The sequence below is a fragment of the Globicephala melas genome, chromosome 5, assembly GCF_963455315.2.
Source record: "Globicephala melas chromosome 5, mGloMel1.2, whole genome shotgun sequence".
Lineage (NCBI taxonomy): Eukaryota > Metazoa > Chordata > Mammalia > Artiodactyla > Delphinidae > Globicephala > Globicephala melas.
In genome coordinates this window covers 71,734,706-71,796,743 of record NC_083318.1, presented here as the reverse complement: position 1 = coordinate 71,796,743, position 62,038 = coordinate 71,734,706, and the positions used below count along the sequence as shown (strand labels likewise).

General features: G+C 41.7%; 2 protein-coding genes and 1 pseudogene across 5 annotated transcripts; all 3 read left to right on the top strand.

The window, feature by feature from the left end:
* Positions 1 to 9,718: 9,718 nt before the first annotated feature.
* On the top strand, positions 9,719 to 31,683 carry SGCB (sarcoglycan beta). The gene is made up of 6 exons (XM_030880514.2): positions 9,719 to 9,838; positions 16,617 to 16,826; positions 23,562 to 23,747; positions 24,408 to 24,599; positions 24,933 to 25,064; positions 28,413 to 31,683. Exons 1-6 carry the CDS (start codon positions 9,773 to 9,775, stop codon positions 28,614 to 28,616), a joined length of 990 nt encoding a protein of 329 aa, XP_030736374.1. The 5' UTR covers positions 9,719 to 9,772; the 3' UTR covers positions 28,617 to 31,683.
* Positions 31,684 to 32,713: 1,030 nt separating this feature from the next.
* On the top strand, positions 32,714 to 61,777 carry LRRC66 (leucine rich repeat containing 66). Of its 4 annotated transcripts, XR_009564008.2 has the most exons (5): positions 32,714 to 35,732; positions 45,556 to 45,725; positions 52,473 to 52,665; positions 54,177 to 56,781; positions 58,550 to 61,777. XR_009564008.2 is itself a non-coding variant. In XM_060299322.2 (4 exons), the coding sequence occupies exons 1-4, from the start codon at positions 35,237 to 35,239 to the stop codon at positions 56,048 to 56,050; spliced, it is 2,733 nt and encodes a 910-aa protein (XP_060155305.1). In that variant the 5' UTR covers positions 32,714 to 35,236; the 3' UTR covers positions 56,051 to 58,499. The 4 variants fall into 4 exon arrangements, 3 of the variants coding, with proteins under 3 accessions (XP_060155305.1, XP_030736373.1, XP_060155306.1); XM_060299322.2 differs by lacking the exon at positions 58,550 to 61,777 and having other exon boundaries at positions 54,177 to 58,499; XM_030880513.2 differs by lacking the exon at positions 58,550 to 61,777 and having other exon boundaries at positions 32,716 to 35,732; positions 52,476 to 52,665; positions 54,177 to 58,499.
* LOC115865696 (dr1-associated corepressor-like) lies at positions 47,263 to 49,036 on the top strand (annotated as a pseudogene).
* Positions 61,778 to 62,038: the final 261 nt, after the last annotated feature.

Below are 62,038 nucleotides of genomic sequence, written 5' to 3'. Positions count from 1 at the left end.
TTGCCCCCCCCTTTTTTCCTCTTAATTACAATGGTTTTAATGTCCTCTAATAAAAATGAAAGGCTCATTTCTGGAGCCTATGTTCTTACTATCTTCTATAGACCACAAAATAAGAACTATAAAAGTTCTCATCACAAGAAAAAAAAAACCAAACTTGTAACTATGTGTGGTGATGGATGTTAATTAGATTTATTGTGGTGATCGTTTCACAGAATATACAAATATTGAATCATACGTAATGTATTCTTTTGATTATATCTCTACAAAAAGAAAAACTAAGGAATATAAAAAGAACACACATTATTTTATCATGGTGCAATAACCATTACTAAACTAAAAAAAACACTATTCATTAGAGACTTTCTTCCTTTAAAAAATTATAAAGAAGGAGGAAGGGAATGGAGCAGAATCTCATAGATTTCTTAATTTAGGGCCAGTAACTGCACATTTTAATAGGCAATTGGAATCTTTGAACAGTCGGATTTACTTATTAATAAAAACCAAGTTGGAATATTTGCTTATATCAGATTGTGTTAAATCCTCTTCCTTGCTATGGACACTTTAATTAACTGCTAATCCTTGTTTATATCATCTTACAATAGTTCTTACTTCACAGGAATATTACAGACTAAATAAGATCATTCATGTGAAGTATACTTAGCACAGTGCTTGGCATATATTATAGCAAGTGCTTCCTAAATGCTATGATCACTGTTACGACGAATGTAGATCACAGTATTATATTAAACAGAGAAAACTAGGTTGGAAACAATGTAAATCAATGATAGCGTAATGACTGAGCAAACCATTCAATGAAATTTTCACACTAGAAATCTTGTTATTGAAGAATATCTAGTATCTAGGAATTCTTACTACATAATGTTAAGTGAAAAAAGCCAGACACTAAATTATATATATTGTGTTACATTATACAACGTGAAACCAAGGCATGACTACGGATGATTTTAATTTGCTCCTTTATACTTTTCTGATTTTCCAAATTTCTACCATGAACACAAACTGCTTTTATGAAAACTTACTCAGAACCAAAGTTACCCAAAAAATTTACCACCTTCAGAAAAATGTTAGTCAAAATATCAATATTTAAGCCAACTCAAAACAGAATATGCTTTGACCAAATGTTCCTATTACTAATTTAATAGACTATTATAGAGTCTTAGGATAAAATGGGTCTTTGAAATCACTTTACAATATGCTACCTGATGTTATTTATCTCTACAGTACTGGAGCCCCACAGCTAGATTCAAGACCCTTCAGGCCTCCAGTCATTTCATACACTTCTTGGTTTCTGTAGAATTCTGGAGCATGGCTGCCCATAGCAGGAACTTGATGCTTACTAACAACAAGCATAGTTCTTAAGGACTCAAAACAAAGGAAATGCACTTATTCATTATTTATCCCCCCAAAACTTCCAAAAGAGGATCTGAGATGGCTTACAGTAAAAGGCTTGTGGAAAATATCATTGTTAGATTTAGAAATTTGTGTGTGTGTGTGTGTGGTACGCGGGCCTCTCACTGTTGTGGCCTCTCCCGTCGCGGAGCACAGTCTCTGGACGCGCAGGCTCAGTGGCCATGGCTCACGGGCCCAGCCGCTCCGCGGCATGTGGGATCTTCCCAGACCGGGGCGTGAACCCGTGTCCCTTGCATAGGCAGGCAGATTCTCAACCACTGCGCCACCAGGGAAGCCCCCTAGAAATTTTTTTAATGGAAAAAATATGCCCCCAATTTAAGCTTATGTACTAAGATTGAGCCTTATTTTACATTTATTTCTGGGCTTTGTAGTAGTCAAGGCAAAAAGGAAAATGGGCGGTATGATTAGTACTATTTGATTTTAAAAGTATACATACTAATTTTTTGAATGAAAACACATTTTTCTGGTACCAGTTCCAAAATATGTTTATTCTTTTCCAAAGAGTATAGAACAACATAGATGAAGCTGTCCTTAATAACCCCCCTTTTTTTTTTTAGAAAATATAGAAACAATCTTAATTTGATTGTTTCTTGCAGTCACCTTTGATCAATGCTAAGGGGGTAAAACTAGAACACATGCCATCAAAGAGAGGGCCAAGCAATTGTCACCCCATTTCTTAGCTCTCTGGTGATGTTACTTGATACAAGCTTAGAATTTCCATACGTGTAGGAATAAGTGGATAGCCTCATAAGTGCCCTTAATGATGATCCCCTCCTCAGAGCTTTTTATGGTTGTAGGATGGTAATCAATTTAAGAGAGAGCTAGAGTCTGGAATGCAAACAGTCGATGTTGCTGATTAAAGAAGAATCCATACGCTTCAAACTACAAGTATGCACTCAACAAGTTTGAGATTCTGCTTTAAAAGTCTATTTTAGGGCTTCCCTGGTGGCGCAGTGGTTGAGAGTCCACCTGCCTATGCAGGCGACACGGGTTCGTGCCCCGGTCCGGGAAGATCCCACGTGCCGCGGAGCGGCTGGGCCCGTGAGCCATGGCTGCTGAGCCTGCGCGTCCGGAGCCTGTGCTCCGCAACGGGAGAGGCCACAACAGTGAGAGGCCCGCGTACCGCAAAAAAATTTAAAAAAAATAAATAAAAGTCTATTTTATGTGTATATATGAAAGAAAATATCAGTTAAGTAAAGTTACTATTCGGAGAATCTTTTGATGCTCTAAATTTTGTTCCAGTTTGATTATTTTAGGATATTATCAAGTAGGCAATTATTTGGGAAGAAAAGATAAAAATCAAATCTTTCTTTTTGGTACACTATCAGGTAACATGGAGAAGTTGAAAGAACAATGAACTTGGAACATGGATACTCTTGCTTTATCTCACACTCTCCCAGTTAGTGGCTTCTCACGACTTTACATAAGTCTTTAATCATTCTGAACCTCATGTTTTTTCCATTCTATATAATGAAAAACATGGACTAGATGAGCTCTAAGATCTCTTACAGTTCTCACGTTCTTTAATGCTATTTTTCCTTTTTTTTACTTTTAACATATTGGTTATGGTTCGGATTGAGCAAATCTTGCCCTTTGTTTCAGTTTTTGGTTCACAGTTCAGTTGAGGTCAAGCCTTGATTCTGAGAGCATTAGCCAATAAGCAAAAGTTGAGCCTCTTTCTTGCATACAACTTAATCTGCAGACTTTCTGGAATAACTAATATACCTAACCTCCAGGAAATAAACAAGTGGGTTCACTAGAGCTGCACTTTTTTTTTTTGTGTGTGTGTGTGTGTGTGTGTGTGTTGTGGCCTCTCCCGCTGCGGAGCACAGGCTCCGGACGCGCAGGCTCAGCGGCCATGGCTCACGGGCCCAGCCGCTCCGCGGCATGTGGGATCTTCCTGAACCGGGGCACGAACCCGTGTCCCCTGCATCAGCAGGCGGACTCTCAACCACTGCGCCACCAGGGAAGCCCTAGTTGCACTTTTAATTAATTTAAATCCAGCTCAAACTGACAAAATCTTCCTAACTCCTCCAACCCAACAAAGCTCATTACTCTCTTCTTTATACTTTCTCTCTCTAACTTTAGACATGTTGATACTGTTAAAGTTATCATACTATATTAAACTTATTTTTCTGCATCCTATATAAACTTGTGAGCTTCTTAAAGAAAAGGGCAAAGGTTTATTTAGCTTAATTTCCTCAGCACAGCAAGTGACACTTTCTAAGCCCTCTATAAATGTTCGATAAACTGAATTGTTAACAAAAAGATACAGAAGTAAAAGAAAGAAAAGAGGAAAGAAGGTAGGAAGGAGATGATTGGCTGCTTCATATCTGATGTCATAATCCCATTGAGGTAGAAGAAAAGCAAATGTAATAGCCAGTTGGTTGTTCTTAGAGCATCATAATTCTACCATCCAGCCAGGAGCCATTTGATCTAGAGAAGTGTAAGAGTCAAACATCTGGGTGGAATAGGCTTTCTGAAAGTCCTTAATTGTGTCTGGTTCATATTTTACCTACATCAGTTAGCTGGAGATATTTTTAATTTGGGATTTTAAGAAGCCAACAAAAGACTGACAGAACCCACTCTCAGTATAGTGAGAGCTGTGTGTGTTTTTCACGCTTGTGTGTAAGAAACCTGTATGCAAGAAGCTACAAGGATATACAGTGGGATCTTCATCATAATTTCCAGTGTTCCCTCACTAGGGACAGTTGCAAACCCTTAGCCAGTGTGGCTAAAGGCATAATCTGTTCTGCTCTGGCCAGGATTCTTTTTCAGGCACCCCAGTCCTCTTCTGTGTGTGCCATGCTATTCTTATCCTACGGCTGTCCGTGTCAGAATCTCAGTCCTTTGGGTTAGGGCCTATATTACCATTTGAAGAAAATCTTTTAGCCTTTGCTGACCCGATTGCATGAAGTGTCCTTTAAATTCAATTTGTATTGGTAGTATTGCCAAAGCACTTTGTCTCTACTCGTAGGTAGAAAACACTAATTTGTCCATTCACTCAGCATTCTGTAACCTGAATGCTCTGTGTTCTCATACTATCAACTTCATTTGGATCTTTTTGTTCTCTGCCACACTGGAAAGAAGCTTCCCCCCGCTGGACAGAAGCAGGGATGCTGTTTTCTGTATAATACCAACAAGCATTCCCTACTCAGTGCTACAGTTCAGAATTTTTCTGTAAAATTATTTCATGCCCACTATTGATTAAACTACAAAAATGAGGAAAATTTTAATATATCACAACTGTATCACCTTAGCATGTAAATAAACTATTGATACTATAGAACATTTGTAGCAAATACAGATTAGAAGAGGGGGGAAAGTAGATTTGGTGTGATTTTTGAGGGTTACAAGATACGCCTCCTATCTCAACCCAGGATTCCATCATTTTAGTTAGTTCAGAAAAGAAGGCATCCTTGCCCTCAAGCTTTTCAGCTTTGCTCGCTAGACTCTTGGCAAATACTTGGCTCTGAGAAAATGGTCATTGAAGGTATGAGCTTAGGACACATTAGGCTGATGCAAAGGTGCAGTGGGTATAATCTACATTATAAGATACCCTTAAACACCTGAGGAGAGGGACGTGGGACAGCATGAGAACAGTCTCTAGGATGAAGGATGTTGAAATAGATCTTTTCGACACATTTGATAAACATTTACTGAATTTCTAGTGTGACAGAAACAACTGCCTTAATCCTAAGGCAAAATTAGACTCAGTCCCTTCTCCCTAGCATCTCACAATCTATTCAGGAGAGAGAGACACAACCATAGTTCATTGTGACAAGTTACAATAGGGTAAATATAAAATTGTATGGAAACACTGACCTTCCTCTACTTCCTCCTCCATCCCCCTGAAGAAAGGAAATTGTAATGCATGTGCACATATCAGCAACACTTAGGTGCCAGTAATATTTTTTACCCAATAGAAAAAAATTAATCCAATAGTCACCCATCAAAGTTACTAAGTACATATGATGTACTTGGTTCCTAATATGTCCAGGATTTGGGGCAACACAGAAGTAGTAACACATTATCCCTATATTTTAATGAGCTTACAGTCTACCCAGGAGCACAATCTATGTGCATGAAAAGTAAAATAACACAAGATAATGTGTTACTAAGTATCAAATGGGTGTCATAGCAAATTGGTGCAATACAGTTAAAAATAGAGAGTAAGGGACCCCTCGTGGCACAGTGGTTAAGAATCTGCCTGCCAATGCCGGGGACACGGGTTCGAGCCCTGGTCTGGGAAGATCCCACATGCCACAGAGAAGCTAAGCCCGTGCGTCACAACTACTGAGCCCACGTGCTGCAACTACTGAAGCCCGCACGCCTACAGCCTGTGCTCCGCAGCAAGAGAAGCCACCGCAATGAGAAGCCCGCGCACCGCAACGAAGAGTAGCCCCGCTCGCCGCTACTAAAGAAAGCCAGCGCGCAGCAATGAACACCCAAGGCAGCCAAAAATTAATCAATTAATTATTTTTTAAAAAGAGCATAATAATGATTGGCTGTAATTGTCAGGCAGAGGTGGAACTGAGGTTGGTGCCTAAAGATGACTGGAATTTGGGGAGGTATGAATTCATAGACCAGAAAGATGGCCAAATAAATAAATTTCAGCTTAGTGGAAGAAATGTGACAATAAAGGCATGCTTGAGGATCACAGGCAGGGGCACGGAAATCAGCAGTTCATGATGGGGAGGAAGATTAAAGAAGTCTTCCCAGGGCTTCCCTGGTGGCGCAGTGGTTGAGAGTCCGCCTGCCAATGCAGGGGACGCGGGTTCGTGCCCCGGTCCGGGAAGATCCCACATGCCGCAGAGCGGCTGGGCCCGTGAGCCATGGCCGCTGAGCCTGCGCGTCCGGAGCCTGTGCCCCGCAACGGGAGAGGCCACCACAGTGAGAAGCCCACGTACCGCAAAAAAAAAAAAAATAAGAAGAAGTCTTCCCAAAAGAAATATCCCTTGAGCTGCGTTTTAGTGGACAAGCTGAAGAATATCTAGATAAAAAAGAGAAATATCCACATATGCAAAGGCACAGAGACATGAAGAACTTGATATGTTCAGACAAATACTTGGGAACTGCAGATACTGCACACGGCAGGAGTGAAGGATGAGTTTGTGGAAGGGGCAGGAAAGGAGGCTAAAAAGAGGTAGACAAGAACCAAAAAGTAAAGGACTATATATATATACATATACATATATATATGTATATATATTACCATAAAGAGTTTGATTTTTATCATGCAAGGTATTGGAGGGTTTTAAGCACCAGGGTGAGGAGAGACATGATCAGGTTTGTATTGTAGAAGGATCACACTAGAAATAGTACAGAATGACTTTTGAGGTTTCTGACAGGATGGTGGTGTCATTCACTAAGAGAACACAGGAAAAGTAGATTGAGGGGAAGTTTTTGAGTTTAATTTTTGGATGGTTTCCTAAGCGCTGCCATGACAAATGATCACAAACTTGGCGGCTTCAAACAACAGAAACTGATTCTCTCACAGTTCTGAAAGTTAGAAGTTAGCAGGGTTGGTTCCTTCTGGAGCCTCTAAGGGAGAATCTGTCTCAGGCTGCTCTCCTAGTTTTTGGTGACAAGTCTTGGCATCCCTTGCCTTGTAGACACATGGCTCCAATCTCTGCCTCTGTCTTCACGTCATCTTCTCCCATGTGTGTGTCTCTGTCCTCACCTCTTCTTATAAGGACATCAGGCATTACATTTACAGCCTACTCTAAATCCAGAGTGATCGCATCTTGAGATCCTTAACTTTATTACATCTGCAAAGACCCTATTCCCTAAAAATGTCACATTCGCAGGTACTGGAAATTAGGACTTGGATATATCTTTTGCAGGAGGAACACTATTTAACCCACTGTAATGTGAATGAATGGATAATGGTCTCTATGTTCTGACTAGTACTCTAGCCTTGCGGAGCTCTGCTTTGCACTTCTAAATGCTAATAATATGTAACAGGCAAAAGGAAGCGCAGACTTAAAGGTTATGTGATATGGTAGAAAAAGCAAACACTTCAGTCAAGTGGACTTAGGTTCAATCCTGGCTAGTAGTTGAAAGCTTGGTTAGGTGTTTAACCTCTATGAGCCTTGATTTCTTCATTTGTAAAATGGGGATAACATGACCTATCTCGTAAGAGTGCTGGGAGAATTGGACTTAAAATATTATTTCAGGAAAAAAAAAGCTTGAAGATAATGCATTTGGGACTGACCTACATCAAAGTTGTGGTCTTATGAGTGAATTTAAAGACTATGCAGGAATTGGCATCAAGGAGAGTAGTGAGGTGTCCTTTCACAGAGCTGGAGATCAGCAAGGAGGAATCCAAGAGAAGGGAATTTTTTTTTTCAGATAGCCTAAGGGGAATTTGGCATTAGGAAGATCAGGTATCTCACCACTTAAGTGCGAGAGAGGTTGGCAAAATCAAGGCAGGGCTGTGGTCTTAGAAACTGGGGTATCAGGCATATTTATAAGACATTTATGAAGTTTCCTTACTGTGTTAGGCATTGGAGATAAAAGAGTGAGTGAGATACGGGCGTTCCAGATAGAGCTCCCTGTTTTTTAGATGAAATTAGACAGGTTAACAAAATAGAATTCAATGCAATCTAAAGTGCGTGTAGAAGACCAAGAGCAGAGTTAAGGGACGGACCAGCTAAAACTGCACATACGCCTGGGAAGGCTTTAAAGAGAATGAGACATTTGAATGGATTTTTGGAGGACATATAAGAGTGTGCTTGGGCTTCCCTGGTGGCGCAGTGGTTGAGAGTCCGCCTGCCGATGCAGGGGACACGGGTTTGTGCCCCGGTCCAGGAAGATCCCACATGCTGCAAAGCGGCTAGGCCCGTGAGCCATGGCCGCTGAGCCTGCGCGTCCGGAGCCTGTGCTCCTCAACGGGAGAGGCCACAGCAGTGAGAGGCCCGCGTACCGCAAAAAAAAAGTGTGCTTGCCAGAAAAAAAGAGAAGGATTTTCCAAGCAGAGGGGAAAAAGGCAAAGCATAGGAAGTAAGGACTACAGGACCAGAACTGGAGACAGGAAATAAGGATCAGTCAAAAGCCCTGTTATCTGAATGGATAATTGGGACCACAGTCAAGACTATTCAAAGAGACTTACTGCTGACTCCCAAAGCATTGGGCTATAACTTATAGTCTTCCTGCCTAAGATGAGGTTTGTCCTAGAGATCCAGGCAGGAGTGAGCCTAGAGATGCAAATCAATTGGTTCCAGCATTTGGGAAAGGATAGGCAGAGACTGATGACCAGGTAGGTACTGACATTAGCCAAAACCAGAGGAGAGAAGGGAAAAGATTATGAGGGACTTACCACGTGAGAGAGTGTCTAACTTAAACTTCACGGCAATCCTCCGAAGTAGGCAGAGAGCGAAACAACGGCTCCAGTCATCGAAAAGCAAAACTGACCTAGTTCCCAGAGAAAGGAAAACTTGGCCAGTACGTTGGTCTCTTTGGTGCTTCCTGCTGAGTTAGGCAGGCCTAGGGCCCAAAGGTGCTTAGGAGAACTGGTTTCGGCTACCTGAGGAACAGTTCTTGAAACGGTTCTTGCACCTTGAATGCCACTGCCCTCTTTTTTTTTTTTTTTTTAAATACGAGGATTATTGGATTATATTGACTCGACTGGGAACAAGGAATGTCTACTCGAGTTACCTGTGTATCTGAGTGGCTTCCTGGTGTGCAGTACATATCTGTTAAATCGGGTTCCCCAGGAGATACATCGACACTATCTCCAACCCACCTCCAATACTACAGAAAAAAGCATCAGACTTCACAGGCCCTCCAGAGCTAAGAAGCATCCCTGAAGTGATTGTATGTCCTCTTAAGGGGTCTCGGTTTTCAAGATTTTCGCTACCTAATCGGCAACTTGTTAACTTTTGCCACATTATCACCACCTCCTTCCTAGTCCACGCGTACTCTCCTCTCTCCAGGGAGATCCCGGACTGTGCAGCAAGGAGGGCTCGGGATGGCACCAGCCCCTCGTGATGGGGAAGGGAGGGCAAAGGGAGAGGCGTCTTCCGTATTTTGAGGGCGCCCTTTCGGAGGAATCCAGAGGCAGCCCGAGGTCGCGAGCAATCCCGGCGCGTGGGAAAACGCGCCCGGAGGCCACCGCCTGGGCGCCGGGCCCCCGCGGCCGCCGCGGGCTCGGAACCTCCCTGCCGGGGCGGGGCGAGGTTGGAGGTGGGGAGGGGCGGTGAGGGGCGGTGAGGGGCTGGGCCCCCCTCCCGCCCCTCCCGCCCCTCCCGCCCCTCCAGGGCGCAAGCGCAGGCGCGCGGGGTGCGGCCGCGGCGGGGAGAGCGGTGGCAGCGGCGGCGGTGGTGGCCAGCGCTGGAAGATGGCGGCATCGGCGGCGGCGGCGGCAGCGGCGGCGGCTGCTGCGGCGGTGGCGGCAGCCGAGCAGGTCTGTGAGCCCCGCCGCGGCCGGGCGCTGGAGGGCCAGCGGAGGCCGGGGTGCTGCCGGCGGGGCCCGCCTAGGGCCGGCGGGGATGACTCCGCGGGGTGGGGCGGGGCGGGAGGAGCTGTCCGCAGTCCGAGATGCTGGCAAAGGCCGGGCGGGACCCCAGGCAGGGGCCCCGGGGCGGAGAAGGAGGAGCGGCCCCGGCCCTCGGCCTGGCCTGGCTGTCCGTCGGCGAGGTGAGGAGGGGTCGCTGTCCTGAGGGCCCGGGAGGCGGCCGTGGCAGCCGGGAGCCTGGGCCAGGTCGTGCCGGGGACGTGCCCTGCTCGGTGGCCAGCGAAGATGCAGGCAAAAATAACCCCAGCCAGCGATCCAAGAGCCTCCCCTGACACCAGCCAAGAAACACTCAGCTGTTGCCTGGGTGTCAGCTTGCAGCCCCTTCGTGTGTGCCATCCCCATATGCTGACATCCACGTTTCTCCTCCCGCTTTGGTTTTTGGAGACAGTCACCAATATAAAACTGTCTCCTATCCAGTTGGTTTAAAATCATTTTTTAAAATGCTTTATCAAGTATTTCCTGATCTGCATTGTAAACGGGTAACTTAGAATAATAGTTTAAAGGGCTATTTTTTTACAAAAAGCAAGCTATACATAGGCACACATGCACACACACATATATACATACCTGTAGTTACTAGGGTGATTTGTTATAATAAATATAATTTTGATAGCCACTTTTTCCCCTTAACTGTTATTTCCTTTCAAAAAGAAAATGTGGTATGATAGTTTCTTTGGGAAAGTCTCATTCTTCAACACTGCTGAAAAAATACACAAGTCAAGTAGCCAACATTCTGTTTCCAGAACTGGAAAGATTTTCTTAGGCAATTAACAGCTTTTAGAGACATAGTAGATAGATATCACTGGAACAGTCATTCTGAGGGACATAAAAAATAAAAGACATGACACCTGCCTTCAAAGCTTAAAGTCAAACTGACAGATAAATGCAGAAAAATCAGCTAAAGATGGTAGGCAAGCTACAGGTCCTAACAAAATGAAATCTAAAGGAATGAGTGAAATTGAAAGGAGACAAAGCTTCTTGAAGTTGTTGAGATTAAAATTGTCCCTTGGCTTTCCTCCTGATTTATCAGTGCCCATTTTAGATGGTTCTTTTTTCATCTGCATCACCTGTTAATGCTCTTGAAGTTCCACTGAACTTCTTTTCTTGCTTTACACCTGCACTGGGCAATCTGATCCATTCCTCAATCTCTGCTTCAGAGTTAGGCGTTTATGTCTCCAGCCTGAACTGAACTGAATTTTCCACAGGCACCCCAAACTCAAAAATGTTGGATTGGATCATATGCACCATTAAAAGGGTTACAGCCATCCATTCAACTCGTTTCACCTCGCCACAAATTTGGGAGCAGGGCGGGCTCAAGGGAACTCAGAAGGGACCCACATTTGGTTTAATGCTCTGCTGTCCCAAGCTTGATATTTGAGCAAAGGGCCTCACATTTTCTTTTTGCTCTGGACCCCACAAATTATGTAGCGGGTCCTACTTGGGAGTCATCTTAGATGCCTCTAAGTCACACTCACACCCAGTCAATCATCAGGTCCTTTCGGTTCTACCTCTTAAGGCTTCTCTCCAATATTCTCTTCATCTGCAGCGCCAAAGCTCAGTCAAGCCTTCATTTGGACTGTTAGAGAAACCTGTTGTTGAAATCTCCATCTCGAAACTCTTCTATTCCAGTTCATCTCTTTTTGGTTTGATTTTGCTATAATGCAGATCTGATTATATCACTGACCTATTTGAAATCTTCAGTAGTTCCCCATTGCCTTCAGGATAAAATTCATCATTCTAGATGTGATACTTACGTCCACTCGTTTTCTAGCCCCTAACCACATCTCACCTCAAGTTTTGTCCCATTCCTATACTCATCCTCTTCACCATCCTCATAAAGCTACCAAAATTAGTTTGCAGAGATGACTTATACTCCAAGTTCCCATGCTGTTCCCTCCGCCTGGAATGCCTTTCTCTGTACTTTGCTTGGCTAACTCCTGTTTGTCCTTCAAGATTCAACTGAAGCCCCAACTTTTCTTAAAAACCTTCAACTGATGCCCCTGCTCGCTAAGTCGAGTGGCATTCCTCTTACGCACTCTTTCAGTATTGTGTGCATTGCCGTACGACAGCACTTGCCGTGTTGAACTGCAGTTGCTAGTGACCCTGTCTATCTACTCTGCTGGCCTATAGGTAAGTTTGTTGAGGGTAGCCGCTCTACCGTGCTCATCTTGGTAGTCCGGAGCCTCTGACATATAGTAACTCCCATAAATGGTAAGTGCGTCAAATGAACAGGAATTGGCAGAGAAAATTAAAGAGTGCATCTCAGGAGGGTAAGTTTTGCCCTGGCTCTCTGTTATGTAGACCTATATTCAAACTCTGGCTAAGATTTTTAAATTGCCCACCTGTCATAAACCCATACTGTGTCTGTGAACATGAGAAGCAAGCACGCTTCCCCTAAGATATTTTACTGCTTTCAGCTGTCACAATGCATGTGCAACTCTAAAATGTTTGAGTGTCAATGCACCCGCGTAGCTGTTGTACCCCATGCAGATATACAACCTACACAACTGTATTCAGCAGCTGGTTTTGTGTTAAATCTGTTGAGTAGATTGAATTATCTTCTACAGAGCCTTTCTTACCGCTTTGTAGAATTTTAAGATTTTTGTCTGCCGCATTACTCACAATGATTATTCCTGTCTTTTTCCATTTTCCATAAGCCCTCAACCAGCCTGCTACCCGTGCCACCACAATAAGATTCCAGCTGCCCTCTCCACTCTTTCTCGGCAGATGACCTTGTCTAGTACGTCCCCAGGGAAAAGAAGAATTTTGGTTTTTTTTCTCTTCTTGGTGTGAACCATTTCAACGAGGTGGGAACGCATCCTTTAAGACTGGTTTCTCCTGTGCTATCACTTTTCTTTCCTATCTCCTGAAAGATCTTATTTCCCTCATTATCCTGCCCTACTCTGAGGTCTTTGACCTTTGCCCTTCTTGGCATCTTTCCCTCTGCCATCAAACATACAAGTGTTCCTGCAAAATGTTGTGAGGAGAGGACGAAGAGATACTAACAACAACAAGAACAAGCACAATTTTCCTCCAACAGTACATAATTCTTTAGTCTTCTGTGTTAACACTTCTGTCTTTCTGGACTCGAAAATAAATGCATACATGCTGGCATCCTTTCAGGACTATCCCTACTTACCAATTTGCTGCTCAGAGTTCATATTTGAAAGTCACAGAGGCACTTCTTGACAAGTTCAGCAACACTGCACATCCGTAGTTTTCTTGTATGTCTCATTTTCCACTGTTCCTGCACGTTTAAAGTTTTCCACGGGTACATCCTTGGCTTTTTATTCTCTTCCTCTATAGTGTTTTTTACAGCAAACTGATGTGGTCTCATAGATTTAATTTACCTTGAAGATGAAGACTCTCAAATCTGTATTTCTAGTCCTGACCGACCTAATACCCCATCCCATCCTTCCCGTTGCCTTTAAGGCAGGTGGTTATTTCTCAATCAGTTCAAATACAACATGTGTAAAATCTTCTCCCTGCTTCATTCCCCATATTTAAAGAGTCACCATTCAGTAAACATGAGGGGCTTTTTTTTTAACCTGCTACAAATTCACTTAACTCTTCTCTTGAAGTATATTTTAAATCTATCCTTTTCCATCCCACCTTAGCTTAGGCCCTCAATACTTCAGGCCTCCATTACCACAGCATCCCAACAGCCTACTTGCTCGTTTTCCTCTTTCCCGTGTCTCCTACAAATGCCCACACATTGAGCATCCTGAAACGTATGTCATTCATCTTCAGAGACTTCCAGTGACTCCCAAATCAGCAGACATAAAGACTAGAGTTTGTACCCAGATGTCCAAAACCTCACAACCTATTCTCCATTTCCAACTTGATTCTTCTTCATTGCCAGATTTGACCCACCTACTCCTGGTTTCCCTGACAACTCCAAGCCCTCCTGTCTCTTCTCCCATGAACTCCACAGGATGTATTGTCTCAACTATTGATTTTGGCATCCGAACATACAGAGCATTTTATTGCATTGCTAACTGTTTTGTGTACCCAGATCACATTTGTAATATCTGGAGGATAAGGATCTTGTCCTATATTGCTTTTGTATTCCTATTTATAGTATTAGTGTTTAAGCATAAAGTGCTTAATAAATGCCTATTCAATACATTAATTTTCTCAGAGCTCTGAAAAATATGAACATTGGGCAGTATTCCATTCTACTCCTTCCGTTTGTGTTCATGATGTACCAGATTATTACCTAAAATGACTTTCAACCATAGTCGAAAGTCAGAGGTTCTCAAACTCTTTGGTCTCAGGTTCTCTTTATACTCTTTTTTTTTTTTAAGATTTTTTTTTTTTAACATGTGGACCATTTTTTAAGTCTTTATTGAATTTGTTACAATATTGCTTCTGTTTTGGTTTTTTGGCATGAGGCATGTGGGATCTTAGCTTCCCGAACAGGGATCAAATCTGTACCCCCTGCATTGGAAGGCAAAGTCCTGACCACTGGACTGTCAGAGAAGTTCCCATCTTGGTACTCTTAAAAATGACTGAGGGGGCTTCCCTGGTGGCGCAGTGGTTGAGAGTCCGCCTGCCGATGCAGGGGATGCGGGTTCATGCCCCGGTCTGGGAAGATCCCACATGCCGCGGCGCGGCTGGGCCCGTGAGCCATGGCCGCTGAGCCTGCGCGTCCGGAGCCTGTGCTCCGCAACCGGAGAGGCCACAGCAGTGAGAGGCCCGCGTACCGCAAAAAAAGAAAAAATGACTGAGAATCCCAAAGAGCTTTTGTTTATGTGGGTTATATCTGTTGATATTTACCATATTAGAAATTTAAATTGGGAAATTTTGTAAACACAGGAGTATACAAACACACATTCCATTAGCTGTTAGAGCAATGGTGTCATCACATATGGTCATGTAGCCTCTGGAAGCTTCACTGTACAGTTGACCCTGGAATGAAGCAAGGGTTAGAGGCGCTGATCCCCACACAGTCAAAAGTTCACGTATAACTTTTGACTCCCCCAAAACCTAAACTAATAGAATGCTGTTGACCGGAAGCCTTACTGGTTACCTAAAGTCAATTAACATGTATTTTGTACGTTATATTTGTTATATACTGTATTCTTACAATAAAGTAAGCTAGAGGAAAGAAAATGTTATTAAGAAAATCATAAGGAAGGAGAAAATACATTTACAGTACTGTACTGTCTTTATCGATACCATAAATTTATGTCGTCTGTTTACAAGCTGAATCATCTGTCAGCACCTACATCAATATTGTCTTATATGGTACAAAACACTGTAGATGTTATACATATTACTAACACTGGACATCAAAAATGAAAAGATAATGTGGAAAAGAAATTCATATTTATTTACGTGCATAAGGTTTCATGCATTGATAACGAAGAAGCAGCAGTATGGTTGCTTTACAGTAGCCTCGTGTAATCAGTACAATTCCTTCACAGTAGCCTAACCTATACACTAATGAAAGGATCGTAATAAAATTTTTTATGGCATAGAGTATCACAGTCATATTCATAATATCTTTTTTAAAAAACCAGTTACATGGGATGATAGGCTGATACACAATTTCTCCAGTTATGAGAGAGACTGTACAGTAATGTAATTCTTTGAAAGCAAAGTTATAAAACAGTAAGAAAACTAGCATTATTAATTTTATACTAAATATCACTAAACTTATGTATCTACATATATTTTATGCATTCATGACACACCTTTTTCTTAATTTTTTTGATATTTCTAGGCTACACAGTTTATCTGCAAGTTTTTTCAAATTGTTGCAGATCTCCAAATTTTTTTCCAGTATATTTACTGAAAAAAATCCACATGTAGGGCTTCCCTGGTGGCGCAGTGGTTGAGAGTCCGCCTGCCAATGCAGGGGACACGGGTTCGTGCCCCGGTCCGGGAAGATCCCACATGCCGCGGAGCGGCTAGGCCCGTGAGCCATGGCCGCTGAGCCTGCGCGTCCAGAGCCTGTGCTCCGCAACGGGAGAGGCCACAGCGGTGACAGGCCCGCATACCACACACACACACACAAAAATCCACGTATAGGTGGACCCATGCAGTTCAAATCCATGTTGTTCAAGTGTCATCTGCATATTCATGGGAGAAGAAGAGTAAAAAAAGAAAATAACATCTTAGTGTTATTTTGAAAATAATTTGCACCCTCCAGACACTTGAAAGAGTTCAGGGGACCCCTCCAGGGCTTCCCAGCCCGTATTTTGAAAACTGCTTGTCTAGGATAATGTTAACTTTAGCCATTTGGAGTGATGAATAAAGTGTATTAGCCTTTCCAAATTATTTTCATATAAATGAAAAACTATATACAATTAAACAAATCGTTATAAATCATTAATTAAAACAAGATTACCCACTGTAGAATGTGTATGTTAACTCTTCCCCCAAATGAGGTAGCTGTTCAGTTTACTGACGGTAGGACTATTCAAAGCAGACAGTAGAAATATGTTATCAGATGGTCACACTGAAGGTTCTTCTCTATGACCCTTCTCAGCATAGTCATGTCCTTACTTGGAGCCTGCAGCTCAACACGACTTGAGGTTTATTGGTGGAAAATATATCACTATCCAATTCAGCTTCCTTTAGTTATGAATTTGCACCTAACAAATAAATGCATCAAAAAGAGAGGGTATAGCTGCTCCATTGTGTTGTATTTTGTTTTTAGCAAAGTTCCAATGGTCCTGTAAAGAAGTCCATGCGTGAGAAGGCTGTTGAAAGAAGGAATGTCAATAAAGAGCACAACAGTAACTTTAAAGCCGGGTATATTCCAATTGATGAGGATCGCCTGCATAAAACGGGACTGAGAGGGAGAAAGGGCAATTTAGCCATCTGTGTGATTATCCTCCTGTTTATTCTGGCTGTCATCAATTTAATTGTGAGTATTTAGTACAGAATATTCTTAATTACCATGGGGAATTTTTCTTCTGTCTTTTAGTCAAATCATGGACTCTCTTCCTATCGTTTTTCTCAGGACCCTCTTTCTTCTTTCTATACAGGCATACCGTGTTTTATCACACTTAGCGTTATTGCACTTTGCAGATACTGCGTTGTTTACAAATTGAAGGTTGTGGCAACCCTGCATCAAGCACATCTGTCGGTGCCATTTTCCCAACTGCATTTGCTCACTTCAGTCTCCATGTCACAGTTTGGTAATTCTCACAATATTTAAAGCTTTTTCAATATTAGTATATTTGTTATGGTGATCTGTGATCCGTGATCTTTAAAGTTACTATTGTAATGTTTTTGGGTTGCCACTAACCACATCCAGGTAAGATGGTGGATTTAATTGATAAATGTTGTGTACGTTCTGACTACTCCATTGACTGGCCGCTCCCCGTTTCTCTCCCTCTTCTCGGACCTCCCTATTCCCTGAGATAACCCTACAACGGCCTCTAAGTGTTCAAGTGAAAGGAGGAGTTGCAGGTGTCCCTCACTTTAAACAAAAGTTGGAAATGGTTAAGCTTAGTGAGGAAGGCATGTGAAAAGCTGAGATCAGCTGAAAGCTAGGCCTCTTACGCCAAATACTTAGCCAACTTGTGAATGCAAAGGAAAGGTTCTTGAAGGAAATAAAAGTCCTACTCTAGGGAACATATGAATGATAAGAAAGCAAAACAGTCTTATTGCTGATATGGAGAAAGGTTTACTGGTCTGGGTAGAAGATCAAACCAACTACAACATTCCCTTAAGTCAAAGACAAATCCAGAGCAACGCCCTAACTCTCTTCAATTCTGTGAAGGCTGAGAGAGGTGAGGAAGTTGCAGAAGAAAAGTCTGAAGCTAGTAGAGGCTGGTTCATGAGGTTTAAGGTTTCATGCTATGAAGCCGTCTCCATAATATCAGAGTACAAGGCGAAGCAGCAAGTGCTGATGTAGAAGCTGCAGCAGCTCATCCAGAAGATCTAGCTAAGATAAGTGATGAAGGTTGCTACACTAAACAACAAATTTTCCATGCAAACAAAACAGCCTTCTATTAGAAGAAGATGCCATCTTGGACTTCCATAGCTAGAGAGGAGAAGTCAGTGCCTGGCTTCAAGGCTTCAAAGCTTCAAAGGACAGGGTGACTCTCCGTTAGGGGCTAAGGCAGCCAGTGACTTTAAGTTGAATCCAGTGCTCATTTGCCATTTGGAAAATCCTAGGGCCCATAAGAATTATGCTAAATCTACTTCTGCCTGTGCGCTATAAACGGAACAACGAAATCTGGATAACTGCACACCTGTTTACAACATAGTTTACTGAATATTTTAAGCTCACTGTTAAGATCTACTGCTCAGAAAAAAAAGATTTCTTTCAAAATATTACACCTCATGGACAATGCATTGGTCACCCAAGAGCTCTGATGGAGATTAGTGTTGTTTTCATGCTTACTAACACAACATCCATTCTGCAGCCCACGGATCAAGCAATAATTTTGACTTTCAGGTCTTATTATTTAAGAAATACATTTTTTAAAGCTATAGCTACCATAGATTATGATTCCTCTGATGGACCTAGGTGAGGTTAAGTTGAAAAGCCTCTGGAAAGGATTCATCATTCTAGATGCCATTAAGAACATTAGCAGTTCTTGAGAAGAGGTCAAAATATCAAAGTTAACAGGGGTTTGGAAGAAGTTGATTCCAGCCCTATGGATGACTTTGAGGGGTTTAAGCCTTCAGTGGATCAAGTAACTGCAGATGTGATAGAAATAGCAAGATAATTAGAATTAGAAGTGGAGCCTGAAGATGTGACTAAATTGCTACAATCGCATGAAAAAACTTTAAAGGATAAGGAGTTGCTTCTTACGGATGAGCAAAGAAAGTGTTTTCTTGAAATGGAATCTACTCCTGGTGGAGATGCTGTGAAGATTATTGAAATGACAATAAAGAATTTAGACTATTACATAAACTTAGTCGATAAGGCAGTGGCAGGGGCTGCCTGAGCTGCTTCCAAGCCTTAAGAATGTTTGCGTCTCCGTGAAGCCCTGCTGTACCTAAGTTTACCAGGAGATTTGGGTCGGAGTGGGGCTGACGGGCTTCATCGTTTATAAAATCAGGAGTGCTGATAAAAGCAGTAAAGCCTTGAAAGCTTCCAGTCCTATGCCTGCTCATGGTCATCATTAACCAGCTTTACTTGGATGGGACATCGGTCTGGCTGTACTGTGGGAATGTGGGACATCATGCACACTTGTAGCAGTGCCGCTGTCCTCGAGCACGAATAGACATACCTGTGAGATACCCCCTACAAAAAGAAAGAGATTAAATAAAGCAGTGGCAGGATATGAGAGGATTGACTCCAATTTTGAGAGAAGTTCTACTGTGGCTGAAACGCTATCAAACGGCATCACATGCTACAGAGAAACCGTTCGTGGAAGGAAGAGTCAGTGCAGCAGACTTCATTGTGGTCTCACTTTAAGAAATGGCCCCAGCCACCCCAGCCATCAGTGACCACCACCCTGGTCAGTCAGCAGCCGTCAGCGTCAAGGGAAGACCCTCCACCAGCAAAGAGATTACAACTTGCTAAACGCTCAGGTGATGGTTCGCATTTTTTAGCAAAAAAGTATTTTCTAATTAAGGTATGTACATTGGTTTTTTGGGGTTTTGGTTTTTTGGTTTTTTCAGCCACATCGCATGGCTTGTACAGGACCTTAGTTCCCGAACCAGGGATTGAACCCCGGGACCCCGGCAGTGAGAGCGCCGAGTCCTAACCACTGGACTGCCAGGGAATTCCCTATACATAGTTTTTTTAGACATAATCCTGTTGCACACGTAATAGACTACAGTATAGTGTAGCCATAAGTTTTATATGCGCTTGGAAACAAAAAAGTTTGTGTGGACTTGCTTTATTGCAATATTCGCTTTATTGTTGTTATCTGGAACCAAACCCACAATTTCTCTAAAGTATGCCTGTATATGTTTTATCTCTTATTGAATTTTAATGAATATTTTCTATATGAAAACTTAGTATGTTAATATTGCCATGCACTAATTTTATTTAGGAAAAAATGTTCATAGACTCTTTCCTTTAAAAGACTTAAATTTTAGGGCTTCCCACAATGCAGGAGACACGGGTTCAAGCCCTGGTCCGGGAAGATCCCACATGCCACAGAGCAACTAAGCCCATGCGCCACAACTACTGAGCCTGTGTTCTAGAGCCCGTGCTCCACAACAAGAGAAGCCACCGCAATGAGAAACCCGCACACCGCAACGAAGAGTAGCCCCCACTCGCCGGCAACAAAGACCCAATGCAACCAAAAATAATTGATTAATTAATTAATTAATTTTAAAAAATAAAATAAAAAAGAAGACAACTTTTAAAAGGTTAGAGTCAACTCAATAGAAGAGACCTTTGCCAAGATGATTTTACTGCCTTCATCTCTCCTAAAAATATACTCCTTCCTGTTTTCATTCAACTTTTCCAAAATTTGCTCTTGCCTCCCCAGCTAGATTTTAAAATTGTAAACCTTGGATGGCAGTAAAGCGTTATATTTTGTAGTCCTAAATCTCTGTTATAAAAGAATGAAAGGATATGAGGTAGACTGGTTTACACTAAGGTGTGAGGAACTGGTGTGTTGCCTTTTCCAAAGATATTTGCTTTCTTAAAGAAAGGGGTTAAATTTGAACCCCTCTGGCATGTGTGTGGATAGATATTTTCAGAGAGTGATTATTGGTATCCCTGAGACCAATCATGAACATGGATGCAGCAGTTCTAACGTAATTTCACTTACTACTGTATTTTTTTACTTCTAATACTCTCAAACCAGTCCATTGTATTTTATGTACATCCAAAACATTTGTGTCTAATTCTTCACTTAAATCAAAAAGAGCTGATACTGTAAATAGCTTTACTAGGAGCACATGTTCTGAATTTATTTTATTTTAGAAATTTATTTTTTTGGAAAGTTATGGTTAAGATGGCAAAAAAAAAAAAAGACATTTTCATCCCCTTCTGCTTTAAAAGCTGATCCTTAGGTGACAATGTCAAGAATCAGAAATACCTTGGAAGAAAGTGGGAGGCAACCGAAATCCTGAACCGTAATATATGAAGACAAAAAGGAGGAGGAGTGGCAAATAACTTACTAGAGAAGAGAAACTGCATGTTGGGGGAGAGGGTTGCAGGGGGCATTGGTGGAAGTGTCTTGCAGAATCCTGAAAAGCCTCAGGAACTGGAAGTACAAGTGCCTTGAAAAGTAGGAGTGAAGGGGGAACTGAAAACAGAGAGCTTGTTTGAAAAGTCCATAGAAGAAGGCATGCAATCCCCAGCCTCCCTCTCCTTCCAGGCAGCAGTTAGGCAGCCAGCCCTCCTAACCCCACACTGAACCAGAGGGGATTCTTTCTGCCTGAGGATATTGCCAAGAGGAGGATAGGGATGGGTTTCCACACTGAAGGCAGGAAAGTCTATATCCTGAGCACTGAGGCTCCCGTATCCTCATCCTCCAGCTCCAGCTCCCTGTACCAGGCTTACATCCCCCAGCAAGAGATAAAATAGCCTGCTCTGGAGAAACCGAAGAACATAGAGAAAAAACCTGAAGATACACATGGCAGGTCCCTGTGAAAAAGCCACCTAATCTCCCTACTGTGAAGCCTGTCAGTCACAAGTGCCACCCCACCCAGAGAACTTTCCCTGAACTTTTTATAACCGCTCTGTTAACTATGAACACAGAGCCACCAGGGATCAGTAGATTTTTATGGAAAGCTCCCAGAATTGAGAAATGATTGAGACCAAAAGCACCCAAACCATGGGGAAAGTGGGCATTCAGGGAAATGGAGAAAGTGCAACAAATGACAGGAAACTTAAAAGAATTAAAGCACACAATCAATAGCTTCAGAGAAGTCAGAGGATATTGCATCCATTAAACAAGGATACTGTGCCATTAAAAAGAAGCAGTTAAAGAATATGGAAGAACTCATAGAAATACACATACATGGATGGATGGATGGATAGATAGATAGACATTGGAAGATAAAAGAAAATCTTCCACAAAGTTCAACTAAATTAAAGAATGAATCCAGGAACATTCTGTTAATTGGAGTTTTAGAAAGAGAGAAGAAAAAACACAATGGGAAGAAAGTTATCAAATAAATAAATCAAGAAAGAGTCCTAGGACAGGTTGAAAACTACCATTCTGGATCCAGCATAGGTATAAAAAAAAAAAGACTCACACCAAGGCTATTACTGTGAAATTTAAGAAGACCAGGAATAAAGAGATGATCCTAAACTCTTCCAGAGAATTAAAAAAAAAACGGGTTTTGTATAAAGAACACAAAATCAGAGTGGCATCGGACCCTGTCAAAAGCAGTGCTGGAAACTAGAAGGCAAGAAAGCAAGGACCTTCAAGATTCAGAGAGAAAATAATTTCAAATCTAGAAATGCATACCAAGCTAAACTCTCAGTCAAACGTGAGGAATTACAGAGACATTGTTTTAGCCACGCACACTCTCAAAAAATATTTCACATACATTCTTTTTAAAGAAGCCCCGGGACAATGTGCTCTACCAAAAGAAGGTACTAAACCGAGAATGTTGAAGACAAGGATACCGGAAACTGGGTATCCTGCATGGGAGAAAGACGAAAGGAAGTTCCAGCATGAAAGTGAATGGAAAGCTCGTGGTTATAGCCGTGCGACAGACCCAGAGGGCAGGAGCTCAGACTGGAGCAAGAAGATGAGGGTTCGTTCCGGAAAGATTTCCTGGGAGAGGCAAATAGAGCTAATACATTTTCTGGGAGGTTTGGACTTTTAGAACATTTTATTGAGAGACATTTTACAGAAATGTTGGAGAGTTTGAAAAAACTTAGTCTGATTTTCAAAGAAACTAAGCAAATGAAAGAAGGACAAATATTAAACTCTGAAAGACACAAAGTACAAGAAGGGAACTGCCATCATAGTGCAGTATTTGCCTTAGCAGTGAACAATATTTACATTGTTGTAATACTGAAAATACTGAACATGGATTTAACCAAAACTTGAGATTGGAGTTGGAGGAGAAGAAATATAAATGAGCTAAAATTCTCATCTGCTAAAATAGGAAATTGATAGATACAACCTAAAATTGATCAGTGAAGAAATAACATATACTTATTATTTAGAAATATGGAGATAAATTCTAGACGAAACGGCTAAGATTGTTGAAAGTGGTTGTTCTGGGACGAGGTATAGGGGAGGTAGAAGAAATAAACTAATCTTTTTTTTTTAATTATAGAACCTTTAGCACTTTTTTTTTTTTTTTTTTTGGCGGTATGTGGACCTCTCACTGTTGTGGCCTCTCCCGTTGCGGAGCACAGGCTCCGGACGCACAGGCTCAGTGGCCATGGCTCATGGGCCTAGCCGCTCCACGGCACGTGGGATCTTCCCGGACCGGGGCACAAACCCGTGTCCCCTGCAACGGCAGGCGGACTCTCAACCACTGCGCCACCAGGGAAGCCCACCTTTAGCACTTTTTGACTTTTAGTTATTGGTATGTAATACCTTGATAAAAATAAAATTGGTTTTGTTTGTAAGTGGAAACCCAATTGATGTGTTCATCTCACTGATGAAACATTTTAGGAAGTTTAATCCTTTAGCAACTACCTTTCCTGTTTGTTTACTGATTATGTTAAATGTATGCTACCTATTATCAGTGGGCTTGATTTCTTTTTTAGGTAACACTTGTTATCTGGGCTGTGATTCGCATTGGACCAAATGGCTGTGACAGCATGGAGTTTCATGAAAGTGGCCTGCTTCGATTTAAGCAAGTGTCTGACATGGGAGTTATACACCCTCTTTATAAGAGCACAGTAGGAGGAAGGCGAAATGAAAATTTAGTCATCACTGGCAACAACCAACCTGTAAGTAACCACATTAATTGAGGAACATTAGAGAAAAATTCTTCGTAAAAACCTAGAGTTGATTACTGGAAATGGATATTTTCCTTTAAAGAAAATTCATAATATATTTAATAATATTGTTGGTCTTCTCATCCATCTATTACTGTTAGATACTTTCTTAATATTCTAGATTTTGTCCCATGGTAGCATTTTCTGGGATAGATATAATTACTGTAAGAATACATAGTTTGCTCTTTTCTCCTCCATATGAGGAAACCATTTAAAAAAGCACCTTCCCAGGTTAGAATACCCTCTACTCTCTGGGAGTCTGGAAGAGAATATGCCAGTCTAGTCAGTGGCAACCCCTGTCAAGTGGCTACTATAACGTAGGTTTTCAACTGACCAGAACCTCAAGGAGGCATCCTTACTGCCCCGCCCGTCTTAGCTCTGGGTCCCTGTGCTCTGCGACCATCTGTGTCTGCCAAGCATTACAGCAAATAAGCATGTTAAGCCCTCGTTTTAAAGGACTCTTCTCCCAAGTGGGTGGAGGGAGTCAGAGAGAGGCAGTTAAAATCATTAGGAGTTAAGCCTGCTATTGTAGAGTTTTTTTAGAATGTTCTTGATGAATTTTGGATGCAGTCTTGTTCGAAAACATATTCATGATAAAGTGTTTTTCTGAAGATTGTTTTTCAGCAAGGGACGACAAAGCTCAGTGTAGAAAAGAACAAAACTTCTATCATAAGTGACATTGGTGTGCAGTTTTTCGACCCAAGGACTCAAAATATCTTATTCAGCACAGACTATGAAACTCATGAGTTTCGTTTGCCAAGTGGAGTGAAAAGTTTGAATGTTCAAAAAGCATCTACTGAAAGGGTATGATTTATTTTCCTTGCTTTTATTAACGGAAGAGAATTATTATCTAAAGTTACAAAGTGTGTGAGGTGGGGGGCAGGGGCAGCTTTACTGATAAAATGCTATGAATGAAGTGACTCCAGAGCAGCGGAAAGGATTAGTTCTAGATTTGTCATCAACTAGTTTATGTGACCATTATCAAATCATCTCTCTTTATCTCTACATGTGTGAAATGTGAATTAAAACACTTGCTTTCATATTTTGTCGTTGAAACGCCTCCTCCTCTATCTCTAATAATAATCCTCACTTTAATTTAGAAACTCTTCATCACTACTTTTTTTTTTTAATCTTCAGATTACCAGCAATGCTACTAGTGATTTAAATATAAAAGTTGATGGGCGTGCTATTGTGCGTGGAAATGAAGGAGTATTCATTATGGGCAAAACCATTGAATTTCGCATGGGTGGTAATATGGAGTTAAAGGCTGTGAGTATTTTTTGATTTTAAGAGAATTATTAGATTCTTGGGTACATAAGTCCTTATGTGGAAAAAGAGTTACGAAAAATGATAATGTAGTTGTATTTTTCGGACATGAAAAGATGTTCAAAGTGGATTATGAAGTGAAAGAAAGTTATAGAACAATCTGTGAAATATCTCATCTTTATTTTTCAGATTATGTGTATGTTTATAGAAACCTAGAAGGGTATGCCAAAATGTCAACAATGGTTAGTTATGGGTAGCAGGGTAACAGATGATTTTCATTTTATTTCTGTTTGCCTGTTATTTTCTGAATTTTTTTTTTTTTTTGCATAATGATACCTGTGTTATTTTAAAAGGCAAACAAACAAACAAGCAAAAAGCTTCCAAAAGAGAATTCTCAGTATGCATGCCCTGAAGTTGATAGGGTTTTTTTCAGTTAAAGATTTTTCACATCTCTTCATGGGTTTTGTGTCTAGTGATGTGAAAATCAATTAGCAAATATATTAAATGTATTTTTAATTATACATCTATTATTAATTGTAAAGGAAAAAGATTTTGCCTTTATTATACCTGTTGAAAAGTAAACTTTTCTTTGTGCCTCACAGATTATATCTGAACTTTAATAAGTAACATATTTCATTTAAGGGGGCCATAAGTTCGAAAACATTTTCCCTGCTCACAATTCTGATCAAAGTATATTTATTCAAAATGTCTTTGGGCATCTGCTCTATGCTACCTAATTAAAGCTAATTAAATTTGTGCTACTAAGCATTAAATGACAAAAGTTAAACCTAAGGACTTATAAAATAGTTCTTTCCTTTTAAAAAATTTATTCATAGTTCTTGAAGGAAAAAACTTTAAAAAATTAAGTTCTTTCACTTTCATAAATATCTTTTCCCCCTGAAGAATATGTTCCAATCTCTAAATAATAAACATGAACATAAAATGTGATTCTTGCCAGAAACTCAATAGTAGTGCTGAGTATTGTTTGCATACATTGTAGAAAGAAGCCATTCCTCTGAGAGAATAATAGTGTTGAAGAATGGTCACAGTGGGGCTGTTGTTCTCTGCATCAGAAACTCAAAGCAGCAAGAGATGTGATTGATTTGTTTATAACCATTAGCAAGTCACCTAAATCTTTTAAGTTTTTCTACCTGAAAATTCTACCTGTTGTTAATATGACATATTTTGAAATACATATACACACATATCAGTTTCTCCACAGTTAAAAAAAAATAAACCAGTATGGAAAAGATAATTAGCTTTATAATTCAGCTAATATCAGAGGTTAGTTTTTAAGTGTATGGCTAGTCATTAGAAAGAATTTTATCAATCAAACTGCTTTTTAAAAAAAAATTGCTAAGACAAATATTATATCACTTATATGTGGACTCTAAGAAACAGTACAAATGAATCTATATACAAAATAGAAACAGACTCACAGACATTAAAAACAAATTTATGGTTACCAAAGGGGAAAGGAAGGCAGGGAGGGATAAATTAGGAGAATGGGATTAACAGATACAAACTACTATATATAAAACAGATAAGCAACAAGAATTTAATAACCTATAATGGAAAATAACCTGAAAAAATATATATATGACTGAATCACCTTGATGTACACCTGAAACTAACACAATATTGTAAATTAACTATACTTCAATTTAAAAAAAAAAAACCTACTTTAGCAGTTTAAAGAAAGTAAAATTACATAACCACAAGATGGCAGCGTTAGAACAAAATTTGAAAATTCCATACACTATCACTACATAGTCAGTTAGCCGTTTCCATTACTTCATAATCAACTTTCGTTGCTTTAAATACCCTCTATAAGCTGATGACTCTCAACTTTGGAACTCCTTCTTTCTCCTCTGAACTAAGTAAGATTCACATATCCAGCTGCCTTCTTACCTGTCCACTTCAATATCTAATAGGCATCTCAAACTCAACAAGTCTAAAGTCTTCATATCCTCCTTCCCTCCCCAAACATGCATTTCTTTGTGTTCCCATCTTGTTAAATGGTACCCATTATTTCGTCAGCAAAGCCTCTGGGCTCTACCTTCAGAAGATGTACAGAGTCTGGCTGATTCTCACCACCACCACCACACCATGGTGTAAACCAGCATCGTTTCCTGCCTGCACTGCTAGAATAGCCTCCAAAGTGGTCTCCCTGTTTCGTCTTTCACCCCTGTATTCAGTTCTCTGTACAGCAGCCAGAGCGATCCTTTTGAAAAGATCGTCACTTCTCTGTTCAGAACCTTCCAAATGGCTTCCCGTCTGATTCAGAATAAAAGCCAAAGTCCATACCCTGGCCTTATATGTCTGGCCCCTAGTTATTTCTTTGACTCATCTCCTACCTACCAGTCGACTCCCTCTCTCTGTCCTTCAACCACTCTGGCCTCCTCTCTGTTCCTAGAACACAAGGCACATCCTCACCTTGGGGCCTTTGCGTATGTGCTTCCCTCTGCCCAGTTACCCACATGCCCTAGTCCCTCATGTCATCCAGTTTCCATCAGACTGTGACCTTATCAGAGAGGCCTTCCCTGACCATCCTCTGGTCACTCTCTCTCCACTCACCCTGACTTGCTTTTCTCAGATGATGTCCTGTTTGTTTTACCTCTTCAGGTGTTTGTTGTCTGCCCCTCCCCAGTAAATGGGGATTTGGACTTTGCCTGTCTGTTGACTGCTGCATTCCCAGCACCTAGAATAGTATCTGACACATAGGAGACCTTTAATAATTATTTGTTGAATGAATAAAAAGAAGAAAAGGGAAGAAGGGAGAGAGAGGGTTAGGAGTTCCAAAAAAGAGAGGGTCTGCAATACAAGAATGTTCCTGGGATAGTGGGCTTGAAGAAGAGAACTTCCAGGCAGTTTTCTTTGAGTGCCTGGGCTTCAAAATTGTATGGTTTGAATCTTCATTTATGGTGTCACACAAAAACATTGGAAATTCAAATTACTTTTCTCTAGGAGAAAAACAGTCTTTTTCTTCTTAGCGTCAGAAATGTATCAATCAGCAACTTGGTTAAAACTCTCTTAGGAAATAATAAATGAAAATGATCTGAGACTTTATCAGTATTCGTCTTATTGTGCACTTAGGAATTTTGATATAATTTTTAACTAATTGAGAAATAAATTGTGTTAACAAGTGTACTGATACACATTGTGAACAATTACTAAGAGGTCACTAGGTGAATTTTGATTGGTTTGGGGTTTTTGTTGTTGTTGTTTCGGTCATGACTTTTTCTTGCTGCCTTCTATTCTTGCTAATATTTCAGTGAGTGTTGTTTATTAATCTTGTTCTCGCCCTACTTGTGGATGCAAACAAGCCATATATGAGTTTTCTCCTGATAGGAAAACAGCATCATCCTGAATGGAACTGTGGTGGTCAGCACAACTCGCCTCCCTAGTTCCTCCAGCGGAGACCAGTTTGGTGGTGGTGACTGGGTGCGCTACAAGCTCTGTATGTGCGCTGACGGAACCCTCTTCAAAGTACAGGTGACGGGCCAGAACATGGGCTGCCAGACCTCAGACAACCCCTGTGGAGACACTCACTAGAAGAACCCGAGAGGGCGTCAGTAGGTTCAGATCGTGACTTGACTTTTTTTTTTTCAGAGTAGGCATGCAAATCATGTTTTTACAGAGTTTGTGATAACTCGTAATTATTTTATCTGCAGAGCACTGCTGTATCTATTATATAGTCTCCATGTTTAAAATAGTCTCAGAGAGCCTAAATTCTAATACATTTCATTAAGTTGCACTGATCTTCAATTTACAGTTCTCTAAAACAATTAAGAGAAGTGAATACAATCAATATTAATCTTTAAAGAAGTGTTTTTAAAATGCCACTTTTCCTTGTCTAAAGGCTAAAGGTCTGAAGCAACTGTTTAGACTCACTGTAAGTAAGCTTTTGGTAACTAATGGGGATAGACCCACTTAAGACGTTTAAAGGTACACCATCAGTAAATGTTACATGCTCTGTCTTTTGGCTTCTAAGAGGAAAGACAGATTTTTTTTTTTTTTTCTTTGCGGTACGCGGGCCTCTCACCGATGCGGCCTCTCCCGCTGCGGAGCACAGGCTCTGGACACGCAGACTCAGCGGCCATGGCTCACGGGCCCAGCCGCTCCGCGGCACGTGGGATCCTTCCGGACCGGGCAGGAACCCACATCCCCTGCATCAGCAGGCGGACTCTCAACCACTGCGCCACCAGGGAAGCCTGGAAAGACAGATTTTTAGTGCATTGACTTTCAGCCGTATTCTCACATGCAAGTGAGGTCGTTAAAGAACTTCGCATATGGGAGTTAGTAAGAAACTATGGTTCCTTAGTTTTGCACTAGGAAGAAAATACTCTAATAGAATGTATACTCATTAAATATTGGTAAATATTGTGCTCGCAGTGTGGTAGAAATTAAAGCACCATCTCAGCTTTAACTGTTAAATGATGATAGCTGTCATGTATCGAGCATCTTACAGTGCTAGGCATTGTCCTAGGCATTGCACATGGAATGTCTCTAATTCACACCACAACTCTATAAGCAGGTGTTGTTATCCCAGTTTACCCATTAGGAAACTGAGGTTCAGAGAAGTTAAGAAACTTGCCTAATGTTACAGAGGAAATAGCAGAGTTGGGATTGGAATTCAGGTCTGACTCAAACCTAGGTGAACCTGTTTCTAAATACTGCATTCTTTTCACTATCTGCGCTGGAGTTTTAATTATTTAAAACTCTGCAAAGATGAACAAAGACTAATTCAGACTTACCTAGGCAGATAAGAAACAAAAAAACAGGTATGCTTACTCTAATTAAAAGGAAATAAATCAATCTCAGTCAAAAAACTGACCAATCACTGTCAGATTTTAAATTTTCTTAAGCCAATTCTAAAATATATTATAGAGAGATCAAATTGGCCTAGTTGTGGGTTACCCCCATTTCCCAACTGGGGTACCTGAATGGGTAAAACGGTTGCCAAGATATGTATACCCTCAGCCCTCGGGGCAGCACAGTGGGACATGGGGAGGCCATGCCCCAGACGAGTCCTGCTGGCCCAGAATGGCTGGTGGATTTACCCCAGCAAGCCAGACAAATATTACCCTTTTTAATATGTGCCGTAGCTTGAAAAAAGTCAGGAAGCACTGGACTAAAGGGTACTAATGCAGGAGATAATATAAGTAATTTTCACGTAAGTATGAGATTGACCTCTGCTCCTAACATCACCACCCGTTATAATGTTTTACAACCCTCAAGCCAGTTGATTTTTAAGGTGTTTTATATTTGACCTGAAAGGAACTCGCTGGTATTATTAAGATACACACGACATCAGGAAGAGAGACCTCAAAGTAGTGTGCTGTAAAATAGGCAGAAGAGATAACCCCATTCTGCATTCAAGTATAACATTCTGTCCTTGCCAGTTTGAATGATATAGATAGGAAAATCGATACAAAAAAAATTTGCATTCAATATTGTCAAAGTTCTCTCTGATAGAAAAACCAAATACTTTAGAGATTATGAGTAGTCATTAAAGTATACTAAAGTAGAGATTGACTTACTACCTACTACTGAGTGAAGTTATTTTTTAAGTGAAGAAAAAAAGAGAGTGAAATTTATGACCTTTGGGTGTTATTTGTTGTAGTGATATTCAGCGCCCATATGAATATATTCAGTATCATTTAATATCTGAATAATGTTCAGAAAAAATCCATTGGAATATTCGTTCAGATGCTCAGTGTATTTGTAAATTTTACATTCATTACTTGTCTGCTCTATTTAGATTTGTTTTGAAAGTTTGTTTAGATAAATATTTTTTACAAAAACCACAGAACACTATGTTACAAAGTATTATTTATTGAATGTAATTCATGAAATAATCTATTTTTACTCCTCTTTGAGAAATACTTGTTTTTGATACATCTCCATTAAGTGCTTTGGACATGAGAGAATATTTTGATGTTTTTACAGAACTGATTGTTAAGGTAACAGGTATAGTAATTTAGGACACTTCACAGGTAGCGTTTGCTTTTTCATTGAAATGTAGACCTGGGAAATTCCCTGGGAAGCAGAACAAGAACAAACTGTCCATTTTACCTGTGACCTGTTTAGCATAACAGTAAAGCCTCAGCTACTCATTCTCACCATCAGATGCTATTTTTCTATAAACTGAATTGTTAACCTTGCCTCTTCTGCTGTCATTCCTCCCCTCCATCAAGCGCTGATATGACAAGCAACAGACTTGGGGGAGGTAGAGGACAAAGACAGGATCCCCGGAGATGGGGCAGACACATGCTTGTTTAAATAACTACAGTCCTTCAGAGGTGGATTATAATGACATGGGGAACAAATGAAATGAAAGCAAGGTATCTTAGGGGCTCTCTAATGGGCAGGTAGGAAGAATGCAAAAACTATACACAGTAGGGACTGTATGTGTGCTCTGTAATATTTAAAAATATACTTATTTGTATCCTTTTTGCATTGAAAAAACAAATTGTGTGTGATAGTTTTGAATGAAAAGTGGAAGTTCTACGTGATAGTTTTGAATGAAAAGTGGAAGTTCTACCTAGTTTTGGAGTGAGTTTTTTTTAAAGATCATGAGAATGTTACGGTGCTAAACTTGACAAAAAAAAAAAGAGAACATTGAAATGCTGATAATTTTAGTAATCTTTTTTTAAAGCGCTGAGGGGGCAAAGATTACAAATTATGCCATAGAAAAATAAACCTATAAATGTGTCGAGTTACCAATTTGACTTTCAGTTGATTCAGTTTGTAATAACTATTAATGACCTCTGTTTACAATAAAGATTCTGTAAAATTGTTTGCTGTTAATTTTTTAATTGTTAAAATAGTAGCAGGTTTCTACTTACTCATATAAACGTGCTGAATGTAAATACAGCTTGAGAATTGGACGCCGCCAGTATTTATGTAATCTCTCTGGAATCCTGGAGCTCAAAGTTAGAAGTTGTACAGACCCAGTCTGGAAACTCCTACCCTCTGCATTGCAGAAGGCCTCTCTCTGTTGGCTTTTCCCCCAGTATCCCAGGGGAATGTGCACCGCTGTCTGTTGCTGTCACCTCTGCAAGAGGCCAGAGCTTGGAGATGAAAGGGTTGAAGGTTTGCCACAGGGCAGGCTCCAGGGCAGATGGGTGGAGCCTCAAAGGCTCAAGTCTAAAATCCCCACCTGGCTTGATTCAGAGAGAGATCCATTTGAAAACTCCCTAAGGACCAAAGGTATGCCTTAGAAACAGTGTTACTGTTGTGTTCTTTCTACATCTTAGCAAAACTAGCCTCTCCTGCTTTTTTTCTTCTAACTATTGTAACTTCTCTTTCTTTTATATAGGAATGAACTCTTCATTTCCTTTCTACTTTGTTTTTTCTACTGCCTTCTCCCTGTCTCACTGTCTGACACACCCAGTATTTCTGCTTCCTCATACTTCAGCTTGAATATGTCCATTTAAAGATATACATTCCACGTAATTGTCTCCAATATCCTCAGAAAATTTTTCTAGAGTTCTCAGGTGTTCCTAACCTAATACATATAAGTTTGTTTTGTATATATATAATATTTTTTTAAAACTTACAAACGAATACCTTTCACTTTATGCCATAAGATTATCCTTATCTAGCTGTTTTGAACTCAAAACTGTTAGTTACAGATAAATCTCTTCAACTTAGAAAGAATCAGGTCAGTGAAAGTCTTACTTAAGTCCCCTTAAGAAGTTTTTTCCAACCACATGTTTCTCTTCAGTATTGTAGTGTGCCTATGAATGATGAATCTTTTTTTTGTTGCTGACGTTGTTACATTAGCTTGCTGTATAATTACATATGTAATGATTGCAGCTTTGAATATGGTAACAAATATCTTTCTGACTCTACAAATTAATTGAATTTCTGGTATTGCATAAGAGGCACACTTTAAAAATAAATCACTCCTCCGTGCTGTAGGGCACCTTTGCAGTTCATAGCCACGTGTACCCGAACTTAGATGCCCTTCAAAATATGGCAGATTTGACCTTGTATGAAACCAAAGTTTAAAAAGTTACATGGTAAATTGAATTTCTGGTATTGCACAAGAGGCACACTTTAAAAATAAATCTCTCCTCCATGCTGTAGGGCACCTTTGCAGTTCATAGCCACGTGTACCGGAACTTAGATGCCTTTCAACATATGGCAGATTTGACTTTGTATGAAACCAAAGTTTAAAAAGTTACATGGTAAATTTCATCCATTGCATGCATTCATTTATCCAAGCAGAGCATAACCCTATGACAGACTGCAGACTATTAAAAATATAAAACATGGGGGAAAATATATAGATACATAGATGAGATAAATAGATGATACGTAGATAATACAGATATAGCCCTATATATAGATATATAGATAGCATAGTCCTATGACAGACTAAAGACTATTAAAAATATAAAACATGGGGGGAAGTTATATATATATGTATGTATGTATGAAAACATGGCCCTTACCATCTGGGAGCTTATAGTCTTTTGGGCTGTTTAAAACAGACACAATGCAAAGCGATAGCCATATAGGACAGTACTGATATTCTGTCAAACTGAATGTTACTAGCATGCATTCATTCATTCAATAAATATTTACTGAAAGATTTCTGAACAAAATAGAGGCCAAAGCAGGAAGAAGGGTCTTCAGGTCATAGGGTTAGTGATGGGTCTGGAAGGACATATGTAGGATTTGGACTGAGGAGAGGAAAAGGCATTGTGCTTGGAATTGGAGTGAAGTAAAAGCTAATTTTTGCATGAGATCTACATATATACCGAGGTGCACAAGCCCCATCTTGTAGTTGCTCCACATGTACTTTTAAAACTAGTTCATGAACTTAGGTAAATAATAGAAAGCCTGGGATGCCAACCTGAGGGATTTGGACTGTAGGCACTGCAGAGCCCTTTAAGGCTTCTCTGAATGAGGATATGATATGGGAAAACAGTACTATGGGGAAGTAACCCTTTGGAATTTCATTGGATGAAGCAAGAAGGAAAATTGAAAGGCAGTGACAGGAAAACCAGTTAAGCCCATGCTAGTATTGCAGATTAGTGATGAGAACTAGAATGGTGCCATTTGCCATTGGAACAGAACGGAAGGGACAATTTGCTGCAAACCTACGTGCCGAGTAATGTGGTTATTAGTACACACACTGAGTTTTTAATGGAATTTAGTAATTAAATCATTAAATTTAGTAATTAATTTAGTAATTAAATCACAAAAAAGTTATTCATCTACTCTTTTGTTGTTTTTTATTGGAGTATAATTGCTTTACAGTGGTGTGTTCGTTTCTGCTTTATAACAAAGTGAATCAGTTATACATATACATATGTTCCCACATCTCTTCCCTCTTGCGTCTCCCTCCCTCCCACCCTCCCTATCCCACCCCTCCTCATCTACTCTTAAAATTGTTTTTTGTGCATACATTCAGGCATTGTGATTTGTAGATACTTGTTTTAAAGCTTTCAATTGCTTCTCAAGAATCTTTGGTGAGAAAGATACTTGAGTTTCTGTATCTAATTATATCTTCATGGGTCCTAGGGAGAGCATCCTTTTTATAACCGATTTTTTTTTAACATAGGTATCTAAATGGTTTCAAGTGGATTTGAAAAGCCACAAAAGCCGCAAAGACAAAGCTTGTAGCTCTTCTAGTCATTAAAAAATATCGAGTCTCTTTCATGAGTTGAACTTTCCACCGATACAGTTCCACGGTTTGGTGTAACGATATGGCTTGTCACTCATGTGATAAAGCACATGGCTTATTACCGTGCTGTAAAATAAGGATAATAGACTTTGCTCGGTACTGAAGACCAGGAAGGAAGCAGAGAAGTTTTTCATCTTGGTAGGTTTCCCTCATTCCAAAGCAGACTGCAGGGTGAGTAATCCTGGAAAAGCAGACACAGGTGAGGCCCAAGTGAGTACACATTTTCTGACAAATCAGGAGGGGTTCTTTCTTTAAAACTGTGGCATAAATGTAATTTTACACTATAGCTGTTTACCATTTTGGTAGCTACATTTTGTCCTACTGTCTAAGAAATCAAACATCCGTGTAACTTGGCAGTCAAGGCAAGATAACTTTCCTGAATCTTAAATTGAAAATTAAAATTTCTGCTTATTTGCTATTAGTTTTTACATAAGTTATTTTGAATAAGTCAATTTTTCTTTCTCCAGGCATTATGAAAAACCTACGTCTCAGAGTCGTTACCATGGTTATAGGTCTTTATTTTACTGACACAATGACAAACCCATCAAGAAAAAGCAGTATTTTATTCAATTCCGAGTGCCAATGGAACAGATATCTTCTGACAAATTGTTCTTTTGCTGGAAAGCATGAAATACCTGTGGACATATCACAGATAGCAGCCATAGTGGACGTAAGTTCCAGTTTCTTTAGGGTTCTCTTACAAACTCACATGAAAAAAGAAGAATGGAATATAAGACACCTGGACCTCAGTAACAATCTCATATCGAAAATAACCTTAAGCTCTCTTGCACATTTTCGTGCTTTGGAAATATTAAACCTCAGCAACAACGCCATTCACTCCGTGTCATTGGATCTACTCAGTTTCAAGTCCTTGTGGGTGAAACGCCAGAGAGGCAGCTTGAGAAATGGGCTTCCATTTCTAAAGTTGCTCATTCTTCAAAGAAATAAACTCAGTGACATTCCCAAGGGTAAGTACAACTTTAAAAGATGGACTAGACCAAGAAACCATGAGTATGTGGAGAGCTAATGTTTTATGTCAATAAGAATTCCAGGTTTGTTTTCAGTTTCAAGGAAAGAGCTGAAAGTAAAGCAGTTGGATCAGAGCAAATATAATAAAAGGAGTTTCTTAGTGGAATTTTAAGTTATAATATGTGGAATTTAAAGTCAATGTAATTTAATCTCCCATTGCTATAACTTACATTAATCTTATATGGATTTGTCAAGAGATACTAGGAAGTATTTAAGTACTAAATAATAATGTGTGATTTTAAATTACCTACTTTGATTTATGTATTTTTTTTTTACTAATTACAGAAAAGCACTGAGAAATAAGTAGTTCAGATACTTTTAATATGTAACAATGCAAATTAAGTGTTGCCATATTTATAATTTTTATTTTTACAGAATACATTTTACATCTTCTTATCTGGTTTTCCTCCAAATGTAGACTACATATATGCTAATATTATATATAAACTTCCTTATTATCAAATCAAAGTAGGACTCCTTATCAGAACTCCACATACCCTCCTATAAATATAAATTCTCATCCATTCCAACACTTAATAATCTACATTTTGGAGTTCCTTAACTAATCCACCAATGTTTTATTTAGAAAATGTATCAGATTCATAAGCCAGAGCTTCCTTTTTATATTCAGGAGTGCTAGACAGTTTCCTTTCCCCGTCTATTTTCAGTCTTGGTCACTCTTTGCTAAGTACTTACTTTATATAAGATCTTATGCTAAAAAAAGAAAGTGTAAGGATTTTCTCATTTTTCTCCATCTCAAATTATGCATATTTAGTTTTTCTCATTTTCAGTTCTTTCATTTCATGCTTTTATTTTTTTGTTTTTTCATTTATTTTTTGCTCTTTCTCCAGTATCTTGTTTTAAGCATAATTTTGACTATAATAGCCTGGCAGGTGAAGGGACTACTATTTCAGTCACCACAGCAGCAGAATTGTGTGAGAAGGACAGGAGTCTTCTCTCCCTGAACTTTCCCATAAAAGCAGTGTATAGTATTTTCAGTGCAAAGTGTAAACTAATTGCGTTTTATTTTATGATTTTTATCATATTGTTCTTATTACAAAAGGAATGCCTGTTTTTTGTAAAATATTAGGAATTAAAGAAAAATTTAAAGGGAAACATTAAAGTCCCTCATGTAATATGTATTCTTCAAGTTTATTCTTTATGCCTACATATATATTTTTCTTTCAAAATTGGATTTACTGTCCATAATATTTCATAACATAATTTTATATCACAGAATATTTTGAACATCTTTACATAATTAAGCAATCTCATAAATAATATTTTAAATAGTTGAATAATTTTAATATATTATAATCTGTTCAATCAAACAACATTTAGATTATTTCCATTTTGTTTGCTATAACTCTGACGAACATCATTAAAGCTACACATATCCACATGATATAACTGTGTTTTCTAACGAGTATGGTAGATGTGAATCTCAACCCACAAATTCAAGCGTACTAGAGATATAACCTTCTACTGTTTATAACTCAGCACAGTTTCTGATTCTGAGCCCCCATTTTGCTAGCGTCAGTTGTGGTGGGATGTATGGGTACTTACACTTAACATCAGTTTTTCATGGGCTTTCCTTTATCTTTTCCTAGATTTATACCGCAGCTCTAGAATCTTATACCCTGACAAGGCATCAAAGTGTGTGTGTGTGTGTGTGTGTGTGTGTGTGTGTGTGTGGTGTGTGTGTCCCTTACCCCCTCTAGCCAGAGAATGTTTCTTTTCAGTCTTTCAGTTTGTAGAAAATTCTTACGTGCTTTTGTTTCTTCAAAACTCTCTATCTAGATCTAGAAATTCCTTTCCTCTAAAGACTCAGGCCTTTGGAAAACAAAAGCCAAAAAGACTTGTAGTCGCCTCTGCTCGCCTCTGCTTTCTGCCTTGCCATGTGCCTCCCCTGGAACAATTAACACAGAGCTTTTACTTACTGCTTGAACAGAGAGAAAGGACACAAGGAAAAGAGAGACAGGTAAAAGCTTAATATGTCAAGATATTATCCCACCATAACGGTAGATAGAGAAACGCTGACTATATCTCCTTAAGGCAGATGAATTCTCCAGAGCTAACTGGAGGTTAGGATGAATACATTTCATGTAAGGACCAGATATCCCTATAAAATGCAGATGCAGTCCCATCCTCCTTTCCCAAGTTAAACTTCTACCTCCCAGAATATCAGGAAATATGTTAAGCTTGCAAAGGAGGGGATAAAAAGATGTGAAATGAGTAAATCCTTTATCTGAAATTCTAATGGAATTCTAGCAAATGGAGAGATGAATGAAACAGATTGATGATGGAGGTCCACTGTGAGCCCTGAATCTAATTGGATGTAATTCAGAGTTCTTTTCTCCATAGCATTTTGGGGTTTGTTTCCCTGTAATCATCATACACTTTCAGTTCTTATTAGGGACTAGAGTCCCCTCTGGCGTCCTGTCCCATTTTATGATTCTGTGACTATGGCTGGGTAACTCTGACGTTGAAATCCCATTTTCGAGGGAAAAAGCAGGTAAGAGAGGTGCTCCCTGAGGTGCCATCCTATTCCTGACCTTTGTTCTTTTTTGATCCCTTTATCCTACGCCTTTTTAAAGGAAATGTCTAGATAATGTAATATTTACTCAGAAGTGTGAGGATTAAAGGAAAGACGTATCTTAAGAACCTAACTTAACACAGTATTTGACATCATAAACAGTAGCTATTAAAATGTGAAAAGTACTTCATAAACTTCTAAAGTACTTTGCAAATATTAGTTCTTATTACTCTTGGCACAAATTGAGAATAACAGTCTTTTAGAAACAAATGATAAATTTGTTTTTGTCCGAATCTCAAGTTATCTTTTAAAATGTTAAATAATTATTGCAGCAGATGTGACTCCTAGCCCACTATAATTCATAAGCAGAGAATCATTTGTATCTATTTACATAGGTATTTGCACTCATGTAAAGATAATGATTAATTAGAGATTTCTCAGAAAGCAGCAGTCAAGCAATTGGCCTATAGCACCTTTATAAATCATGTTTCACATATCTTAATATGGTGACAGTTTATAGAGCCAGTGAAAAGTTGCTTTGACTGTGGAAAGCCCATTTTTGTGAGGGTGAAAGATCACATTGACTAACCAGCTCAGTGTCAGCTGATTTCCTTTCTTGATGCTGATCATCTGTGATGTTACCAATAAGCTTCATGTTGGGAAAACACCCAGAGGAGGTACTGGCCAATGCAATTCACAAAACAGAAGCCAGCCATGAATTTAACCTTCATGACCATATTCCTCCCATATTCTTGGAGTACAGCATTAATAATGGAAAAATCAGTTTAAAAAAATTGAAAACAAGGGGATTGGTCTCCAGTTAAACTATCCCACTTTCATCAAACAGTATTTCTGGAGTGCCCACAAAGTGCCTGAAAATGTATCAGCACCAACATCTTACTGAGTTTCCAGTTAGGTTGAAAGACCAGATGTGACAGCCTCACATTAACATACTAAATTCCAGAATCCAAGAGATAAATATGTTGTCAATGAGATGAAATAATACCTGATTTTTGAAACTGGTGGAGGAGAAAAAAACATAACCAGCGTATTGTTGAAAAAAAAGTATATTGTACTCTTCATTTGTAGGGAATTAAACCTTTCATCCTGATTACTGTTTGGATTATGGAAATACCAATAACCAATGTTCTCAAAACCAATTCAGGTTCTAAAGTAACAAAATGAATGTATATCATTAAGCTAAGAGGTCAAGGTCTTTGGCTCACCTATATAAATTTGACCACATTAAGGGACTGATTTTATGACTCAAGTATCTTATCCAGGATCATTCCAGACTCCATTCCAATTCCTAATACTCTTTGAACTTGAAGCCATAACCCTTGAATATCATCATTTTATGTTATCAGATTATCACATTTGGGAGACCACTTAAGAAATTCAGCGTCCAAAGGAATGTTTCTAAGATGGTGTAATGTCTGGGCATGCCCTCTGTGGCCTTTTTTTCTCATAGACACTGAGATAATTTCTTGGAAATAATGAAACTGCCTCTGGCGTTCTAAATGCAAAGGCTTATCAAATTCCTGCCTATGTGATCATCAGAAAGCAGTTCAATAAATAATCCCATCTCCACAAAAGCGCCTCCATATGCCTCTCCCAACATTTGACTCTCTCAAAACATAAAACGTACTCTCTGATGTCCAAGCCCCAGCTCTTAATGCGCCTCACAACCTCCTTCACTCACCTGAATACTCCTCAACATTGATTCGCCATGCAAAATATGTAAAAGAACATATTCTCTTATTGAGAAACACAGCCAAGTGTCATAGAAGAGTTTACCCAAATTTTCCAACTCCATCTTGAGAGACCGCCAAACAAAAAGGTCATTTGCAGGACTCCACTAGTTCTCTTAATAACATTGCACCTTAATTCCCTAAAATTGGAAGTAAAAGGAAAATCTTCACATGGGAGGAGTAACTGAACTTCACAGTCTTAATTCCCATGTGCAGAAGTTTCCCTTCTTCTTGGGGATCTTAGCTTGATATTAAGAAGGGAATCAAATAAGAGGATATTCTTATAACTCTCCATGTTCAAAATCCCCCCCATGCTTGGGCATGTTCTGGTCCCACTCTTCCTAGTTACTCTTTTACTTTATCTTTTATACGCCTTGTATTACTCTATTTGCTTGTTTATTGACCTTAAGCAAGTCACTTAACCTATAAAAGCTTCCTGGTCCTTATCTTTAACTGGAGATAGTGATATATACAGGGTTGATGTGAGGGTTAGAGATAGCATTTGTAAAAACTATAACACACAGAGTGATGACATATATAAAACATCTCTCATTGTACCTCGTACATAACAGGTGCTCAAAAAGTGTTAGTTCTCCTTTAGGGCCATTTGATCAGGCTGAGTATCTAATTCTGTTTCCCATCCTAGTCTTTGCTATAATAGTCATCACCTCCTTGATTTCTGGTACAATGAGTAACCGAAGGTGATTTTCATTCTCTTTCTACAACTGTTCAGAGTTTGTATAAAGTTCAGAGTGCTCACCAACAATCTTGCACTACAGTTCATACTTCTGTAGGCCTGTATAATGTTGGAGACCCCTGATTCTCCATGTTCTGAGTGCTCTGGTCTGTCCTCTGGCTCTCTGAACCACACTGACTTGTGAGACCATCACCACTACCAAGATAACTGTCCATCACCCCCCAGAATTTCCTCATGCCTCTCTGCAGTCGAACTTTCCCACCCATCATCTCTCCCCTGCCCAAGTAGCCACTGATCTTTCTGTCACTATCAATTCATTTGCATTTTCTATAATTTTATATAAATGCAATCGTTCAACACATTCTTTTATTTTTGATGTATCTTCTTTCATTCAGTATAATTATTTTGAGATTCATCCATGTCGTTGTATGTATTAAAAGTGCATTCCTTTTTATTTCTGAGTAGAATTTCATCGTGTGGATACTCTCATTTACCTGTCAGCAGACACTTGGGCTGTCTTTTTTGGTATTACAAATAAAACTGCTAGCTAAAGGGATGGAGAAAGATTCGCCACTAGAGAAACACTAATCTAAGGAAAGGTGGAGTGGCCATATTAATTTCAGACAAAGGAGACTTCAGGGATAAAGAAAGCACTACTTAATGATAAAGGGATCAGTTCTTGAAGGGGATATAATAATTCTAATGTGAATACACCTAACAATAGATTGTCAAAATATGTGAGGAAAAACCTGACAGAACTGTACAGAGAAGTGAGCAAATCTGTTAGCAAACCTAACTTGTGTCTGCTGGCCTGATGTGCAACAAAGCCCATCTACTGACACCGGGTTGTGGTGAAGGAAAGCACAGACAGCATTTACCTCAGGGCGCCGAGGAAGGAGAACAGGCAACTCATGCTCACATGGCCTGAACTCCTCGATGGTTTTCAGAGAAGAGTTTTTAAAGACAGGGTGAGGGAGAGGGTCACAGGGTGTGTGATCTGCTCATGCGTAATTCTCTGATTGGTTGATGGCAAAGAAACAGGGTGATGTTTCAGGAATCATCAACCTTCTGGTTCCAACCATGGGGTCTATGTGCTCATGGGGTCAGCATGCAGTTAACTTCCTCCACCTGGTGGGGTCTTAGTATCTGCAAAACAGCTCAAGGCTATGACTCAGGATATTATCTATACCCTTGAGGAGGAACTAAAGGTCTTTTTGACTTTTTTTTATAGCTAAACTATTATTTTTCTTAATTGAAGTATAGTCGATTCACAATGTTGTTCCAATCTCTGCTGTACAGCAAAGGGACTCAGTTATACACTTATATACATTCTTTTCTTATATTCTTTTCCATTATGGTTTATCACAGGATACTGAATATAGTTCCCTGTGCGATACTGTAGGACCTTGTTGTTTATCCATTCTAAACGTAATAGCTTGCATCTACCAACCCCAAACTCCCCCAGTCTGTCCCTCTCCCTCCCCCACTCTCCCTTGGCAACTACGAGTCTGTTTCTGTTTTGTAGATAGGTTCACTTGTGCCATATTTTAGATTCCACATATAAGTGATATCACGTATTTGTCTTTCTCTTTCTGACTTACTTCACTTAGTATGATAATCTCTAGTTGCATCATGTTGCTGCAAATGGCATTATTTCGTTCTTTTTTATGGCTGAGTAGTATTCCATTGTATATATGTACCACATCTTCTTTATCCATTCCTCTGTCAATGGACATTTAGGTTGCTTCCATGTTTTGGCTGTTGTGAACAGTGCTGCTATGAACACAGGGGGGCATGTATCTTTTTGAATTATAGTTTTGTCCGCGTATATTCTCAGGAGTTGGATTGCTGGACCATGTGGTCCTTCTATTTTTATAAACTATTATTATTTTGTCTTGCTTGACTGTTTTCCTTTGTTTCTACATTTTGTCACTTCTGTGATTGAATTTGCTCTTTGGAACTTGGGGAAGCCCTAGGAGGCTAAAGCTTTTCTACAAATGAGAGGCCAGGGACACAAGGGTCTGTCCCTGAGAAGGCCCTGCAAGGTCCAGCTCCATTTCAAATCCTCTGTTACAGTTGGAGATTTCAACACCCCCCTGTCCATTGATAGAGACCAAACTAGACATGGTCTCCCTCTCCACTGAATGCCTGGGGTACTTATTCAATTCAATTAAGTACTAGATATGATAGGGACCATGAGCTCACATCCCTGTACAGGTCAGGCAATTATCATAAAAATGTTGAGACACTTCTTTCATATCAGCTTCTGTGTTGCATTTTTTTCTCAAGACCCATACATTTGCGTATTAAAACACGTAGGAATATTCTTCAGTCCAGAAAGAAATGTATTTTCTCCAGAGCTTATATTCAAAATATTTAACAAGAGGCCTTTAGCCTGGGTTCCCAAGTTGGATGCCTTCTGGCTGTAATGATGAAGCAGAATCCTGCTGGGGGTGGGAGGTGGAAGGGAGAATAGACTGCAGTGCCTAGCACAGCGGGGCAACACACAGTGGCTCAGCAGCAGCTATTTATGAACCAATATGGAAGTATTTCTCACCAGCATATGCCGGCTGAATCTCAGCCTTGGCTCTCTCTCTCTTTTTTTTTTTTTTTTTTTTTTTTTTTTTTGCGGTACGCGGGCCTCTCACTGTTGTGGCCTCTCCTGTTGCAGAGCACAGGCTCCGGACGCGCAGGCTCAGTGGCCATGGCTCACGGGCCCAGCCGCTCCGCGGCATGTGGGATCTTCCCGGACCGGGGCACGAACCCGCGTTCCCTGCATCGGCAGGCGGACTCTCAACCACTGCGCCACCAGGGAAGCCCTCTCTCACTTTTTTAAACATGCAGGCTTCTTGGCCTATCCTTTGTCTTCCTATTTTTGATAGAGACATCATATTCTTCTATAAGTGCATGCCCCATCCGTAGCAGGCAGCCCTCATTCAGCTCCAGCCAAATATCTTGTGCCGGTTGAGACTTATTTTTCAAGAAAAGCTAGCAATGTACATGTTCGTACTGAATCTTTGATGTTGGCTCAACAACTTTTAAATCTCTGTGCAGGTCAAACACCGTGACTTCTAGCCTATTGAATGTATATTATATATTGGGCATTACAAGTGTTCACAAAAGTGTGAATTCTGCCCTGAAAGGACTAATCATCTGATGGAAAGGCTGACGAACAACAATTATTTTACAGTCAATAGTGGGGGTAAAACTGCTTTATATAACTAACAACTTTTTCTTGTGTGTGTGTCTTATCACGCAACCAGACACAAAGTTTCTCCGCTGTCTTTGTCCTCAGCACTAAGTACCATGCTCATAATATTTCGACTTAGTTGTCGTCCTTGTGGTCTCTTGCTTAGTCTGTACAGCTGAAATGAGCAAATGAGAACATAGATGTGCAGCCATTTCATTTAGGTCATCATGTCTCTGCATAATTAGTCTTACAGTAAGTACTGATAGTTTGCAGACAGTAGACAAGGAATAAACCCTTCTGGAATTGAACCAACCTGATCTGCTATGTAGTAGTTTGTTAAAGACGCAGACTATGTGTGAGAACAGAGCAGAAGGAAATGTAAAAATGCAGGGCTTCCACGTGAGACTTATATGGGAACTCAGATTTGGAAGACTGCTACGGCTGGTACATCATTCTCAACCTTTACCTTCAGTGCCAGATGGGCCTCATGGTTACTTCTGGAATCAAGTGAAATACAAAGGCAGAGACCAAAACTCAATTCTGTTATTTTGCCGGAAACTAAAACCTCTAGCTCTAACATATTACCTTTGAAAAATATAAAAAATAGTTATAATATCAACGATAAGTAGCGGATACAGCTACAAAATAGAATGAGGACATCTTAAAAGGGGAAGAATTCATCCATGTAAATAAAGCATCAAAACAACTTTTTCCTCTATAACCATAACAAGGTCATCCAGTTTTACCCATAGTTCAAGTAAGCAAGTATCATATTTACCGTTTCATTCAATCAAGGTTAGATTTTTGATTGATGCTTTTATTATAAAATTAGTACATGTTCATTCAAAGGAAGAATTCAAAAGTCTATAAAATCGAAGCATAGTTTCACCTCCCTCCGCCATCCTACTTCTTTTTTTTTTTTAGAAGTTGTTGGGGGTAGGAGTTTATTAATTAATTTATTTATTTTTGCTGTGTTGGGTCTTCGTTTCTGTGGGAGGGCTTTCTCTAGTTGTGGCAAGCGAGGGCCACTCTTCATCACGGTGCGCGGGCCTCTCACTGCCGCGGCCTCTCTCGTTGCGGAGCACAGGCTCCAGACGCGCAGGCTCAGTAGTTGTGGCTCACGGGCCTAGTTGCTCCGCGGCATGTGAGATCCTCCCAGACCAGGGCTCGAACCCGTGTCCCCTGCATTAGCAGGCAGATTCTCAACCACTGCGCCACCAGGGAAGCCCCACCATCCTACTTCTAAGTGTAGCTACCACTGGTAGCTTAGTTCACCTCCTTCCAGGCCTTCTTCTCTGCTCGCTTGAAACATGTGTGTATGTTTGCATGTGGCCTTTTTTTCCCGAGAACGTTGGAATTATACTCTACTTTCCTGCAACTTAACTTTTCCTTCCTGTTCAGTTATTTCAGGTTGATCTATCCCATTCTCTTTTAAGACAACACAGTATTTTGTAGTATTGATATAGCCATCCTTTGCCCATTTCTCTGTCGTGAGCCATTTAAGTTGTGTCCAGTTTTCCACCATTACAAACAATGCTGCAGTAAGTACCACCAATTTATATTTCAAGTCGCTTTTTAATTTTAACAGGGCTGTGGAAACTGAAGTCATTACAGAGTTTGGATCTGTCATTCAATGGGATAACGCAAATTGGTTTGTCTGATTTTCATAACTGCCTGCAACTAGAAAGCCTCCATTTAAAGAGCAACAAGATATTCAGAATTCATCCAGAAGCCTTCAAGGACCTAAAACAATTACAGGTTAGAAAATAGTGTTTATAATATTTCTAATATGCAGAACTATAGGCAATTCTATTAGAAGAATACTTCCATTGAAGAGTTTCTTCATGCCCAGTAGTACTGGCTACCAATCAAAAAATATAAGTCTATTTTAAGATGCCCCTAAAAGAGCTGAAGTCTCTCTCTTGCCTCAAAAATCCAAGGCCTCAGTAGTGGACATGAATGTGGACATTTTATTTGAACATGTAGGCTCAGCAGCAAGGATTGGTTCATTATTTTTCCTAAATCTAATTAAACCCAACTCCAAGCTTCCACTTACCAGTTGGCAAGAAATTAAATCGGTTACTAGCAAGGCTCCCTCCCTGAACTACAAGGTCAGTCAAAGGTCCCTGGGGTTTTATGCAATTTGGGACTATATGGGCCTAAATGGGCTCTGCACCCCATAGAGCCCAGGACCACATGGGCCTCTGAAGGCCAGTGACCCTGATGCTTCCACACCAAAATTGGGCACAGAATGATACAAATCATAATGATATCAACTCATCTTTGCCTCCCACTTACCACGTGCCACACGCAGTTCTAAACATCAGAGCCAGGTTGGGGGGATCGACGTCATGTTTTGGAGGCATGGTGCCTGTCTCTCGGGCACCTTGCAGTGAATCTCACCGAGGTCCTGACAGCTGGGAGTGTGAGTAACCCCTAGAGCCCTGCTCCAGCTTTGGCAGCTTCAGCCCCGTCTCCTCCTAGCCCCTTCCTCCTCTCTCCTCCTCTATGGGGAGATATTGTAGAATCTCCCCTCAGTGCTCCTTTAGAAACACCAGGACCTAGAGATGGCTTAGGCGAAGCTTGAATCCCCTGTCCCCGTAACCTGCACCACACACCCCCATTCTTTATATAGGCCAGTATCATCCAATAAAGCGTAATGTGGGCCACATACGTAACTTTAGATGTTCTCGGTAACTAGATTTAAGAAGTAAAAATAAGCAGGTGAATTTAATTTTACTAATATATTTTGTAACCCAATATATCCACATATATTATCTTTTACACATGTAGTCAATGTAAAAATTATTAATGAGATATTTTCCATTCTCTTTTTTCATACTAAGTCTTCAAAGCCCTGTGTGTATAGCTGATGCTTGGTATCCAAGGGGATTGGTTCCAGGACCCCCATGGGTACCAAAATCTGTGGATCCTCAAGTCCCTTATGTAAAATGGCATAGTACTTGCGTATAACCTAAACACATCCTCCCATATACTTTAAATCATCTCTAGATTACTTATAATAATACAATGTAAATGCTATGTAAATACAATGTAAGTGCTATGTAAATAGTTGCCCGTGCAGGACAAATTCAAGTTTTGCTTTTTGGAACACTCAGCATTTTTTTTTTTTTTAAACTATTTTCTGTCCATGGTTGGTTGAATCTGAGAATGCAGAAACCACAGATACGGAGGGCAGACTGTATCTTACCCTTACTGCACATCCCAGTTTGGACTAGCCATAGCATAGCTGCAAGACAAATGCCCAACCTCGCCCCTGCCCCTTTCAACCGGAATGGCCCTCCAAGCCCGTCCTCTCTCGGAGACTAGTGATGCAGTGGTGAGGGAGGTCGACTCTGCAGCCAGCTGCCTGAGTTTAAACCTAGGCTCTGCCCCTCGCCAGCCACACGATCTTGGGTAAGTTACCGAATCACTCTGTGCCTCAGTTTTCTCATCTGTAAAAGGGAGGTAAGTTGCTTCCTTCTTCATAGAGTTTTGTGAGAATTAAATGTTTTAATCCATAGACTGTGCTTTGAACAGTAGTTGGAATACAGTAAGCCCTTTATAAATGTAGACTACGTATAGAAATTCTAAAGTGGTTGCGACGCCCTACTCTTTTTTTTTTTTTTTTTTGCGGTACGCGGGCCTCTCACTGTTGTGGCCTCTCCCGTTGCGGAGCACAGGCTCCGGACGCGCAGGCTCAGCGGCCATGGCTCACGGGCCCAGCCGCTCTGCGGCACGTGGGATCCTCCCAGACCGGGGCACGAACCCGTGTCCCCTGCATCGGCAGGCGGACTCTCAACCACTGCGCCACCAGGGAAGCCCAGCTCTACTATTTTAACATACAAATCTGATTGTAAGCTTTCACGACAAGGGCCTGGCCCCTGCTTGCCCCTGCAGCCTCATTTCAAGCCACCCTCCCCTTGCTGACTGCATTCCTGCCTAGTTTTCACCCCAAGCCCTCCCCTATTGCTGATCCTTTTGCCTGGGTCTCCAGATTGAATTAGTTTCCCTTTATACACAGGTATAGTAGACTATGCTTTTTCCGTATTGCACGTATGGAAACTGAAATTATTTCATTCTAGGTATGGTTTAGCCATTAATGCCTATATCCCCATAACCCTTCTACAAGACGGTGAGCTCTCTGAGGACATACCTCATGTCTGTTTTGTTTTCTGATGCTTAACATACGTCCAGTACATACCATGTATTTACAGACACTTGTTGAATAAACAAAGGAACGAACGGCTAGATAATGACCATGGATAGGTGTATTAGTTACCTATTGCTGAGGTCAGCAATCCAGGCAAGGCTTGCCTGGGGCCTCTGCTGAAGGTGTCCCAAGAGGCTGCAGTCAAACCACGGAGGGCAGGTGGGCGACGAGCAGGCCCAGGGGCCGGGAGGCTGTGGGCAGTGGTGCTGTGCCCGGCGCAGCCAGAGAGGCCCCGAGACGCCGAGCAAGACGAGGTACAACGTGTGGCTCCCACCGGCCCGGATCAAGAAGATCGTGTAGACGGATGAAGAGATTGGGAAGGTGGCGGCGGCTGTGCCTGTCATCCTCTGTCGGGCGCTCGAGCTTTTCCTGGAGTCACCGTGGAAGAAAGCCTGCCGGTGACCCAGTCCTGAAACGCCAAGACCGTGACCACATCCCACCGGAAGCAGTGCATTGAGCTGGAGCCGCAGTTTGACTTCTTGAAGGATCTGGTGGCATCCGTGCCTAACATGTAGGGGGATGGGGAAGACAACCACATGGGTGGGAACAAGGGTCCCCGCAGGGGCCGGAAGCCAGGAGGCAGCAGCCGGAAGAATGGTGGGATGCGAAGCAGAGGCAAAGACAAGAAGCTGTCAGGGACAGGCTCACAGCAGGAGGATGTCTGAGGATACAGATACTGACGGGGAAGAAGAGACACCACTGCCCCCATCCCAGGCCAGCCACCTCCCTGCCCACTTCCAGAGCCCCCCTGACACCCTTCATGCCCTTCACCTCGACTCTGCCTCTGCCCCCAGCACCCCACCCCCTGGGACCCTCAGCACCTGAGGCAGAGGATGAAGAGGATTACGACTCCTAGCGCCCTCTGCCCCCCAGGCCACACCCGCTTTTAGCTGGGTTTAGTTGCTTTGGGGGAGACAGAGAAGTTAGAGCTGTTCTTAAGTTTATTACCGGATGAATGGATAAAGAAGATGTGGCACATATATACAATGGAATATTACTCAGCCATAAAAAGAAACGAAATTGAGCTATTTGTAGTGAGGTGGATAGACCTAGAGTCTGTCATACAGAGTGAAGTAAGTCAGAAAGAGAAAGATAAATACCATATGCTAATACATATATATGGAATTTAAGAAAAAAAAATGTCATGAAGAACGTAGGGGTAAGACGGGAATAAAGACACAGACCTACTAGAGAATGGACTTGAGGATATGGGGAGCGGGAAGGGTAAGCTGTGACAAAGTGAGAGAGTGGCATGGACATATATACACTACCAAACATAAGGTAGATAGCTAGTGGGAAGCAGCCGCATAGCACAGGGAGATCAGCTCGGTGCTTTGTGACCATTTAGAGGGGTGGGATAGGGAGGGTGGGAGGGAGGGAGGCACAAGAGGGAAGAGATATGGGAACATATGTATATGTATAGCTGATTCACTTTGTTATAAAGCAGAAACTAACACACCATTGTAAAGCAGTGATACTCCAATAAAGATGTAAAAAAAAAAATAAAAATTTTTAAAAAGTTTATTAATAAAATAATAATAAAAGGGGGGAAAGAAGGCTGCAATCAAGGTGTTGGCCAGGGCTGGAGTCTCACCTGAAGGCCCAGCTGAAGAAGGATCCACTTCCAAGCTCATGTGGTTGTTGGCAGGATTCAGTTCCACGTGGGCTACTGGGCTTCGGGCGCCATTCCTTACTGGCTATCAGCCTAAGCCTGCCCTCAGTTCTGTGCCGTGTGGACCTCCCCACAGGGCAGTTCACAGCATGGCAGCTCGCTTCAGAGCCCGAAGGAGAGAGCCTGCTAGCAAGAACATCACAGTCTTATGGAATGTAATCGTGGAAGGGACATCCATTGCTTTTGCCATGGTCTGTCGGTTAGAAGAGAGGCACAGGTCTTGCCTATACTCAAGGGGAGGAGATGACCCAGATGGTGTGAATATGGGGGCAGGTTATTGGGGACCTGTCTGCCGTCGAAGTTATCAGAGCAGACGAGAAAGTCCACTTAACTTGGCAGTGCTCTCGGTTCACCACAAACAGGCCGTCAGATTGCCTGGGAACCTCATTTAGCATATTGTATACTGATTATATTTGTATGTGCAATTTCCCTATGCCTGTTTTATTTCCTGTGCATTTGCATTGTGCTTTATAAGTCTTCTGCAGCTCACAGGTCATAGATGCTACAGGCAAACTAAAAAACAAGCCCAAGAATGTTCTGAATCATCTGTAATCCTAAATTACCTGAGCCGCCCAGAATCATACAATTTCTCCTTCTCTATTAACCCTTCTGCCTGTTCAGCAATAACTCTAAAAACTTCTTTGGGAACATGATGAGCATATTTGGTACCAGAAAGTCGAATATTAACATGGATGTAGTTGGGTTTTTTTCCAGGAGACGTATTTAATACTTGCATTTTATATTACATGTCTTTCCACGTGGAAATCTTTTCAGAAACCAGATAGATTTCTCAAAGCATAAATTCATCATCATGTGGAGGTAGAATGAAATGTTTCACTGGCATTTCAAATAAGCATTCCTTCTCCTCTGCCATTCTTCTTAGAGCAGTGATCGTTAGCAACATTATATGCTTCTCCCAATCTTTCTATAACGTACACTCCTTTCAAATGACAGTGGATGGCCACTTCTTTAGCCAAATTGGACTATTCTGTTTTAATCTTTTCTCAGAAATGATTCCTCCTGCATCATTTGATTAGCTCTCTGTCCTCTCTTCTGTGTTGCTTTTAGTTTCGTGATTTATAATATAACAGGGGCTAGGATGGAAAAAAAAAATGCAGACATGCACTAAGAAGAAAAGACCCCATAAAACATTAGAATATTTCACCCTTTTGTTGGGGGGGGGGGTACATAGAAAACTATTGATCCTAGTCAAGGCCAGGCCAAAGCAAAGTTTTGTGGGGGTTTCTTTTTCCTTCCTGGTCCCAGTCTCCTACTTCCTATTTTTGACAGCCTTCCCTTGGGAGTCAAGAGTGCTTGGTTACTCAACAGCGCAAAGGTCCCCCTCACTACTGAGTCTTGGTTATGGTGCTGTTTGAGTGTCTGTCTGAGTAAAAGCTCTTCTCAGGAGTTTATATAACCCAAGATACCAGTGCTGCTTTTTCCCTGATGTTTATTAAACAATTGACCTGAATTACATTCAGCCTCCATGGATTTCATCCATGGCCCTCTTTTTTACTTTTCAGCAAGGTTTGCATTTATGATTTTCTCCCAAACCCCATGACCCCACTCTGGTGGCTCATGCTCCGGCCCTCCTCTGTGCATCCCTTCACTCCAGTGCAGTGGGAGCTCAGGCTCCGAGAGGCTGTGTTCTGGAGTGGAAGGCACACAGCTACAGAGCCAGGTCAGATCTCAGCTCTGCCATTCACTCATTCATTCATTCATTCGTTCATTCCACCATTATTTTCTGCGCACCTGGTACCAAGCCTTAGGAGTAGGGATTATATGGGATATACTGTGACCTAGCCCCGTTTCCTCCTCTGTAAAAAGGGGGAAATGACAAAGTTGTTGGGAGGAATAGACATAATGCATGTAAAGCACCCAGGAGGATGCCTGGTACACAGCAACGCTCTGCAAATGGTAGCTAGAGCTACACCTAACTATGCTGTCCTGGCCACATCACACCACTGCCGTATCCAGCTTCACAGATCCTACTCTGTGTTTTTAGAGTCACTGAATCCTTTTTGTTCCCCAGTTTCCCCTTCATTTCTGATGAGACTAGGAAAATTAGTCGTTTTGTTTATACTGAATAGCCATGGATGCAGAGAAATGTACTATTACCTTTAAGATAATACTTGATGCAAAAGAGCTCTCTTTGCCACTTTCAGTCAACCACAGTTCTTCTGGGCTCTCTGTCCTCATCATCCAGTATCTCCTGCCACTTTCAAGATCACAGTGCTTCTAGACATTCGAGACCTGATCTCTAATTCCAGACCTTGATAACACTGGGAGTCTAGGTTATATTGAACAGTACAAATCACAGTTCATAGGAAAGAAGGAAGGGAAAGTGATTGGGCATCTAATACAGGCACCATACTTAAAGTTTTCACATACATTTATCCTCAGAACAACCCTGGGAGGTAGGCTCCTTGAGAGTCAACAATTTGCCAAGTCTCACAGAGTCCTTAGGGACAGAGCAGAGAATTAAACCCAGTATTCTGACTCTGAAATCAGTGCTAAATTCACATGGCTTCCATAGAGATATAGACAGTACCTGTAACTAGTTTATTTTGTCTCCAAATGTCTTTATTCACAGACTGTCCTAAATTTGTTTCTTCTCAAGCAGGTTGTAGACCTCAGCAACAACGCTCTGACCGCCATTCTGCCGATGATGATCGTGGCTCTGGAACTTCCCCACCTGGAGGCTGACTTGGCTGTTAACCAGTGGCAGTGTGACTATAGCGTGGAAGTCTTCCAAAATGTTATTTCTGAATCCTGGAGAAAAAAGTGGAATGCAATTTGCAACAAGTCTGTTGGTAAGTCAGTAGTGCCTCTTCTCTCAGAAATGGTTCCATTTAAACAGAAAAGAGACATGAAAAATTTAGTCTCATTTGAAACAATGACAGTCCCCCCAGAAGCAAGAGTGCTGATCTATGGCATTAATCATCCTTGGGCTGTATCACAGAAAAATCATTGGTACCTAACTGTTCTCCTCAGTTCATGAACGAGTTTCTTCACGTGGTCAGAGAAACCTAGTTCAGCTAGCTCAGAAATCACTGGCTTTGGTCAAAACCAGAAATTTCACAAAGAGAGAATTTTTCCGTAAAGCCCCAAAATGTCATATTTTTATCCCAAATATTAATAAAATAACTGATCAAAGAAAGGACTTCTAAAACTTGAAACATAATTATTTAAAATGCTGGCTAACCCTCTGAAAGTATAATCCTACACATACACAAAACACACATATTTCAAAAGTATATTTTTCTTTGATTTGTTCCCTGCCACTCTCCCAAACTGCTAGAATATGTTACTGCAACTGAATATTTTGGAAAGCTTCCCCCCCACACGCACACTATTAACTATCTTGGCTAATTCTCAAACTCTTAACTGGGGAAAAAAAAAAAAAAGAGTCATTTTTTAAAAAGTGAGTCCTGGCCTCTGTTCTATTCAGGACTGCTATTCAGTAGAGACATGGCCATGCTTACCAGGTTTAGGAGAAACCCATGAAGATTAGAGAGAAGTCTTAATGGTGTCAGCCACACTTGGTTCATCGCCCTGTGAGACCCACACGGGCATTCCGAGTGTGGAGGGCAGAATGTCAGGAGCCAGCAGAGAAACCCGAATATTTTTGCCGTTTGCCAGCACCGAGGAATGGTGAGGAAGTGATATAGCAAACACAGGTGTGGCCAAGGCCGATTTGTGCAGAGGGTTGATGGAATGTTCTCGTAAATGTGCGTAAGAGAAGGCTGTGGAGAAAGGAGGAGCAATGTGGCTGTCCCTACAGACTGGCTTCCTTTCTCCTGTGGGCAGCAGTCAGTCAGGAAGCCTAAGAAACACAGTCTCCCGGGCCTGGGAGCAGCAGACCCGAGCCTGAGAGCCTCACATAAGCGTGCACAGAGCCTGCCACATGCTGTTGGCATCGACAACCGATCAAGCAATCAGTCAGTAAAGCTGCTAATCGTGTAATACCCACTTTAAATCTAGCTAGACGAGGACTGAGGACTCACAGATTATTTCTATTTATTTATTTATGTTTTTTTTTAATTTATGTTTTTTTTTTGCGGTACGCGGGCCTCTCACTTTTGTGGCCTCTCCCGTTGCGGAGCACAGGCTCCGGACGCGCAGGCTCAGCGGCCATGGCTCACGGGCCCAGCCGCTCCGCGGCATGTGGGATCTTCCCGGACCGGGGCACGAACCCTTGTCCCCTGCATCGGCAGGCGGACTCTCAACCACTGCACCACCAGGGAAGCCCACAGATGCTTTTTAAACTACTGGAATCTCATTCCCGTGTCGACTCAGCGTGTGCTTTTACCCCCACTCTCAGGGAAGGAGGAGGCATACTGGTGGACGCCCACAAGGCGCGTGTCCAGAGAGACCCACCTTCCTCGCACTAATCTGAATCATACGAGAAGCCTCGCGACGAGCACAGCTGAGAGGCCCTGGGAAGTGCGCTTTTCCACTCTGCGCAAGAAGGACCCTGCGGGCTCTGACACCAGTGACAGGGAGAGGCGGCTGCCAGGAAGGGTTAGGAGCACCGGGGATGTGCAAGCTGCTGGCAGAAGGGAGGACGCTTCCCAGGACCTGGTCCTGGCCGTCTGTCTGTCAGTGTCCATCACGTTCTTCGTGGCTTTCTGCCTGGGGGCTTTTGCGCGGCCTTATGTGGACAGACTGTGGCAACAGAGATGCCGGAAAAAAAGTCCAGGTTCAGGGAACGTGTATTCAAACCAGGGCTTCTACGATGAGATCAAAGCTGTAGGGAACATGGAGCAGCCAAGGATGGATCTGCGCCAAACTTTCCACGATCCAAACCTCTGTGAGAACCAAGCCCCACCCGCGGCTGTCACTCCTGCGAGAACGCTGGCGCCGAGCAGAAAGGAGGCTGGCGGCGGGCAGGGCGGAGCACGATGCGGGGACCACACCGGGGCAGGAAGCGGGAAGGATAACGCGCTTCCAAATCACGGTGCGGCCCGGCCCGTTCTCCGCGGATGGGCGAATGCTGATGACACCCAACTCATGCCGGCGGGACAGGACAGCATCTACAGGTATGATATTCCTGGAGAAGTAAATTATGACACTGTGGCCGGGGAAGGTTCCCTCGGTGAGCGATCAGTGGGCATCCCTGCCGTGGCTGCCAGGTTACAGACAAGCCCTGGCTCAATCTGTAAGGATTCCAACGAATTAGGCCCACCCATCCCCAGGGAAATGACCACGCCTCTCTCCCAAATGGTGGCTCGTACGAAAGCTCTGAGGACTGGAGAGAAGGAGGGGAGAGGGGGCAGTCCACACTTCCCTTCGGAGTTTTCTAAGGACAATGTGCTAAGCGCACAGCAGCAAAGGCTCGAGGGCGCCGGTGACGAGGAAGAGCCCCTTGCCCACTACGGAGTGGCCACGCTCAGTGACCCAGGAGCCACGGACCCGTCCCCACCCGTCTCCACTCCGGGGTGGGGTCATGACCTGCATGTGACTCCTGCTAGCAAGGAACTAGCACAAAAGGACACGTCTGACGCTCAGTACGAGCTGGACACAGATTCTGACGAAGGGTCTTTATTTACTCTAAGTTCAACAAGTTCAGAAGACTGGAGAAGTGTGGCTGAAGCAGAGGCACATGGTGAGGAGAACTGCAGTGCCAACGAGCCCCTGGGGGATGAGGACTCGGGGGAGAGGAGGGACAATGTCGTGTCATTAGAGAGTCTTGAGGACAGCATCGCCTTCCAGAAGATTCTGGGGCAATGTGAGAATCAGGAACATCATTCTGGAAAAACTCTCACTTCTGATCCAGACTACGGTTTGGACGCGACTCATCCGGAAAGTGGCTCTAACACCAATATATTTGAGGATCCGTTGACCTTGCCCAGGTCACCGGGCAACAGTCCTTGCAGTGATGAGATCCCAGGCATGTCCATTGACGACTATGTCACAGCTCTTCAATCCAAGGCAGCAGAGTGGCAATGCTCGCTTAGAGACTTGGAGTTTTCAAATGTAGATGTTTTACCACAAACGCCAACATGTTCTGCTGAAGTCCCCTCAGATCCTGATGAGAGTGCCTGTGGTGAAGGAGATGCAGGCATTTGTAAATATGAACCTTACGTTCAGGGCGTAGACACAGCTCAAAGCAAGATTCCTTCCAAGATCGCTGTGGGGAAAAACTTAAGACCCTCACGACAAGTTTCTGAAGAGGACAACATGAATGGGCACTGATGAGGGGTTCGTGTGTCCTCGTGAGGACAGTGATTCCAGAAAGGTTATAAGCCAAACACAGTTATTACACTCCTCTGGTGACGAACCAGATCTTCAGTGTGAAAGGGGGTGGGGTGGTGGGAGGGGTATTTTGAAGATGGTGTCAAGAGCCAGGTACCACTATTACAGATGCTTCCAAATGAAACCAGTTCACTAAGAACACGGGAGCACTTCAGTGACAGAGACTGGGTTCAACATTCAGAGCCGAATCAGTGAATTTGATTCTCTAAATTCTTCCCTATGTTTAGTTAATTCTAATATAAAACTACCATTCACAAGACATAGATCATTTAGGTAGGAAAGCACTGAGATATTTGAACATCAAAGGTTCCAATTAATAAATTTTACATTAAAACTTAACAGTGATGATGTTGCAGTTAGGAAAAGATGATTCTAATTTTTATACTCAAATGCAGACCCAGAGAAACCTGATGGTTGTTGGCCGTCTATAAGCATGTTCAAGTCCCTTCAACATTCACATTGAAGAACGGAAACACCACCCTGCTGCTCCCTCAGAATACCACCTTCTTTTCTCCTTTATAGCTAGGCTTCTCCAAGGAATAGTCAGCAACTGTCTGTTGACACACCAGCACACCGTGGTCAGGTTTCAGCTCACCGTTCCTTTAACCCATGCCAGTAGAGGTCACCAACAACCTCCCATGGGACATGCATGGACTCTTCGGTCTCATCAGGTAAAACCTCTGCAGCTTTGGACACTGTCGGCCACTCCCAACTTGACATTCTTTCTCCGTAGTTTTGTGACACAACTCTGTAAAGGTGAGGATCCCAGCAGGACCCAGACGGCAAGAAACAGGGATGACTAGAGAGAGTTTAGTGAAAGAACCATTTGGAAAGAACCGGACAGGATGAAGGGAAATTAGTAAGGGAAGGTGAAGGACCTAAAGGCTAGTAATAAACAGGGGGAAGCCTTTCCCACACTTAGGCCTGAAGAGACAAGGGGAATTGCAGCTACGGGTGCACAGCAGGAGCTGTGGCCTCTTGTAGAGGAACACAGCCACCAGGAATCCATTGTCCAGTAGGAGGAAGCCACGAGAATCACCACCTGAACTCTCTCCTCACCCTCCAGCCTCCCAGGGGCTGACCTCTGCAAGCCAGAGGTATTAGCATACGGTATTTGTTTTTCTCTTTCTGACTTACTTCCCTCTGTATGACAGACTCTAGGTCCAACCACTTCACTACAGATAACTCAGTTTTGTTTCTCTTTATGGCTGAGTAATATTCCATTGTATGTATGTGCTACATCTTCTTTATCCATTCATCTGTCGATGGACACTTAGGTGATGCTTCAGTTTTAATGAAAAGTAATCTGGTGTAGCTCATAAACAAGGAGAATTAGCAAGGCCTTGACCAATTCTGGGTGGAGGATTGTAACCCATTCATTCAATAGCAGATGTACCTAGAAGGAGTGAACCCGTGGGTTCCTGCAATTTTTGCCTAAGATGTGATATAGAAATTAGCAATGTTTTCAAATCAAATGTAAAGTTACAAAATGAACAAAAATGAAAAATAAGACTAGATATTTCCCATAAATTCTTTTTTTTAATAAATGTATTCATTTATTTTTTATTTATTTATTTTTGGCTGTGTTGGGTCTTTGTTGCTGCGCGCGGGCTTTCTCTAGTTGCTGTAAGCAGGGGCTACTCTTCGTTGCCGTGCCCTGGCTTCTCATTGCGGTGGCTTCTCTTTTTGCAGAGCACGGGCTCTAGAGCGCAGGCTCAGTAGTTGTGGTGCACGGGCTTAGTTGCTCCCTGGCATTTGTGATCTTCCTGGACCAGGGCTGGAACCCGTGTCCCTTGCATTGTCAGGAGGATTCTTAACCATTGCACCACCAGGGAAGTCCCTTCCATAAATTCTTTACATTCATGTAAAGTCGTCTTTCTATATACTTAATGCCCTTAATAACTAATGTAAATATTGCAGTCATTTCTTAGATCTCATTGATTTAAAAGCTCGTTTTCCATTCAAATGCAATGTTTTGACTGGTTAAATAGTAGTTACCTGAATACACCTGGGAAAAACCTAGAGTTACATACACATTCATTGACTATTTCTAGATTCACTAATTATTAACATTTGCCATATTTGCTTTTTCTCTCACATGCATGCACACGCACACACACACTAAATACATACATACATATATATACATTCCAGAAACATGGGTGAATAATATCACAGATATCTTCAATCTGCCAAATATTGTTAACGTACAACAGTATTATCTATGATTCCAGACTCTATGGACATCCTTAGGTACCAAAATCACTATAACTATAGTTTTGTTTTGCCTCAGCACCGAATTATTAATGTTGCTCACGTTCAGAATGCCATCCCTCAGCAAGGGGAATAAACTTCTGATGCTGGATGATAAGAAATAATGTTGATAATTATGCAGGAAATAACAAATCCGCTTCCCCTCCTTTTTTTTTTTTTTCCCAGCTTTGTTATTCTCTCCTTTCTAATAGCTGGCGTAGGTAACTGACTGATCTGACTTTGGGAAAGCACTGTTCCAGTTTGGAGCCGTTTCCCGGTGAATAACGGATCAGAGCTGGCCGAGTCCACCATTGATTCCAACCTTGTGCTGTAGAGGAGAAAACTGAAGCACAGATTCGTAAATTGATGTGCCCAAGGTCACCCAGCTAGTCCTTGTTTCCAACCAGAATTCACTTTGGATGTCCCGCACCATTGAGGACAATCCTTATCCTTGCCTCCCCCGCTGGCTGGGTTGCTTGACCGGGGGCTCTGCCACCCAGAAGATTTAGAAAACATTCTTTTCAGGATGTCACAACATCTTCCAGACGCTCCTTCCCAAGAAGACCGGCCGCCTGCTGCAGCAGACGCCACGCCTGTTGTCCTCGCTGCTCCGGGCACGGGGACATGGGGTGGCACCCAGCAGCTGGGTGTAGCCCTGGGCTTTCCACAGTTCCAGCCCCGAACTTCACCTTCCTACGTTCTGCAGATGAGCAGACGAGGGTCAAGGCTTCCTCGTCCCCCCCGTTCCATCGCTCCCTCCGGATCCAGGGGAGCCGTGCGGTTCTCCCTCTCTGGATGGTTCTCCCTCCGGATGGTTCCCTTCTCGCCCCGCTCCTTCCCTCAGGTGGGCTGGGCGCACTCAGCTTTGGGGCAACCGGGACACTCTACAACCCCAAAAGCGGTAAAATCTAAAACAGCCCTAGGTTGCTAAACCGCTCCCCACCCTCCTTTTTGGGTTTTTTTTTAAACTCAAGCAGTTGAGTGTGTTTGTGTGTTCTGGAGTTATTCCTGCTACAGACAGCCGCGACCCGGCTGGCAGAGGCCTTCTGCTCTGAGAGCAGCCTCCCTGCCTGCTGCCAGCCCCAGGCGTGGCTGCCCACGCGGCCTCGCTCCCGGCACGGAGGGACCCGGTGCCGCAGGACATCTTGACGTGAGATCAACTCACCACTCAGCGCCTCGCTTACAGAGGGAGCACGTCCGCCCGCAGAGCTGGCTGGGACTGTGATTTTTTTTTTATTCTCCTTTTTAAAATTGAAGTAAAGTTGATTTACAACGTTGTGCTAATTTCTGCTGTACAGAAAAGTGACTCACTTATACACACACATATATATATTCTTTTCCAATATTCTTTTCCATTGTGGTTTATCCCAGGAGATTGGATATAGTTCCCTGGCTCTACAGTAGGACCTTGTGTAAATAGTTTATGTCCACTAATCCCAAACTCCCCAGTCCATCCCTCTCCCTCCCCAATGCCCCTTGGCAATCACAAGTCTGTTCTCTATGTCTGTGAGTCTGTTTCTGATTTGTAGATAGGTTCACTTGTGCCATATTTTAGATTCCACATATAAGTGATGTCATATGATATTTGTCTTTCTCTTTAATTAGGGCTGCCATGTTTAGCAAATAAAAATACAGAACGCCCAGCTGAGTTTGCCTTTCAAGTATAAAACAAATACTCTCTTCCTATGTAGGTGTGTCTCATGCAATATTTGGGACTTATTTTACTAAAATATTCTTCGTTGTTTAGCTGAAATTCAGATCCAACCGGGTGACCTGTGTTTTACCTGGCAACCCTAGTTTAACATTCAAATAAAAAGGAGCTGAAATACCTTCCACGCAAGGTCCTGAGAGAGTCTGCAACTCCAGCAAGGGTGTGAGACAGTGAACATTACGTTTGCTGCCTCCAAGGCAGTGATCAGATGTCTGGTATGTCCTGCATGAGGCATTTAAGCACACGCCACGCATGCCAGCAAAAGTGTCTCGTCAAAGCCTAGACAATGATTTACAAGCAGTAAAAATGGAAATTCACTCACACCCAAATCCAGGGAGCAGAAAACCTAGAACAAGTCCTGCCCGCTGTTGCCAAGGCTGGGGGGTGGGGGGAAACCGTGATAAAACCAAATAGATGCAAAAGCATTTCCTTGCACAGAAGCAAAGAGTTACTTGTAGGGAGAGTGGGTTATGTAAAAGCTTGCAGTTTCCGTAGGAGAAGCTCCTAAGATCCTTCCGTTCGGTAAATCCTACCAACAGCGGTAGGTCACAGCGCGCACGTAACTCCACCAACTCCCCGACCTCATGGCTTCAAAATGTACCAGCTTTTACTTTGGCTGACTCAGCAGCCTGGGATGAATTACTTTCCGTTAACTCGGTGGCACATTTTTAAACCCCTAAGTATTTATGGCAGGCCGACTTTGGCTCGCTAAATTGTACACGAATAGGCACGGAAACGCGCTTGGATTTACCCCTCCATTCAGCGTAAAGCCTCTCGTGTGCAAAATGCAGTAAGGGCCACCGGGTGAGGATGGGGTGCGGCGTATGAGGGAGGATGGGGGCCGGGGCTGGACCCACAGCGACGCCGTCCTGCCCTCAGACCGCTTAGAATTCAGAGGGCAAGACTCAGGAAGACAAGCTTCCTTCACCAGCAGTACAAACGCCTGCCACGAGGGTGGGAGGGTGACGCATGAGGAAGGAGATGTGGGGATATATGTATATGTATAGCTGATTCACTTTGTTATAAAGCAGAAACTAACACACCATTGTAAAGCAATTATACTCCAATAAAGACGTTAAAAAAAAAAAAATTCGCCTGCCACTACAGGGGACACAGCTTTGAGCGCTGGTCTGGGAAGATCCCACATGCCGCAGAGCAACTAAGCCCCGTGCACCACAACTGCTGAGCCTGCGCTCTAGAGCCCACGAGCCACAACTACTGAAGCCCACGTGCCTGGAGCCCGTGCTGTGCAACAAGAGAAGCCACTGCAATGAGAAGCCTGCGCACTTGAACAAAGAGTTGCCCCCGCTCCTCCGCAACTAGAGAAAGGCCACGCAGCAATGAAGACCCAACGCCACCAAAAATAAATAAATAAATTTATAAAAGAAAATAAAAATAAAGTAGCACATCCCACCCAAAGCATTCTTTATCACATTCATACCTCCTAAAATTATCTATAAAAATATTGTTTATTTAAATACTTCCTTGTGTTATTGCCTATATTCCCAGTAAGAGCAAAAATTGGATTTGTTTTGGTCACTAGAGCATTCCCTGGGCTGGGGACAGTGCCTGGCACAGAGTAAGTGTTCTACAAACATTTTTTTTTAATTGGGGTATGGTTGTTGTGTTAGTTTGTGTTAGTTTCTACTGTACAGTGAAGTGGAGTACCTTATGCTACACAGCAGGTTCTCATTAGTTATCTATTTTATACATATTAGTTAGTGTATATATCAATCCCAATCTCCCAATTCATCCCACCTCCCCTTTCCCCCCTTGGTGTCTCAATAAACATTTTTGATTGAACAAATAAATTTCAACTGAAGCCAGAAAAAGTGATTTTTGACATACTTCTATGAGAAAGGACACACATGTTAGTGATGGGAAGTAGGTCTTAGAATGTTCACTTTGCAGAAATCACTAAAGAAGAATGCAATCTCCTCTAATAATAACTTTTTGTGATCTCT

Coding starts and splice junctions, on each gene's coding strand:
- LRRC66 (XM_060299322.2), top strand. CDS start 35,237: ATGAAAAACCTACGTCTCAGAGTCGTTACCATGGTTATAGGTCTTTAT. Junction 45,726..52,472: donor AGGACCTAAAACAATTACAG/GTTAGAAAATAG, acceptor TTTCTTCTCAAG/CAGGTTGTAGACCTCAGCAA. Junction 52,666..54,176: donor AATTTGCAACAAGTCTGTTG/GTAAGTCAGTAG, acceptor CCCCACTCTCAG/GGAAGGAGGAGGCATACTGG.
- SGCB (XM_030880514.2), top strand. CDS start 9,773: ATGGCGGCATCGGCGGCGGCGGCGGCAGCGGCGGCGGCTGCTGCGGCG. Junction 24,600..24,932: donor AAAAAGCATCTACTGAAAGG/GTATGATTTATT, acceptor TTTAATCTTCAG/ATTACCAGCAATGCTACTAG. Junction 25,065..28,412: donor GTAATATGGAGTTAAAGGCT/GTGAGTATTTTT, acceptor TTCTCCTGATAG/GAAAACAGCATCATCCTGAA.